The following is a 72089-nucleotide window of genomic DNA, read 5'->3' on the forward strand; positions in this document are numbered from 1 at the left end:
GATCCAGTGAAAAAGTAGTTTTATGCAAGAATGTTGTGTTGCTCGTTAATTTGTGTTCCTATTTGAGTATGACATGTAGCCAGACAGTAAATGTGGACAAGCTACTTTACCTCTTGACTCTGGTAATGAGGTTTTAAGTAGCTTTGTTCAGTTACATCAGATATTTGATATTCGCTCTGACAACACAAAAGTTTACACTGTTCTATTTTATTCTGATATCAATTCGAAAACATCAGGAAACGGCGTAATTTCGGGGAAAATTATTTATTTAATGATTGTTTATTTTGCAAACTGGCATGTAAAATAATTGTTCCACTATAAGCAAGATCTATCGGTTTTTAGCGTGATGTGAGGGTATCTTTTGTTGCGTTCCTGATCATTGTAAACGATGGAACCGAACGAACTGAATCATACGTGTTAGTCTTTAGCAATTACTTCTTGCAGTTAAAAATGTTACTTGTGTTTTTTTTTTTTATATATAAAAAAATCCACAAATGTTCACTAATATCCTCTAGAATGTCCATAAATACCTGACCTGTTCACTAACTGCCTGCAATATCATGACCTACATTTCATCTCTCATATTGATAACCGTTGTGTTTTCAGAGTCCACTGAATACCGAAGGTTGAGGTTATACTCATTTATAATAAAGTTCTATGTCGTTGAGAAGTAAACACGGCTTCACTGCACCAGAAAAGCCTTAATTGTTCATTAAGACCCGAACCCGCTCTGGTTAAAATCAAGCACTTAGGTGTGGTTGCACCTCAAAATGTTGACTTTTTATTTTCCATGTTTTAAAAAGGGAAATTTCAACCCAAGTAGGTATGGTGCATTTAGTCACATTGTCACGTTTGTTGCCATTATAATGATCTGTCCTACCCAATGAAATTTTATATATGATAATTTATCTCACTATGTGTACATAATATGCTGAAGTGTGTTACAATTTTTTGCACATATCTTGCAGAATAACTAAAATATCCCAAAGAAGAAAAGCCTGAAAAGAGTGCCGAGGAGAGGGGTCTGTTAATAAGAAGATTCGTTCACACTTATATTGGTAAGTTTTACATCCCTATTTCTCCGTCTCTTATAAGGGTTGATTCTTCAGAATTTACAAGCAGAGACTCACTGTTTGCTAGACATTACAAAACTATATTTGTGTGTGCCAACATCTATGGTAACAATCCTTCTGTTGTAGGCCACCTATGTAAGAGACATACCTTGACACTGTCTTTAATTTAAACAACTTAAAAAGTTCAATTTATATATTGATTAAAATGCATTGATCTATACTACAGCAGTTCCCAAAAGTTCAATTTAAGTGGCAGTAACTTACCAGTAAAATTAGTGAAATAAGACATGTTGAAATATTGTTTAACCTTCATTTAGAAATTATTGTTCTACAATTTGTGGGTGGATGTTTATTTATTAAAGACTGGTTTCAAGGAGTTTGGTATCATTTAACCTTGTTTAGAGTCGGTCAAAAAATGTAGAACATATTCGATTAAATTTAGAACAGTGAGATTCGTTTTTGTTTAAAATACGTTATGTGTACGTTTCGAAAGAATAGAAAGAATAGAAAGACAATAAAGATGAAACAAGGAATTGTGTTCGTTGTGTACAAAATAGAGGGTTCTTATGGAACCTATAAAACATTATGGTAGCAGAGCGAGGTTTCTAATTCGTTTCAGGACAGTATTTCGCTACAGAATTGGACAGTTGTGTAGAATTGTGTATAGTTGAATTTCGGATAAAAAGTTCGGATATAGAACTATAGTTTCAAGTGTAAAATGGAAGAGCCTACACACATCATGGATGAAATTTTAGACTTAAAGCTTAAGAAATCTAAAGTGAAGACAGCGTTTACAAAGACCAAAAGTAAACTTTTGAATGCAGTAGAGGTAGAATTGATTGATAAAGAATTAGTCAAGGGAATTAGAAGTCAACTGGATTCGGTGATAGATGAGGCAGTAGTTGTTTTGGAGGAACTTTGTAATATGTATAAAGAAAACAAAGACTATGAAAATGCAAATAAAGTAACTGAAGAGATTGAGCTATTGAACAAAATATACAGTGAGACTACACAGACAGTGTATGATAAATTAATGACACAACAGAGTACAAGTTCAGTTAATGATGAATCAACTGAAAATTTAGAAAAAGACCTATGGCGACAAATGAAACGTGTTGGTATTCCGGTGTTTTATGGTGACAAACGGAAATATGAAACTTGGAAGGCTGCATTTATGGCGTGCATCGATAAAGCACCAGCGACGCCAGAGTATAAATTGCTACAGTTACGTCAGTATTTGAAAGGCGAAGCATTACAAGCCATAGATGATTTAGGACATTCTGTTGAAGCATACAGTGCTGCTAAAGACCGATTAGAAAGAAAGTTCGGTGGTGAACGTAGAAAGTTAATGCGGTTTCTTGATGATATTGATAAATTTCCATCATTAAAAAGTGAAGATCCGAAGATAGTAGAAAAATTCGCTGACCTGCTTGATGTAGCTGTTATTAATTTGAAAGAGGCTAACCGTGAAGAGGATCTCGGGGACGGTTGGTTCATTGTATTTATCATTACAAAGAAAATTACCGGAAAAAATGTTAAGTAGGTTTCATCGTTGGCTTTATGAAACAAAGGAAGAAGAATCTGTTGAAACATTAAGAAATTGGATTAATCAAGAATCAAAGTACTTGTCAATAGCTTCAGAATCAAAGCACGGTCTAGCAAGCAGTGACAGACCAAGAAACAGTAACAAATCCTTTTTTGCTGACAATAAGCATAAGCAAAAGTTAAAGAAAGACTGTAAAGTTTGCAAATCAGACTTGCATAATGTCTGGGAATGTGAAATTTTCAAATCTATGGATATTACGAATAGGCGGAAGAAAGCAAGAGATGTAGGATTGTGTTTTATGTGTTTACGAGACAACCACCGAGGAAATAATTGTAAGAACTTTCGAGTTTGCGGTACCAACGGCTGTACAAAAAATCATCATAAACTCTTACATTGCCAGCAGTCACCTTTGAATAGTAACGCGCAAAAATCTATTACGAAAAATGGAGATACATTCGGTGAACCAAAGCAGCAACAACAACAAGGATTCTTCACAAGAAAAAGTCAAATAGCTTTACGTACTGTTCCAGTAGTAGTGTACACAGAAAATTCTAGAAAAATCTTGATAAATGCATTACTAGAGGGCGGAAGCACGAAAACGTATATCAATCAAAGCCTTGCTGGAGAACTGGGACTTCAAGGAAAAATTGAGACAGTCCAGGTGAATACATTGAATGATAAAGTTCAAACTTTTGAAACAATGTCAGTGAGTTTAACTGTTAAAAGTCTATATGGGCAGTCACAGACGGAGATGGATGCATTAGTATTAGACAATGTGATAGGATCGTTACAGACAGTTAACTGGAATAAATACATAAACAAATGGGAGCACTTAAAGGGAATTAATTTTCCATTCATTGATCAGAATAGAGCTGTTGATATGTTAATAGGACTGGACTATGCTACGTTACATTCTTCGTTACACGAAATTCGCGGAAAGGCTGGAGAACCAGTTGCACGGTTGACTCCTTTGGGTTGTGTGGGGCAGCTAGATAACGATCCACAACAAATAAGTCTGTTCTCAACATACTTTGTTAATGAACCAGATGATTTAGACCAAATGTTGAAAGGTTTCTGGGAAATTGACAATTCAGGTCTGACAATAAAAGAACAACCGTTAACACAGATAGAACAAAAGGTTTTGAAAGAAAGTGAAAAGGACATGAAGGTTGAAGACGGTCGTTATGAGGTGAAAATTCCGTGGAAAACAGATCCAAGTAACATTCCAAATGATTATGAAATGGCCGTCAAACGTTTGCAACATACCGAGAAAAGGTTGAAAAAAGAACCAAATATTGAGATTGCGTACACAGAGACTATAGAAAACTATGTGAATAAAGGATACATACATAAAGTACCCCAAGATGAAACAGATCCAGTAAATAAGTGGTACTTTCCTCACTTTCCAGTAGTACGGCTTGAAAAAGAGACAACCAAAGTAAGAATAGTCTTTGATGCATCGGCAAAATACAACGGAGTGTGTCTGAATGATTTTATTCAAACAGGTCCCAAGCTACAGAATGAACTTTTCGATGTATTACTTCGATTTCGTAAATATGACATTGCTCTGGTTTGCGACATAAGTGAAATGTATTTAAGAGTCGGAATTCACGAAACAAACATAATATTTCATAGATTTTTATGGGACTCTTGCGAATATGAGTTTAGTACTCTAGTGTTTGGTGTTAAAGCGTCACCCTTTCTAGCACACAACTGGTTGCACAGACAAACGCGAAACTGAATGAAAAAAGTTATCCATTAGCAGCTGAAACGGTTCTTTAGTCAACCTATATGGAGGATTCTATGGACTCTATGCCTACAGAAGAATCAGCATTAGAACTGTATGAACAACTATCTGCATTATGGTTGAAAGCCGGTATGTGCGCAAGAAAGTGGCTTTCAAATTCACGTATCGTATTAGAAAATATACCGCAGAAAGAAAGAGCCAAGGAGGTAAACCTAGACACAAGTTACTTACCGACCACAAAAGCCTTGGGAGTGACATGGCAAGCTGAGGAAGACGTCTTTACATTTAAACTGAATAAAAATGTTAGCTCAGTACCAACAGTCAGAAAAAGAAACCTACTGAAAAGAGTCGCTAGCCTATTCGATCCGCTAGGTTTTCTCTCCCCTTACATTGTTAAAGGTAAAATACTCCTGCAGCAGTTTTGGTTAGGAAGATATGATTGGGACGATAGAGTAAGCAGTAACTTGACTGACAAAACTATGGAATGGCTGGATGATCTACCTGTATTAAATAAGGTCATTATACCGCGAAGTTTATCGTTTAACGACTCGAAAAATCCATCACTGAACGTCTTCGTTGAAGAAGCATATGGAACAGCTGTCTTTATGAGATCTAAAAATCAAGATGATGACATTAGTGTGAAATTTGTGTGCAGCAAGACCAGAGTTTCACCCCTCACTGCTGTTAACATTCCTCGTCTTGAGCTTATGGCAGCGGTTTTAGGACTTCGTCTAGCACTAACTGTTACAAAAGCAATTGTAATGAGCATGATTAAAGTTACGTTCTGGACAGATAGTGCTAACGTTATTCATTGGATAAGCAATGAAAGTAGACGATTCAAGCCTTTTGTGGCACATAGAATTGGAGAAATACATACATATAGCGCGCCTAAACAGTGGCGGTATGTTTCAACTACTGATAATCCAGCAGATATAGCGTCAAGGAGAACAACTGCGGAAGATCTCGTACAGAACACACTATGGTGGAACGGTCCACAGTTTTTACATAAAGATGAAAGACATTAGCCTGTCAATATTATTGGTCAAAGTGATGTAACGGAATGTGAATTCAAGAAAAAGTGAAAGGTAGATGAAAGCCCTGAAATTGACACATATTTTGTAGGTGACGTTACAACAGAAGATCTTTTAGATCCAGAGAGATTCTCTGATTGGTCGCGTCTTCTTAGAGTAACAGCATGGGTCAAAAGATTTGCAGACAACTTTAGGAATACAAATGACAGAAACAAGAACAGTGTATTGACAGTGAAAGAATTACAAGAAGCAGAGAACTTGTTGATACATAAAGCGCAAGTAAAACAGTATCCAGAAGAATACTCGAGCATAGTTAAAGGTCAACCAATACCAAGAAACAGTAAACTGATTCCGTTGAATGTAAAAATAGACGAACAAGGTATGATGAGGTGTGATACAAGACTAACGCATGCAAGATTTTTGCCATATGATGTAAGATATCCAATTATATTACCGCGTAAAAGTCCTGTAACAAGACTGCTTGTAAAGAGCTTCCATGAAGAAGGGAATCATTATGGTACAAATCAAACACTGGCAGCAATGTCTTCGAGATACTGGTTTAATTTTGTGCTTATGTAGTATGCATTTCGTAAATTCTTCCTACGTATAAGAATTGATAATGCGAGTATATTCGCGGATCTTACGTATGGTAAAATTAACTGACCTGAATTTTACTATACAATTTAATGCAGAAAAATCTCTGAAACTTCGTTTTATACTCCTATTCCAGTTAACATGGAGAGAGAGAGAGAGAGAGAGAGAGAGAGAGAGTATATAGTTTTCTCGTCTCAATTTTTTCAAAATAATATTTAATATTTAACATCATTACAGAGATTTTAGTATATTTTAGAGACAAACGCTAACCCTATTTACACAAGGGAAGCGATATTTTTATAGAGTGAAATGTTTGAGTGAACACAGTTTAACAGTCATAATCCTGTCCATGTTATACCAGTGAAATAGAAAAGTAAGCCATCTATGTAACCTGCTAAACATAATAACACAGTCATGCATCTAACAGTCCTGAAATTCTTTTCTTCGATTTTCTCATATTTCATGATATGTTTCCCATACTTTTACGCATATATACGGGTAGTAGAGATCATTCTCTTTCCAGATATAACTTTCTCAAAAAAATTTACCTTTTGAAATTATGTTGGTCTTAATTTCACCATAAAAATGTCAAACTTTCCCCCAAGGCAGTAAATGATTTGATCTTTACAACATGTTTTTTTATGACCCAACTGGGGGGGGGGGGGGGGGGGTTGAGGGGGATGCATATAGATTTGCCGTTGTCCGTCCGTCCGTCCTTCTGTCCGTCCACCCTTCCGTCCTTCCGAGAATATTGTGTCACGCCTAGCTCCAAAAGTGTTTGACATAGAGTCATAAAACTCTACAGGAATCTTGCCCAGCATGTGTAGTTTTGTACCTGGGGTTTCGCGTCCGAATTCATTCAGTCATGTAGGAGTTATGACCCCTTACTTTGTAAACATTGATCATTTTAGTGTTGTGTCGCGCCTACCTCCAAAAGTATTTGACGTAGAGTCACAAAACTTTACAAGAATGTTGGTCAGCATGTGTAGTTGTGCAACTAGGGTTTCGCGTCCGGATTTATCCAGTCATGTAGGAGTTATGACCCCTGATTTATTAAAAGAATGGACATTTTAATGTTGTGTCGTGCGTAGCTCCAAAAATATTTGACCTAGAGTCATCAAAGTTTAAAGGAATGTTGGTCAGCATGTGCAGTTGTGCACCTGGGGTTTTGCGTTCGGATTCATTAAGTCGTGTAGGAGTTATTGCCCCTGAATTAGTTAAAAATTGGTCATTTTAATGTTGTGTTGCACGTAGCTCCAAAAGTATTTGAATTAGTGTTACCAAAATTTACAGGAATGTTGGTCAGCATGTGCAGTTGAGCACCTGGATATTGTAGGAGTTACGGCCCCTGACCTGACCCTGCTGTAGAAAATGTTCGCTCTTCCGAATTGGTACGCATTTTGCCATATTTTTTTCTGGTCTATGCTAGAAGTAACTGGTTTGGATAAATTATCTCTACCAATAATTATTTATAATGCAAGTTTGAATCCTTGCAAAATCTCGCGTTTGTAAAATTCATCTAATTACATATATGTTACTAAATGTTGGTTTGTCCGTTTTTCATAATTAATTATTTTCATTAGAGGTAATGGAAAGTGCGGCACCACTCACGCCCCCTTTCCTGGATTTACATTTAACTACTTTACATAATTACTTATTGGACTCAATGAAAAGATAACGGAGACAATACAGATATGGTTATCTTTAGTCAGGTCAAGAAATATTGAGGGAAAAAGAGCTATGATATTTGTGGAGGCCGTTTGAATAATGTGCTGTTTTGTGATCAGGGAAATTCATATTTCTTATTAGTTTCTAAGTGTATGATTCCTATAACATGCACAATATAGGTTTTTTCTTAACATCACAGACTTATTGAAATTTGACATTTACTGGGTTCAAAATTATGATTTATCAACGATAAAACGTTACAAGTTGTTATCTCTCTACAAAATCTTTTTAAAAACACCTTCGACACAGGGTTTGATTTTCTTTTGAATATCTTAAAGCCAAACGTCTGCAGGTTTTTAAGCACATCTAATTGTTCATTCTTTGAAACAAAACCCCAGTTATTTCGAGAGAATGTTTTAAATCCAGTTGTCTTGTTAATCTGTAGTCCAAAATGAACTTCTATGGCAAGTTGTTTTACACACTCAAACTGTTGAGACAGCAGTATGTCCGGAAGAACTTTCCATTCCCATCCTTCTATATCTATCTTCAGAATATCGATTGTTTTCTATAAAATATATCATAATAAATGCATCAATTTTATCATTTAAATATGCAAAAAGCTCTCTTTTATAATTTAGTTAAATGTGAACGTGACTTTAATGCTATTGAAAATATAAAGGAGTGACTGCAATATGTATAATTATTCTATACCTATTTTATCTATCCAATCGCGAACATTCATTTGCAACACGTGACCGTACAATATATTACGGTAGTTTGATGCACGTGCGTGCAAAAATACTGTATTTTCTGTATTTGGACGCAAGAGCGTACAAAAAAATCCTGTATTTTCTGTATTTGGACGGTTCAACAGTCCCATGTTAAACATAAGATAAAACCCGAAACGCGTGAAAATGTTCCGAATGTAAATCGGATTAAGTAGGCGCTCTATGTACAGAGTTTGATTATGCGTCTTGAAATCTGGATTTACTTTGAGATTTTTTTTTTTAACACACAAAAACGATTCAGGGGATAACAATGCTATTTAATTTAGATATTAAAACTTTCGTTGATAATCAAAAACTTAAAAACACTGTAAAAAGGATCATCAGATATAGGAATATTTGTAAAGTCGCTAAAGAAGTCGTTCCGGACGAAACCTAGAAATTGGTTTCAGCCATGACTAGCTACCTCAGCAGTTTTTATTTAACGGTTAAGAAACAAAATGGAGAAGATTATGAATGGCAGCGGACGGGCGGTCAGCATCCAAAACATGTCTGCTTTATAATTCAGTTTTTGTCGGATCTTCACCAAACTTGCTGACAATGTGTGTGGGCATTACATCTCGGCCAATTTCGATAACCAGCCAAATTGTACCAGGCACTCTTTGATTACAGTCCTTGAATTACTCGAAAAAACGGGGAATTTAGCCTTGTCTGCTCTTTTAAATCGAACAGCTTTCATCCGCTCGTCACCAAACTTGCTGACAATGTTTGCGGGCATAATATCTCAGCCAAGTATTATTGCCACACAAATCGCCAAATGGCTGTTGTAGGGAGGTTGCACCATATACATTTTTAATGATGATACGCAGAAACAACAACATTCAATGAATTAAGTATACTACTTATGAAATGAAATAAATATAGAATAAAAAGGTTCTTTAAAGTCTAACATTGTTCTGTATATATATTTAATATATATTTGCACTCATACCAAGCTGGGAAAACTTGAACAGGCAGGAATACAATATTCATTGAAACATTTTTAATTTAAACTATTATTATAGTAAGATAAAATAGATATAGAATAAAAAGGTTATTTAACATTGTACTGTACAATAAGAGATATATTTTGACTCGTACCCAGCTGAGAAAACCATATTGAACTCGCCTAGCGGATCGTCCAATATGGTTTTCTCAGCTGGGTACTCGTCCAAATATATCTCCGTATTGTACAGAACAATGTTAAATAACCTAATATCATTTCATTCTGCAATATAAACACAATCATGCTATGAAACTAATTTCTTACGAATTGAAATTTATAGTAATAGTAAAGGGCATTTATGGCCAAAATGCCAAATAAAGGAAAAAACTCGCAAAGAATTGACTTTTTTGTGTAAGTATTATACAAGATGTATGCAACAACTTATAAAAAGTATAGAAAAGTATCATGATGCAAAATGTCTATTTTTGGGGTTAAAATGTTTAAAATATTAATGAAACTGCGGATTTCTGGAATCGGCTGATAACAACTGATTTATGCATCTTACGAGGTCCAACTTTGGCACTACATTCGATTACTATATTGTGCAAAATGTAAACTAATTAGAAACAAAGAAGAAAACAAAATGGCGTCCTAATTCCAATATGGCCGCCATAAAAACGACATTTAAACCAGAATTGTCGATTTTATGTCAAATTGTCTCATAATAATTGATTCATTGCTTTTACATATAATAAGCTGGTTATTGTTAGTAACAGTATGTAGTTTACCTAAGATGGAAAACATACTGCCAGCAGATTCAATATGTGGCAATAGTGAAGTATGCAGATAAAATTGCCGAGTCATATGGCAGTAGAAATTGTATTAAAACAGCGATAACTTCCTTATTTATTAAAAAATATATGAGTATGGGTACTTTTCTTTCTTAGTAATATCATTTCCCATATGATAATCATGGTTTTGAGGCAAAATTACATTAAAAGGTGTTTTCAGTTAATTTTCTTTTTCAATAAATAGGATATTTATGGCACGAAAAATATGGTAGATTCAAATAGTCCTCAGCCTTTTTCTTCAATTTGTTTGTTCTGTAGAGCTATTTTCCTTATATTTTGCAACTAATTTTCTGAAATGACATGAAAGATCTATGCTTGACATGTAGGTAGCATTTTCACAATGAAATAATGACATGACAGAATTTGTCATGGAAACTTATATCATACACCACCACTACATAACCATACACGTGAGTGTCCAAGTTTTTTCATTATGGACGAAAGCCTCTGCATTTCCCAACCGTCATCATTAGTAAAATCTTTATCGGCTATCCCAATTAGATGGAAATGCACTCCCGATGGGATTTTATTTTCTTTTCTTAACTCCTTGGGGCCGAAATGCGACTAAAGGCGCTATATTTTCTACCCCTGTAGCGTCGATATCCGACTATACGCGCGTTATCAGGACTCCCCAGGACGGCGATTGACGAGTATAGTAGCGGCACCGAGATCATGCTGATTGCGTGACATTCTCGTTAATTTTTGATAATCCTGATAAAAGCAAAATTATTTTGCATACCGGCTATTATTTCTTAGATGCTATAATTATTAATTATGCTAATAATTAGTTTCCTTGTTAAAATAAATGTTTGTAAATATTCGATAAAGGAAATAAAAAAGACAAACTCCGCTGTGTTTCGTTCATACTGTATTTCAAAAGATTAAAATAATGTCGGCTGCCCGAGATTATTCTTACATTGAAGAAAACATTTAGTATCATGCTGATTTTGACGTATCAGTCCGTCGGATGATGATTCCGACGATGAAATTTCATTATCAGAGAAATGAATGGTCGGAAAATGTTAACTTTTAGAAAGCTGAAATATTCGTACACTTACATCGCATTAAATTCAAGTGGATAAAAATAACACAGTAAAACATACTTCATACATAAAAATGTGTGTAAATAAACGCTTTCTGTAAATTTAATAATTCTTCAAAGATAGGTGTAAATATTACAACTTAACTGTCTCAGTGCGTGTCACACAACGTTTGTGTACATGTTTAGAAATAAATTATACATCAAAATAAACCATCGATATTCACACAATTTAAAATGGGTGTTAATTTTGAGTAATGCTGATGTAAATACTCTGTGTTAATAATGTATTTCTATTTATTGCAATTTAATGTGTTTACATGTGCAAAAGTAATAAAATCGGAAATGTTCAAATTTTTATTAAACGCAGTAGGTGTGTAAAAATGATGAATGTTTCGAAGTGAAATTATAATTCTATTTGGATATAACTTACGGACGAAAGTGGATAAATATAAATATTTGTTCAAACTTGGAAGATTTTATAAGTATAGTTTAATTTACACCCATGTTAATAATATTTCCATTCATGATTTCAATTGACTGCAGAAATAAATGATTTTTTTAAAGATCTTTAACTACAGGTTTAACCATGTCCTCAGTAAAGTAGCATGGGAGGTTCCAGATATTTAATGTAATACAAGAATGAAAAGACCAGACATTAAAAATAATTACCACACCCTGATTATCCGTACTATGGTAGAACATTATAGAACACCATAAGATATAAACAACTCCTCAGGATGTCTCAAACATAGGTCAAAAACAATGAGTTAACAAAAGAGACTTAGGGGTAAAGACATGCTCATTTACTGAAAAGTGATGGAATGTTTATGATAATGTGCAGTCTCCATGATTGTGAAAATTACACAAGGCTAACAGTTACAGTGTTGAAAGAGATTAGCATAGTTAGATTTCAGTTACATTGTCGGTATTATTTCTAAATTCTTGATAATCAGGACATAAATTTATTTAAAGCCATAATCCACAAATGTTTAATGTCCAAACTGGTAATATTTTGTTGTTAAGAAATAATTGATACAACTTTTCATTTTACAACATAATGCAATTGAAACATATATAATGAATGATAAAAGGCTTCAAATATGTCATATTTAAATTATAACACATACTAAATAACATTCACTTTTATAAATTGCAGAGTACTTGGTTCAAATCCTGCATAAGACATCTGGTATGTTATCGTTGTCCTTGATATCCTGAATATCCAAGATAAACTCTTGGAATAAAAGACTCCATCTAAAAAAAATCTCTAATTTTACATTCATGAAAGTTAGAGGAGGATCATGGTCTCTAAAGACAACAATAGGGTTCATTGCCGCATTTAGATATAATTCAAAGTGCTGAATTGCCATAATAAGATACTCTTTTTTCAATAGTATATAAATTGCCTGAACTTCTTTGAGAAATAACAGACAGAATTCCCGAGTTGTCATCTTGTAAAAATACCAAACCAGCACCAATGTAACTAGCATCTACTTCTAACGTAAATGATTTTTTTTTTTTTTTTTTTTTTTTTTTTAATTTATGCCCAAAGAACTGGTGCACTCTATGGCCTTAATTCTTTTTAATGATTGTTGACGTTTATAATTCCGGAATTCAAAACGAATTGGACCATTATGTGATTTTTTTTTCGTTTTAATTCAATATCATCTATTGCAAAAATTAAAAAAAAACCAAATGTTTTTTATGCAAATCATGCAAGAACAGAATTATACTTTATGTAACAGAATTGAAAATTCTGAATCAAATAGAAAAGCACTGTAGTATAATAAAGAGTGAAGATATACATGCAATTTCAAGAAATAACTTGCGAATTTATATATTTAGTGATGAATCGACTAAAAATACATGGACACATAATAAAAATTGAGATTTTTTTTCGATTGCCTCCAGGTAAAATATTATTTTGTGTAAATTGTTTCCTTTTTTTTTTTTTTTTGGTTGAAATTGTTAGAAGAACTTAAAAAACTTTGACAGCAGTCCAGTCGTTAGTACTGTTACAAACGTAAACAATACACCACACGGCATACAATACTATCAGGCTGAGAGCGCATTTCTACGATCCTGGGCATACATGGCTATGATCACTCGACGCATAAATACAATATGCGATACTCAATAAGAATTGCAACAAACGCAAAAATTCGATCTGCGTACGTAATGAGTTAAAGTCTTCAGATAACATTAGCTGCCTCAGCTTTTCATAACAAGTTCCTATGTTCTTTGATGCACACAACCTATCAAATAACTGCTCTTTAACACGGGCGAAGTGGTTTTAAATGAATACATGTAAGCCTGAGAACATATCGCCATATGGTCATCCAGTTTTATAACATAGATGCCCATACTCAGTAGATGACCACTGTAGTGTTTTGGCAGATAGGTCAAAGTTCAAATTCAAACCATATTAAAGATTATTAAAGATTGTTAGTTACATGCCAAGTTATAACCTATTGAGGCATATAAGTTTGTCCTTGTCTTCTGTTGCCATGGTAAGAAACCAGCTTTTTAATTTTGTCTTCTTTAAAAATTTGCAGCTTCAATTGTTTTCCTCTTGAAAATAGTATTTTAGCCTTTGAAAATCAGACGGAAGATATGAGCTCATCAAGTTATTTCAACATTTTTACTACTGTTGTCATGACAATTAATAACTTTCATACATTTTTACATGCAGAAAAATAGTGAAACCAGTTTTATTACACTGTCAGGTAATAAATTTATTTATTTTAAACTGCGACAACAAATGATGAATACTTACTTATCCTATGGAAACATTATCAAACGGATTAACAAACGAACTGTAACCATGACAACTTAATGACTTCTTTTTGCTTTCTTTACAGAAACATTTTTGTTGTCAATTTTAACATTGATCAGCCTTCAAACGTCTAAAAGCCAAAATATGAAAAAAGCTAAATGTTTAGCCCTGTGGTCATATCCTCGAACAGTTAAATGTACACGTTGTATATTTTTAAATAAACTAGGTCGAGAATTCTACCTTTAAAAGTGATTTTAAATCACACATTGAAACGTTAACAAAAAGAAACAAAACAATAAAACATTTTATAAGGAATGTTTAGTTTCAGATTTCCAAAAATGTTACTTCCCTTAGTCAGAGCCGTTTCTTTGACAATAATGTTACTGGGTTCAGCATTTCTGAATAGTCGCGTATGCTTACATTGATACTTTAATCAAATGCTTGCAACATGAATCATTTATCCGTTTGTTTTTCGGATTCTTTAAGTATAGACACCACCCCCTCCCATGCATCATTTTACAACAACACATATGCAAACAATAAAATTTCCCATAAACAAAAGTCCTTGCAAGGTTTAATGATTATATTTGGTCAGTACATGCATTTCGTTAAAACATCACATGTTCTTTCTCATCATCTTAGCGGGGGCCAAAGGTTCACGGCAGTGTATGATTTATCAGGCGTTGTGAAGCGTATCGCCATTTTTGATCTCTTAGTTTGCCAATACTTATTTGATTTGCTCAGTTGTAGGGAGAATAACTTGGCAATATTCCCGCGCCATAATGCACAGACATACATTAAGCATAACCCGTCTGGATATTATTTTACACCCATCAAAATGATATACACAACAACTTACCTAGGATCAAAGGTGTGAACTTCACAGTTGTAGTTCTTTATTACGTCTACTTCGAAATCAAATACAAACCTTGAACTGAAAATGAATGAAATCTAATGAACTACGTACACTATGCGAAACAAATCGCCTCAATAATAAGCTGATCATAACGTATTGACCTTTGTAGCATAACATGATAGATACGAGTTCACACTGGTGAACAATTATTACCCTTTATATTATTTTCTATTTGTGGAAAGGGGTACAGAGTGCTCCAAGGATGTGTCTTTCTACCGAATTTATTTTTTTTCTTCAGTCACCATTTTGGTTAGTTGTGCTTGTTGTTTAATATGTTTGTGGTACACACATATCTTTTTTCTCTAAATTGAACATATAATGAATTCGGTCTCTTTTTACTAGTTTCTTGATTTCAATGCTTACACGGATTATAGTGATATATTTTATATTTACCATTCTTATATGTAATGATTAGAAACTTACCCAAACGAATAAACAATGCATGGGACTCCAGGCATATATTGATAATCTTCACATACGACATATCCAGACTCGCCTTCTGAACCACATAATTTTTATTTATGGCATAAACCCTCCTTTTTATTCACATAGCTGGAGAAGAAACAAGTACATTCATACAAACACGATATGTACTATGACGATCTAAAGAAAATATTGTTTGGTAACTTGTCTTAAGGAACATGAGGGATGCTAAAAGTAATAGGCGTTCTAAATAACGTAAGTAAGCCCTTACTATTGGGGCTTTAATAAAACCCATACTTCAGTGAAACACTAATTATGTTAGATATGAGCAGTTATCAGCATGGAGTTTAACAATCTGAAAACAGTTGTCATAGAAAGTAGGCATCTCTTACCATAATCCCATAGCAGTATTTGTGCGAATGTTTATTATCAAAATATACAAAGGAATACACAGTCATATTAATCTATGAAAATCAGCAAGGACGAACTTACGCAAAATAGAAAACAGTAGTTCACCGTCAGGGAACACATTACACTGGAGTTTAAACTGGTGAAATATTCGTCAGTTCATTTTACAGAAGACGTTTTAAAACACAGAATCGACTGCAAGTACACATATATTTAAGGAAGCATGCGTGAAGTAATTGTTTATGCATTGAACATTTCTCCGTTCAAATGTTAATATTGGCAAAAAATCAATGTTCGCTAACTCAAGCATTTCCATCAGTAAAACAGTCGTGGAAATATCAGAATCATAATGCTGAAAAAAGCAAATATACAGATATAAATATTAGTGAAGTCTCATTGTTATTATTGTGATATACTTACTTGAAATATTCATTGAGTACATTTTCTTCAATAAAACGGGTACTATCAGGTAACGTTAAACATACTTTGATCGCCTAAAATGATTCAAAGTTAAGTAGACGCAATATACATGTAAGAAAAAAAAAACATATTTCATTTGCTAGCACAGATAACATATTCCTTATTGATATTGTCGATCAGTCACATAGGATATACTGAGAATGTCTGCATCTTAAGAAAACACAACAGGACATAAACACAGACGAGAATTATCGGGCTACAATAAGGAATATATAGGGTATTTACTGCATTTTATGCACGTTATTAAGTACGTTTGCGTTTATCACACAAATAAGCAGGAATGAAATATTGATAGAAATTCTAGTAAGACTTTAGTAAAACCACAGAAAATGTCATAAATGTTAAAATTAAAACAAGAACAAAAACCGTCCTTTATTATGGTGTTTTCCACACGTGTTTTATCTTTAATTTGGTGACCGGGTCAACCAAGTAATAAAACTCAAACGTCACGATCCAAGCAACAAGAACGAGGATGATTTCGCAATTTTAGAATACCGTTTGTTACAAATTATGGTAGAATCGCAATATGACAGTGTTTCTACTTTATCAGATTGTAGAGTGACTTGATGTTTTTGTTGAGATTGAAAAGCATGGACCGTGGAAAATAAAACAAGAATTTTAATATTTCATCTGTTAAAGATAATTCAAATACTTATAATTTTGACCGATTGACCTTACACGATTTTGTATGTAACACACTTGAACGCACGATAAGTTCTAGATCAATAAATTAGTTAGTATTAATTAATTAGAGTGTTCCTAAACATTTTAATTTGACAAAATATTTGTGTGTTCAAACACCGCACTTTCAATGAGATAGCACGAAATAAAAAAGGTCTAACGGAATAGGACACCACCACAATTTTCAGGGGGTAGGGTATGGTAACGAAAGCTCTAATGTACACTTTATAGTTACGAGAGAAGTCTCAGAATTACGTTTGATCACTCGTTATGGAACTGCTTGTTGTATGAAATACATATAGGCACAGGAGGCGGGTAGGTAATTTTGACGGAACAACGTCAGCAAAGTTTACTCGACCGATGTTTAACGTTGCTTTCGAAATTGCCTTGATATAATATCTCACTGAAATAGATCGCTGTAGGCACGCAACATAATACCCAATCACATCATATAGAGACTTACAGTAAGCCCTCTTTACACAAGTGAAACAACCGGTTGGTTCAGTGAACACCGTTTGTTCATCATAATCCTGCCCATGTTATATCAGTGCAATGGAACAGTAACCTATCTATGTTAAATGCTATGCATGATAAAATAGTCATGCATCTCACAGTCCTGAAATTGATTTCTTTGTTTTTCTCATATTTCTAGACATTTTTCCATACTTTGACGCATATATATGGGTAGTAGAGATTGTTCTCTGTCCAGCATTAACCTTTTCAACATATTTTACCTCATGAACTTTTGTGGGTTTTGGCTTTTCACAAAAATCGTCTCTTTCTCGACAAATTTCACCACAGAAAATGTCACACTTTCCTAGGGCATTAACTTCTTTTATCTTTACACAGTTATCTATTCAGATTGCTAATCCTTGTGACAATTATGCATGTTTTATCCTGCCTAGAGGTAAAAAGTGCAGAGTTTGCATGAGGTACTAGGTCAATAGCTATCTAAGCCTACCATAAAGTATTAGCGGAGTTGTCTCCATGTTTTCCAAATATTTTACCCGGGATCAGTTTGGTCAGCTTAATTAACATTTTTTTAGAAAATGTTATTTTAATTATTTTTTCAGTCTACGTACTTTGATGCAGTCAACTACACCTATATCTAAAAAGATGGTTCCTACTTGAAGTTTGTATTTTTAGTTCCACTGCCTACATTATATTGACATCAGACTTACACGTCTTAGAACTATACCCTTAATGTTGAACATCAAATGAGGAAGTTACAAGTACATTCTTTTCACTCGTTTGCACGACGCTGCTAGGCATTATCCCACAATCTAAATTGGTGTCCGGTCCCTAAGCTATTGGGCAGATGCATTCATGATTTAACTTGCCCCGCATATAAACAATGTTTAGGTACAAGGAAAGCTTAAATATCGCCTTCAATGTTCCTGTTATCTTTGCTATAAACACTATTTCTAGATAGCTATCTGCTCCAATCCTCACATAAACTAATATTGACCTGAGGCATTATACCCTTTCTTATATTATAAAAATCCATGAATGGATAAGTAGAACTTGAGCCGAATTTAGCCTCTATCTAATGATAATATGTGTGCCGTATTGCTTTTAACATAATTCATATACTTTCGATACAACTGTGTTAATAATGTGACGGATCGCTGTTAATGAAAACTACAAGTTCATTTTATGCAATGCGAAAGAACAGCGCGTACATGACATCGGGTTTAGTAAATAAAATGGGTTAAACAAAAATATCAATTTGTCTTACTGTTAATAGTTACTGTGTAATAGCACCAGAAAATGAAAATAATCCAATAAAATAAATGTCATTTAAATGTTTTTACAAAGAAAGATAATTCTTAAAATGACCAGAGCGTGAATTCTAGTTTGAAAAAAAAAACAAAAAAAAAAATAAACAACAGATACGCCTTTTTGTAGAGGTAAATCTCTATGCTAACTTTATATCTAGCGAGATACAAAGCAAATTAACGAATCATTATCAGAGTAACACAAACGTGATGACTTATGCAATCGTTTTTACATTTGCATAAATATCACCGATGTTTTCCGTTTTTGTGGAAGAACACGATATTATTTTCTGAATATTGTTCTGGCAACTTGTCGTTTCTGTACATGTTAAGGAGCAATATATTTTCAATATACATATTTGTTAAATCCTAGAAAATTAGAGAAATGGTGCGTTTTCATGTATACACTATTTCTGTAAATATTTTGAAAAAGTTTATAAAAAATTTATTAGACTGAAATCAAGATATTGTGATCCTGCATTTTTTTTGCGACATGAAAACAGTGTATTCAACTGGTAAATTATGTACATGTTAGACTTTATGATTCCGAGTATATTCGAATGTATATCGTGTTAAATTCTGCATTGCGAATTGCTTATGTCTAAGATACATCAGAACAAAACATATGTTTCGTTTTAATCTTCAGTCAGACATGCTTTGTCAGGTAGATGAATCAAACAGTGTTGGCCACATTCCACATGCGAATAAACGAGCGCAGTTTAATCGATCAAATGATGACCAAGAGTCTGTTCGTATGATTAAAATCACAACATCTGACAACATTGTTTGTACTTCTATATATACGAGGTGTGTAGCAAAACAAGGTACACTGACATATCATGAACTAATGACCCACTACATTTAGACCAATATGCATGACTCTGTCTGAAATAACCACCGAAATGCATTATATATAAGCTACTTTTTATTGGTTATCCCAGCTTTCAGTAATATATCGTACAGACTGGCGAATATATAGTTACGACCATTTTTATATAATAATGAACATTTTAACTGGCTACATTTTAAAGGAAAACAGACAGCAAATAAGCCGTCGATTGACAATATATATTTATCTTAAGGACACACACACGCACGCACGCACACAGAAAGAGAGAGAGAGAGAGAGAGAGAGAGAGAGAGAGAGAGAGAGATAGAGATTTCTAAAATCAAAGACAAATTACCTCGCATTGACAAGTCGGTTTCTTTTCAGAATTCAATATCCGTGATTTTTTAATTCTTACTTTCATCATATCTTCTTGTGAACTTTCTTGCTGTAAGACCGACGAGTATAACATGTAAAGACAAAATAAAACCAATATTGAAAAAGTTGCAAACCACGAAAATCGTTTAAGGTAACTCGTTTTTAATAAATATCCTTGTATTTGATATGAAGAAAAGTTAAATTTTAAATTTGAGGTGTCTGAAATTTACGCCTTTTCCACACCGTTTGAATATGAATACTAGCAGTTATGTTCCATTGAATACACATAAAACTGACTTGTGACGGTGAGAATCTACAACCAATTATAATGAATTGACATTCTATTGCGCACTGCGATATATAAAATAAAATCAATAATGCCGAGTCAATTTCCTACAAAATGTCGAAACGTACAGACAGCTTTTCTCAATTTAGATCTAAAATAAAATTTTTTCCTCAGAAATAACAATAAGAGAAATTATATGTAAATATCATAATAGAAAAATGAGTTGTAAATAAAAACTAAATTGGAAAAATATATCCTGCACTTCTTATATGAAAAAGCAGTTGGGTTGAAAAAGTATTATCTGGAACAAGTGGAAACCTACCAGTCGCCCTGACAAAAATGTATGTCTTGAAGTCTTGGTTTAATTATTCATTTTCTTTGAACACACGTGAATATTTACGGAAGTTACAAGAAACAAAAATAGAGACATGTGCAAACGTGTTCATGCGGCGGTTAAAGGCTCCTAAAAATGTGATGTTCATATACTTCCTTACAATAGCAAAAATGACAAATATGTTTGTGCACCTGAGCCCATTAGAAATATCTACACATCTGTGTTTATTTTGATACCCACCAAAGTGATGACAACGTATCTGCCATTTTTTACCAAAAAGTATGTATTTACCAAAACTATTCATAAAGATCTGCAATTATTTCATCATTTATCATTCATCAGCAATTATTTATGAACAATTTTATGTTTGCATTATTTACTGTTGTGAAAGAAACCATTAGCATAACTTGAGAGTATACTTAAATAAACGCGGAAACAAAACAATAGCTGATTATTGTTTCTAATATTAGATTACAATGTCAAGGTATACTAATCTGGCAATTTCAGGTTGCATAAACCGGTAACAGAAATGTCATAGAGCATTTTAGTTTTTTCATGTTTAAGCATTAAATGGCCGCCAATTTTCATTTTCCACACCTACTTTATGCTGCAAAAAAATGATGTACTTCTGTATATGCTATATTAAAAAAAATGTTCACGAATGTACAATACTTTAAGTTCTCATTCATGCGTGTCTTTTTACCATGGTAAATCTAGTATCTTTTCCCATGGACAACAGTTCCCATAATTTGGCAATGGGAAGTATTTTCTACGTGTGTCATTTCCAATGGTAAATATATCCGACGGGAAGGAAGTCCGATGGGAATATTTTATATAAAGTAGTCATGTTGATGATTTCCCGAAGGAAAATACTTTATAAGAAATTGAATATTCTTTACTAAATGACACAATAATCCTGAAATTTCGACGTATGATTCGCATGCAGATAATCGGCAGGTTAAGTACGAACGTCCCCGAACTACACATTTTCGGAAGCTACTTTTAGTGCGATAATAAAAAAAAATATAACATCATGAATTTCTGGCCCTGTTTACTGTATCAAAAACATATTTTGTCGTTAATAATAGGTCTTATCTGTCATTTTTAACCCATTTCGCATTATTGGTATGCTTAAGAAGTATCGACCGATCTGCCACAAACGACTTTAGCAAATTCATTATGTTTTGTTGGATATAAAAATAAAGATACTAAATACACTGGAAGTCACCGATACAGCGTATTTACTATTTTTATTATTTATTACTAGGAAGTGCGTAAAATATTAATATAACAACTTGTAATAAACTCTTGCTATTTAACGTAGTTAAAACTGTATATGCCAGACGGTATATCACATAATATGAGCTATATCTGGCAATCAAATATTTATCGTTGTCTGATACTCCTGTTGTGATGGTGGTACTCCTACTGTGCTGGTGGAAACCTCATACATTAATGGTTTCTAGGAACCGGTTTTCTCATTTTACCTGGTAAATATGTTGAAGACTATTTATTGTCCAGTGCTAAAGCATGGATCTGTTGTGTTGCTGCTGCTCATCTTGAATTAATAATGGTATGCAGATTTCACACATTTGCGCTCAGTAATCAGAGACTAGCAAGTTTTTTTTAAACTATGGTTAATATTATACCTCAGATATACAAAAGCCGTTTTGTGTGTATTAATTATTATATTGGATTTTATGCTGCATTTTGTGCATAATAAACCTGCTTATTTTTAATGGACCCTGTTCCAGACTGGAGGTAACGACAAAAACAATCTCTTAGTATTTAGTATTTCAACCTTGGTCAGCCATGGGACAACATAGACTTTCGCAGAATTTATCCCATCCGCCTATCCCAATTTGCAAATGTTGTATATAAACTTTATCAAAAATCTTTGAGCTTCTGCTCATCTGGTTGTCAAGCTCCTGCGTGGTAGATCTGTTTAAGGGAACAGGACAATAGCAGAATGTTGTTTTCCTACGTTCAACACACAAGGCTATGAGATGACTGATCGATAATTCCGTTATGTAATAAAATCTAAGGATTCTTTTGAAGCATATATGTTAACACAAACAATCAAAATGATAACAATTTTCAGTAATCATTTATAAATACTTGAATCACATCACAATCTTTTTATGTCTGACAAGCATGCATTTGTTCTATTACTGAACTATTTTTCAGCAAACTATTTCAAAACTTAATATGACCAGATAATTAGTATCAGGATATTACACTTTTTCAGGGATTTTGGGGTATCCTCCAGGCACATGTAATAATATTCTAATGCCGCCAGAACAATTAATCAAACTACATGAGTTTATTCATTTATTTTACAATCGTAGATAATCAAATTAAAATGATAATTATGCGGGATGTAAATTTAACACGAGTAGTATACGAAATACCGCACCCAAGCCACTTTGACCTCATTTAACCTTTAGTCTTCAGTTCAAGCCAACCAATGCCGACAAATTTCAGCAATTAACCCCCCCCCCCCCCCCCCCCCCCCCCCCCCCCCCCCCAACCACCCAAAAAAAAACAGATTTTCATAGTACTTTATGAAAACCTTTAGTAAATTATGTTTAAACGCTTCTGCTAAATTTTTGCCAAAATCCTGCAACGAGGGCAGCAAAGTGGCAGTCGCTGCCAACTTGGCAAACATTTGGCAAACTTTTTGCAGATTATTTTTATTGATAAAATGTAAAAGTATTTAAATTTATACTGAAAAGTAATTAATAATTATTTGTTCATTTTGTTTTACATTATTAATTTTTAGTATTTTATATAGTAAACCTTACAACGGTACTTTATCTTGTAACATGTTAATGAAAAATAAACAATAGTAACCGCATAATACACTTGTTTTGTCTTGATATTGTATATTATTACATTTTATATCCAAGATGTAATTCATTACTTCTTTTGGTGGTTGACTCCAAATGGGTCAAAGTACAAAGTATTAAAGTAACAAACCCAATGTGTTCTAGGCCCAACAGAGTCGTCCAAATGAATATTCCACATTCTTTATTTAATTTTGTTTTTGGTAAACTATTTCTACTAAACACACCCCTAAAGTTTTTAATTTTTAATTGTTTAACCCATTGTTCAATTTTAAAGTTAGTAATAGGTTTGTTTATATTTTTTATAGGAATTCGTCTGTAAGGTCTCCGTTGAGAATCAATCTGTATACATTTACCGCTTAACAAAGATGTAATCAAAGGTATTCCAAGACTAGCAGCCAACATGCCTAAAAACTCACCGTTTTGTTTTTGTTTTTGTGTTAATTTAATCACTCCAGATCCTACTAGCTGTTTTCTTTGATTAGTTGTAAAATATGGTGATTTCATATTTCTCTTATCATTAGCTACCGAAATCATGCCATTTCCAAGTAACTTACTGACACCAGTACTGGCAAGAACAGAAAGGGCTCCAACGCCTAACGCTCCTAAAGTTTGTCTTAAAGTTTTATAAATCAAATGAACACCTACTTCCACCCAAACCCAAGTTTACTTTAAAACATCTGAAAGAGCAAATCCAAGAATTTCATTCTAAGTATATTTTACTTCAAACAGACGCAGCGGCCGGCAATATTATCATCATTTGACGCCTACATCACATTACTTGATTCTACATTAGCAGGAAGTCGGACATTAAAGAGGGAAGTGGTAGGGGACCTGGACGTAAAGGTTGATAGGTCTGTCTTGCTGGTGACAGTTCGATAGAAGCATGAGTATGATATTTTTGTGGTTATGTTTTTTTTTTTTTTTTTTTTTGTTTTGTGTTATTTTTATTTTTCATTTCATTATTTTTCAATTCTATTACAATAACGTTTTTTGTTCCTAGATTTTCCACGCGGCTCTATAAATCATTGCACCGTCATTAGCTTTATATACATATATTCAGTTACACTTGTTTCGCCAATTATTCAAAAAGGGTAGACAATTGAAATGTAGTCCAACAAACAACAAAAAAGTAGTTTGTGTTGCTTACATGAATCCTTTATCACTGATAGATATATATTTTTTTCTAGAAGGCTTAAAAGCGCAAGGTCTGCAGTTCATGCCCCGAAAAAATATCGGGCGAACACTCTATGTCGACTTAATATGACCTGCAAGAAAACAGTTTGAATGTACTGAAATGATAAATCAAAGACTAAGAATTTCTACACGTCGCATGACATTAAGCCAAATGTATCTTGCACTCCTTTGAAGTCTCATTCCGACGGAACACATTTACATTTCTTTTCAGATTTGGACCATTTGCACTTCGTTTCAGTATTTCCGAATATTCACTGTCATGGAAAAATCCTCGTGAATTCATCAAATAACGAACATACTCAAATGGTCTGTTGTTAACATGGGAATATCCTGTTTGTCCAGGTGTTGCCCAACTTAGAACTACTCCTTCCCGGGCATGGTTAATAATGTTGTTTATAAAAATACTTTCGTACTCCTGTGGAATGTGTTGAGCAACTTGTAGACTCAAAATCCGGTCGTAGGCTGAAATTCCATATTGTGGAATTGAAAGATCAAGAAATGTAACCCGACCGTCACTTGTTATTTCGCAATACGGTGCACCGTCATATGCATCAAAACTCTTAACTTTCCCGGAATTTAAAATACGTTGTTTGTAAACACCAGGACCATCTCCAAAACTTCCTATGTGTTTATCTGAAATATGTAACAAACAAGTGATCTATTCGTATTCTTACAGATTCTGCATTGTATAATTTGTCAAAATTAAGTGAAAAAAGCACTAATTTAAAACCGCAAAGCATCAAAATCTTAAGAACCTAAAAGTACATGTCATGATACTGGTTATATGACCCTGGGAAGTGCCTACGCCTTTAGTATCTTGAACAATGGTTTGGGTCCAATCGCTAAGGTGACTGTGTCTTAGACTAGCTGACACACGATGTACAATGTCCATTGTTAAAACGTAGAGCTGGTGAGACCAAATATCTCATATATAGAATTTTCCTCTGGCTACCTTGCCTAAATGATTCGTGTACCAATGATTCGTAAATGATTTATTATGAGCTAGACAATTTCAGGGGTCAGGAAAATCACTAAATGTTTCAAACTATCAATATTCAGTTAAAAATGATTAGCTCAAACTCCTGTAGGCTGGAGACTCTATACTTGACTGGTCTTTTTGTTGAAGTTCCCGTCAGACAATGTCTTTAAATCAACAACATACGAGTCCTATCGCATAGATGCTCGGCCTCTGTCCTCTCAAACTCTATAAGATTGCCCTGACTCCTGGATGCTCAGCGCCTATATGCTATCATATGTAGCATTCAACTACCATATAGGTATTATCCCCGATGCCTTGGCTGTACTTCGCCAATAATGCTGAACCGTCTATAAGCTGGAACTCTCCTACTATCTCAGTAGATTACCAAACACTGGGTCTCTGTCTCAGCTTCCCGATGCTCAGCCTATATATGCTATCGTCTATAGCATTCAATTACCTTTAAGGTAAAACTCCTATGCGCTGGCCCTATAGCTCGAAACCTTATCGAAATTCTGCTATTCTTCTTTAGTCTAAGAACTTCCAAAGTTTTCTTTTTTATTTATCCGCCCTGACAGGGTAACTGCAATAGTCTCCTTCTCAAGGTACTGGGATAAATTATTAGTTGAATCCTAGATGTGTCTTCTTCAACCGCTGGATACCGAATGAGCTCTCTGTCATCCATCTACCTATTTATACCCCAGCAGACGTGCTATTTTTAGAACTTGTTTCTGATTGGTCCAAATTTAAACATAACGTTTTACAACGAGTACTTGCTCTATCAAATATCTGGTTCCCTATAACTTTTGTATATGACATAATGTGCGAAGCTGGGACCCAGCCATCCACATAATGAACCCAAATCAGTCACAAATGACCCAAATTATATTATTAAGAGCAATTCAACAATAATTATAGCAATAATAGCATGGAAAGGGAGTCAAGCACTATCTGTGCTTAATGTATTACGTTATCAATATATCAAACATACAAATTATTCTGACATACACTTTAGGAAATGAAATCAACGATATTGAAAGGTCTTAGGTTAATATATTTGTCTTGAGAAATCGTGTAAAATACCATTGGCACAAAAGTGTCCCTGGTATATTTGTCAAATGGTTGATATATCGAACAAATTAGGTAATGTTTACATGTATATATCAAGACTGCGTTACTTTTTTTATAACTCGGTTTCCTTCTGGTAAGGAAATAGGTGCATTAGTTTCAAATATAGAGGTCGCATAATTTGTTATTTAAGCTTGATGCTTCTATACCCTGATTGTAGACCAAAAATTATACGTCTACGGTAATTTGCTTTTACATGAGGTAAATACATTTATACCGGTATGAAATACAGTATTAACAGGTTACGTTAACTGACTACCTTACATTACAGACATACTGTTGAAGAATTAACAACAGTTTATCGTACGCTGCGTTTTATTTTTTTATAAAATACATGAAAAACTAATGTGTATCAAGTGGCTGGTTCGGTAGCAACCCGCTTGCCTGTTGCACGTAAAGAAAACAGGGCATCTATTTACTAAATGCCAGACTAAATGTACCACTTATATTTTTTTTCTTCCGGGGCATCGACTCCTGAATCTTAGCATAGCACTAGTAAACTAAATGGATAGTTTTGTAAGTGATGATTATACGTTAAACGAACAATTCACGTTAAATGGACAATTTTATTTAACCTTTTGCTATTCTTGAAAAGGGCCAACATGTTTAAAATATCCATAACTGGGGTGCACAAATCAACAACACTGCCAAAAGCATGTATTTAGTATTTTTATACAATCAGGCTTTATTCTCGTTATAACAAATATGTAATAACAATATTTTTGCAGTTTACTTAAAAGTGCGGTAAACAAAAACATAATTCAAAAGTAATACTTTTACACGAGTTATTTTGAGTACAAACAGTTATTTTTAGTACGGATAAGTACGGACCTATCTGCACGCTTTCAAGATATATATGAATTTTGTTCCTACAATCACGTATATGGTTCCTAAGAACAAACAATTACACAAGTTACACGCGATTTAATATATTTATCTATTGTACAGACACTGAATTGATAAGGGAGTAAACAGCCGGAGTAGCGAGTAATCACATTGTCAGCCCTGAAGTGGAGATGGCTGTGCGTTCCGGGTGGGGTAATTATATTATTATTATTATTAGACTAGATTTGTTATGGTTCGAAAAAAGGGTATTATTGAAAAGACAAGGTTCAGATACCAGATGTCTATCTATGCAGGCTCAACTAATCGTACCTGGCAAAGCATTTCAAACATAAAAATCATGTATTAACAGCACGTGAAAGCTTAACAATCTGCACAGCGATCTAAACCAAACAAAACACTTGCATGTTAATTTTAGTCCTGAAAGGGGGCTGAATTCGCTTTCGTCTAGAATAGTTTGAAGACGGGACATATGGGATTCACTCAAAATGAGTTAATAAATCCCAAAGGTGAATACTGTAGTGGTAACATAAGTGCTACCTGACGTCGCGTGCTCAATTATGTTGCTCTAGCTTTTATAAATGTTGTTGTTTCGTGATAAAGGAATTCACCTGGCGGGTACTGATTTAATTTTCACTGTTTTGTAATTAATAAATTGGTTTAAGTTATTAGAGTTGACGAAAACTAGTTCACATTCCAAAGTGGTGCATTTTACCACTTAACGTTCCAAAGCGGTATACGTCTATTTTCCTTTAGTATATATGCTTGCGTCTGTGTAAAATGTTCATGACTTTATTATGGTATTGTTATGAATGTGCTTAGTCGGTGTGCACGTTTGTACATTAATTACTCGTTCTACCTTTTCCGTATTTATGACAGTCTGCGGAGGGCCCTAAATAATGTTGGAATAAATTTTGGCCCAATCCGTTTGTATCTATTTGATTTAATGCTTTTATTAAATGTGATATATACAATAAATAATGGCTAAACTAAAACGGTGTTGCTTGAATGAGATTCTGTCTGTTGACTTTTGTTTAAATATTTAATAGATGTGTTCACATAAATTAATATGAATTAGAGTAAATAATCTTTTTTATCGTAAATATATGAATATATTTGTCTTTCTGTAAATACATTTCTGGTACCAATGGCTTTTTCTTATTATTTTTTTTTTGTTTTTCCAGTAATAGTATGTATCAGATCTACTAGTAACTTGCCGTTATGCAAATGAATTTCAATCTGTCACTGAAAATAAGAAAAGAATGAATAACATGACGCATTAAACCTTTAAATGTGAAGTCTGCATTTCTATATGCTGATAAATTGGACAATAGTAGAATATAAAGAAATAAGAAAAACAAAACAAACCTTTAAAGAAAAGGATTAACGCCGTTACAAGTCCTTCATCGGTGACGTGTTCTGCTTTTGTTGCTTTCGGACACCAACCGCCCGTATTGGTAGTTTCCTCCTTCGCATCTTTCTTGGACTGATAAAGGGAATAAAGTTTATATATTTAACATTCAACATAAAGACACTACAATCGTTAACTTGGCGTTTCAAATTAGGGTGGAGGTGTTCATTGAAAGGGGGAAGTGACGCCATCAACAATCGGATACAGTGGAAAGCTTGAGTATATAGACAAAACAAGTGAAAGACGCCTGGAAGCATGCATACCCACGAACTTCAATACATCCTGGACAAATCATTTATATTGAGTAACTCAATAGAAAAGTGTTCGGAAAGAATCATTTAAAAAGCAATAACACTGTAAAAGCTTACATAGTGAACATACATAAATCAGATCAATCCGTAGAACATATGGTTGCTATTTACTAAAGAGAAGATAAGCTATTTACTTTGACTCTCATTGATCACCGCCCTTAGAAGAAGCTTTTCATCCTTTGTTTGGTCAACAATACCAGAAGCTTGACTAGGAACAAAGTACGACTTCAAAATTATAGCAGTGAGTTGTGAGGCGCCCCTGCTGATAGCACCACTGATTTAATACCATACAAACACAACAGCCCATTTCGTGGCCACTCCACTTCTTTACTGATGAAAGAACCATGCTTAACGTCTACTATTTAAAAGAAATGTGTCCCTGGATGGTGATCTAGCTCCCTCCAGCATAATGATCTGGCACCGTCCTGGATGGTTATCTTGCACCCCTAGCTAAAATTTCATTGGGTGTCAGAGACCTTCCGTTAATCTATTTTGAGCAGCATTTCCAAGGTGCCAGATCACAAGCCTTGACATTTTGTTGCTCAAACAGAGGGGCAAACATCTTTTTAACATTATTGATGCTAATTAGATATTTATTTTCAAGTGATATGTTCTTTTTTCTTCTTCTGATTGTGCTGCTTTATTTCTAAGGCAAACTTGAAAATGTAGGGCCAATTTCCCCGACTAAACAGCCGTCGACTAAAAAAGGTAATTTTAATTTAAATTTTACACAATTGATTCAATTTTATTCATAAAATTTCAGTGTTTCGTCTAATTTTCACTCATTTATTTATTTATTGATATTTCAATTTGGTTTAACGCAACACTATTTCGGTTATATAACGGCGGGCAGTTAACCTAATCAGTGTTTCTTGATTTTGTACCAGTACAAACCTGCTCTCGGCAAGTCACTGCCAGCTTCCCAACATGAATCAGAAGTGGAGGACAAATGATTTCGGACCCCGTGATCCATAGGTCTACGCTCTTTCTAATGAGCTAAGCGGGTAGTTTTATATTTTGGTAATAGTCAAGAAAAAGATCCCGTTATACGGTTACTATAGCAAAACTGCTTTCACAGTTTGTTATGCTACTGTATTGTTTGACAACGTATTTGTTTTTTACTTGTAATAGGCAATTTTTTATTGTTTGATATTAAAGAAAATCATAAAGGAAAGCTAAATGGATTAAAAGAATGACCACACTAAACTAATTTGTTAACTAAAATGAGAAATTAAGCACGAAACAGTCAATAAACTTTACTTTTTCGGTTTTACTTAAATAATATGGCATTAAGCATCATAAATATATTCCCCTAAAGTCCAAATAATAATGTTTTATGGCATTATTTTAATGTAAAATTAATTCTAAAGGCATGACACACACTCATAATTCAAAGAAAAACATTTGTCTGTTTTACAAATATATATATATATATAAATTATCATATCAATGTGTACATATCTTCAAACCCTTCTATCAAACATTTACTGAATTAAGACGTCATACCTCGCATTCTAATTGACCAATTCTTTTCCTTTCAGAATTCAACAGCGTTGAAAGTTCGTTTCTTTGTTTTATCAAAATGTGCAGTAATCTGCTATCGTTGTTTGCAGGTAGAAATATCTCTTTTCGTGTTTTCCCTGTTTGTAAGACGAGTATATACTGACAAGCAGTAATAAGACTGATATGAATACAGCTGCTGTCCAGAAATACCGTGTAGAAAAAATCATAATTACAAACTATCTTTGCTTTAACTAAGAAAAGTGTAAATGTTCTGCGCAAAGTGTATAATATTTCCATCTAATCCTTTTCATATGCATCTACGTGTTAAAATGGATGTGCCGTAATTGTCTTTTGTGTACACTTCAACTGACGTTCCGATATAGGTTTGCTATGCGCAGCACTGTATAGTTTAACTAAAACGAACATTATAGTTGCTCTTCTTGTTAATATCATCTTTTTCAAATATAAAACGTAATGAAATGTGTTTACATAAATAGTATGAAAATACAGAAAACGAGTTGCAAATAGAAATTTTAAAATTGAAATAAATATTAATCTGCGCTATTTTTAGGAACAAGAAAATAAATAAATTAAAATAGTCACTTTTATGGATGTTTCCTTTTGGAAAGGAACATTTGCATTACTTGTTAAGTTAAATGCCTCAGTGCTTAAATATTACATAAAAAAACATGTTTTGTCATTAATCACTTACGAACATTATTGTGTTCATCGCTCATATCTGAAATGTAGTATGTACGTTGAAGCGATTCAAAATCACCCATCAATCTATCTAATTGTTTAATTTTTAAGTGTACATTTGATCATAATCTAAACAAAATTGACCTATAATTCTATGTTTTCTTTGTCGATCTCAGTTTTATTTCTCCGTTCACCTGTTAAAATTTGTGTCTTTTTTAATCTCTGAAAGGAAAGTATTTGACCTAGAGTCAACATCAAAGAATTGTTGTTTAAGTTTTGTTTGGTATTTTTATGTCGGTCAGACAGGAACTATGGCCCTGACAAACAGAAGTATGATTAATGGATGTAAAAGCATGTGTTGCACGTATCGCAAACAGAAGTTAATCTAGAACAAAAAACGTAATAGGACTGATATTTAGCATGTGAAGTTTTGCTTCCAAAAATAAAGAAAAATTGATTTTGTGAAGTATCCTTAATCCCCAAGCCACACAAGAAAATATGAAAGTTTATTTAGGCTTGCGTTGTCAACAATTAACATGGTGTAGGTGGGGCAAATCTAGTTACAGTTTACAGGAACTGAATTTTGAGCGGGAAATATGTTAGCTTTGTCATTATTCCTGTTTAGACTGTATAAGAATCATCATTAAATACTTATACATGTATACATTTACCTGATAGTACCAGTTTTGTTGATGAGAATTTTTCAGGAAATGTCACACATACGCGTTTGACTTCGACCTCATAGACTGTGACAGAATATGGTCAAAAATGTCATCCAAGTTTTAAACACAAAATAGACCATAAGTAGATATTTTCTTCAGTTCATTTTTTTCTTGTCAGTAACACTTTTTTGCAGAATAAATTTAGAAATTGATTAGTGTAACTGTCGCATTGACCGAAGTTGAGTTAAACCCTGATAACAAGTCGTAAAAATGTGCACGTCGCCATCAATGGTCAGAGGATCTTTTCAAGTGCTAAATATAGTATAATATGTTTAAATTGATGCTATATTCGTTCATATAAATGTCCCACATCAATTATAAAATTACTTATCAAACAACAGGTTGTCTAACGGCAAAATTAACGTTCAAATCAAAGTACAAGAAAAAATTACATATTGTATTGTCTTGCCCCATGCTCGAGGCAAGTGTACGACGTAAGTTTTAGATGGAAATAATCACCCATTCTCATATAACTTTAACCATACATAGTTGCCGTGAATAAAGACGTACAGAATAACTCACCCACATAAATCCATTAACTCTTTTAAGTACCCACACCCAAACAAAATGTGCATTTTCACACACCCACAACCGTAACTTTTAACATCCTTTATCGCATTCTGTCAATTTCTCGTCGTGACTTTTATTAGGCTATTGAATCAATATAGTTTTCTGATTACATTAGGTCTAATCTAGCCGTCACAAATATTACTTTCACTACAGCTCTTTTTCTGTGTAACTTATATTAATGTATTCTTTTTGTTTCGGCGGACAAAAATGAATGTACAGAAAAAAAAACCGTTTCCCCAGCGGAAATGTCACACAAGGGCCTACTCGTTAGACAGACGTCAAAGTACGTGCTTTTTCTAAAAAATGTCGGAATATGTCACAATGTTATCCACATTTGATTTAAATTAAACCAACCACACATATTACCTTGTTCAAGTTATCTGTTTTCTCAAATCAAAACCCCCCCCATTTCACCCCCCACCCCCCCCCCACCCCCCCCCCCCCCCCCCCCCCCAAAAAAAAGAAAAAAATATATTTCCGTTCTTTGCTTGAGACGTACAAAACTACCGAAAATTTGAACAACCAGGTTCGTTATTTGTAGAAAAAAAATTGAGGCTATGTGCACTAATTGCAAAGAGGAGAGGAAACCGCAAATATATATTCTTTCCTAAATTATACACACATGAGTCTATCCCAAGTGCTAGTCGTCCACTCGAGTGTAGTCCATATCAATATGTCGTGCCATTTTCTCGTTTTATAAAGGCCATTTTCATGCAAAATACAAATAACATTTATTGATGCTTGATTGTAAAGAGGAGTGTCTGCGGATAATTTGAAGCTATGTTATATGCTTGAAAAATGTGCCGAAGCTGTTTAGTAAAATGAAAGTGAAAGTAAGTATTTCATGATGTCTTCCTACGCAGTATTAGCATTTTCGTCACGTGTGTCAGTCACGTGGCCATGGTTCAATTGCATTATGGTCAACCCGATATCTTTGGATTTTTTTAGTGCCTACAGACAGAAGGGTAGTCTCGCAAGAAGTCCTGATTAAACATGTATTTGTTTGTTATTTTTACATAGAAAATAGTAGCGGATTAATTTAATACCTTCTAACCTAGAGCCTATTCTATCTATTGTTTTCTCAACTTTTTTCTGTGTAATTTAAAGGTATTGAACTCAAGACCGCACAACGACAACAACAAAATACAACATTTATTAAGAGGTACGAACATTATTTTAGCTATATTTCTTAGGAATACTTTTAAAGTTAAGTTGCTGACAGATTGTGTTATGGAAACACATAAGATCTAGTTGTTTTTACTATTTTTTTTCATTCAAAATTGGTAAGCGTTTGTAACGAGGTACTGACTACTTGGATAATAAATATATACTGTTTGCACTTGCAAGGTATATGGATAAACATTATTCAGTAGGAATCCAATATGTATATATCTCGTTAAATAAAGTGTTAAACTTCCTTAAGGTAGTTCTGCACTTTTGATAAACCGGAAGTGATGGCGTAACGTCATTTATCCAGAAAAACGTGGAATAATGCCTGGATTCGGCGTACGGAAACGAAAATCAGTTTGTGAATTAAGGACAGCCTCTGAGTAAATGTATTTAAATGGCACTCTAACTCTCTATCTAAAGTTAAAGTATGATATATTGAAACATCTTACACGTTTAAAATTCAAAATAATGTCTTAAAATTAGCTTGAAATAGGCGGTTCACTTTAATCATAGCCAAATATCTCAAAAATAAGCACACGGACCTATACATTTTATTTCACCATATTATAGGCCATTTGTTTATTTACGACTGTGAGAAGTTTCATCAAAATCTACATTGTAGAAAAATTTCTATTCGCGAAAATATTATTAAAATTGCGTTTTTCCAATAGACTCCCATTATGAAAAATTGCATGAGGTCGAAAGTTTTCAAATCAGTCTAGCAAAAAATTAAGCACACGACCCTATCTTTTTTATTTGCTGACTTTTCTTAGTATATTCCGAAGTTTTGAAAAATCGAAGTTTAATCAAATTATACATTGTAGAAAAAAATTCGATCCAAACGTGCAGAACTACCTTAATAAATTACATAAAATAGTATGTTGTGTCTGTTGCTTAAACAGGCTGTCTAAAATGGTCTTATGTCTTTATAATTATTCCCATATAAGTATGACAAGATTTGGTTTTAATTATAACTATTTAAAATCCATCTTCATGATCAATATGTTCTTAATTTACAGTATAATGATGGTTCCGTTCATGAAATAAATCACTACTTTATATTCATATTTTTGGCGGCCATTTTCCATGTAGTCCGTATAGAAATCGAGACCAGAACTCTATTCCTAGAGTTAAGCTACAGCTTCCCGGACCTTAGTTTTTCGATTTCTCTTATTGGCACTTTTTGTTTTAGATAAGTTAATAATTTCTTTTTCATTCATTCAATCTTAATCCCTTCCTTAATAAGATATTTGATACCATGGCACCCCAAATATCTCAAGTTTGTTAGTTCCTTTATTCGTTTACATCTAAGATATTCACTTCCAATATCTATGTAAATTTTGTTCCTTTCTGTCGGCCCGAACAATTTTCTGCACAACGGATGGTTGTTCACTATTTTATTTCTTCTTGGGATAATATTCTGATATTGGCCGAACAATTCCTGTCCAAAATCAAACTATACTTGGGGACTCCTAAGCACTTTTTTACATTTTTTCCACCATTTAAGATAAGTCCCTTCCTTATCACTATTTATCACCATCTAGGGATAGTCACTTTCTATCACATATCATAGTGCAGTCACTATCTCTTTCCACATATTTTTACTCATAGAGTAGCCATTATTTCTACCAATATCTATCTAATATTCTGTCCTTTCTGTCGGCAGAACAATTCCTGCACAACAAATGGTTGTTCACTTTTTCTTTCCTGAGATGATATTGTGATTTTGGCAGAACAATTCCAGCACAACATCAACTGTACTTTTAAACTTACTTTTCAAATATTTTAATTGCTGTACTTTTTGGCAGAGCAATTCCTGTACCAAATCACCTATAATCATTTTCAATTGATGTAGTTATTTCCTTGTTGTATTCTTGCATTGGGGATGTAACATTTGGCTTGAAACTTGCTGTCTCTGGACAAGTGTTAATTCAATCTTGCGTTGAAAGTGTTTATTGTTGGTGCCTCTATTACATTATTTGGGAGGTTGTTCCAGTTTATAACCACTCTATGACTAAATGCACTGGTCCTTGTTTCATGTTTAGCATAGTCATTTTGTAGTTTTCAGTTATTCCCCCTAGTTACAACATTGTGACTAAATTTCAATAGTCTTGTTGCTGTTATATCTAGCTCATTTATGAGTTTGTAAACCTCTATGACGTCTGCTCTATATCTCCTGTATTCAAGAGTCGGTAAGCCGAGTTGTTTAAGTCTTTGGCTGCAATCTAGTCCATTGAGATTCTGTAGCGCTCTCGTTGCTTTTCTCTGGACATTTTCTATTGCTATCGCATCGTTTTTGTATTTAGGAGTCCAGATGACCAAGACATACTTTAGATGTGGGCGTACTAGAGATTTGTATAGTAGCAGGAACATTTCTTTATCCATATATGTAAATGTTTTCAACATCAGTCCCAGGTTCCTGTTTGCCAATTTAACTCAGTGCATGTGTGTTTGTTAAAGGATAGTTCATTGTCAAAAATTACACATAGATCTTTTTCATGTTCTACTTGCTGAATCCTGTGTATTTTCTTTTGGCTATCTTTCATAAAGAATTCAATAGGTCTTTCTTTTCCGATGTGCATAGTTTTGCATTTCTTTATGTTGAATATCATCTGCCATTTTACAGCCCAGTCACAAACATCAAAAATGTTGTCTTGTAGAATGTCTGAATCTGAATTGATTAACGAATGCCTTTGTCTGTAAAAACTACTAGTCATATAATTATAATGTAGGACTAATACACTTTTTCTTGTGTATTAACGTCTGCAGAAGCCTGCGGGATTGTTTGTGACCTAGACCGAAAGTCGAGGTCAAAAACATATCCCAAGGGCTTCTGCAGACGTTAATACATAAAACAAACGTGTATTGTCGACATCCTTGCATAAAAACACATTACACGACGACTTAAGGCATTGTTTTCATATGTGATGACTTTACGATTCCAGTACATTTTAGTTACCATTCGGTTGTTCTTTGAAACGGTAAACATGAATTCGGCGAAAAATCAGGTAAAAACATACCGACTGATACTAACAAAAATCGAAAATATAATAACTACAAACGAGCAATAGCACAGGTTACACGCTATACTTATTTATTAACAGTTATTTACAATAACTGAACAGACGCTTTGTAAAGGCAGTGAACTCTAAGAGAAGCTAGTGCGTACATTGATGGGGGCAGTACGTTTTGGGTTTGAAACTGATACAGCTAAACATACTATGGATTACATTGTATCTATAGTGATACAAGAAGAGGTTGTTATGGAAGAAACAAGACGCAGATGCCAAATATCAGTGTGCGCAAAAATACATACATATGTCCCTGGCAAAGCATGTCAAAAATAAAAATCACGTATTAACAGCTAACAGCACGTGAACTGCCTTGTTTGCACACGATTCTTCTCCCGTTTATACATGAGCGGATCCAGTGAAAAAGTAGTTTTTATGCAAGAATATTGATAATAATGTTCCTGTAAAGGACTTGTAAGCAGTCGGTTACACGTTATGGATGTACAAGCGTTTTTTTTTGCAGGATATCCGCCATTTTGAGAAATGTTTCTTCGAATATTGCTTTCTAACAAAAGTTTTGCCAAAACTTAAAGCCAAATAATTAAAATATGGCTAATAATGTATCATTTAACCAAATAGAATCTGCTTTTACGAGAAAAAAAATCACCCTTATTTTGGGCTGGCATTTGCCTAAAATTGACGTAAGTTTTACAACGGGGTAGGGGTAGGTAATTTCAAATATCTATGAAAGAAGATCAGGTTTGGTTTTGATATTTTTCTGACTGATACATATAATAATAAGCTATAATTGAAATAAACATTTTCAAGACAGCAATTTATTTTATCTAGAATATATAAATTAAAACAAAAAGAACAAAAATATGAAAATTCACCAGTTTTTGAAAGTTTTTCTTAATAAATCTCTTAGATGCATGGTGACCCCAACTTTTTTTCTTTCCATTGTTAAGAATTTTTTATGCCATTAAAGCTGCAAAATATTTTCAAAATCTTACCGTCAGTTTTTTTGTAGATCTAAATACATGTTTTCCATCGAAAATAAAGTGGGTGGAGTAATTATGTCAACATGTAAGAGCTGTCAGTGGACAGCGCGCTCGACTATTCTCAGTGCTTGATAGTATAATATAAGCAATGAGTAAACCTTTAACATTACAATAAGCATATTCTAAGTCGAAAAGTGGCCATAATTCAGTCAAAATGCTTGATAGAGTTGCCTCCTCCTTTCTACAGACTGGGGTCATGTTGGTAAACAAGTATGTAAAATATGAAAGCAATTTCTCAATGGACTTTGAACATATGTGGCGTGGTACGCAAACTTTAACATTTGTTCTAAGTTGAAAAGGGGCCACAATTCAGTCAAAACGCTTGATAGAGTTGCCTCCTCCATTTTACAGACTGGGGTCATGATGGTAAACAAGCATGCAAAATATGAAAGCACTATCGCAATGGACTTTGAACATATTTGGGGTAGTACGCAAACTTTAACATTTATTGTAAGTAGAAAAGGAGCCATAATTCAGTCAAAATGTTTGATAGAGTTGCCTCCTTCTTTTTAAAGACTGGGGTCATGATTGTAAACAAGTATGCAAAATATGAAAGCAATATCTCAATGGACTTTGAAAATCTTTGGGGAGGTACGCAAACTTTAACATTTGTGTGACGTTCACGCTTACGCTCACGCTCACGCCGACGCCGGGGCGAGTAGGATAGCTCCCCTATTCTTCGAATAGTTGAGCTAAAATGAAAGAGATTTGTTAGCGACATTTATGCTGAAACAATACTACTGACATCACCTTGTATTCATATTAACCTGTAAGACATGAAACCCTTAATAGTCCAGTAAATCTAGTGTCAAAAATGCAAATAACGGAACAAAATTGCACAGAAATGGTTTTTGTGTTGTCATATTCTATAACATGTGCTGAGTCTATAGTGAAAGATTTACCAAAATCCAAGTATGCAAAATATGATTTTTGGACAAAATAGCTGGAAACTGTATCTAAAACCGCGATTTTCTGGAATATTGAAAATACGCCTATATCTATGAGTAAATTGGAATGTTTAAGCTTAAAAATATTGAAACGTATCTTGTATATTGTTTTCAATGACTTCTTAACATTAGATGTATATAAAGATACACAGAAATACCTTTGATACACTTTTATAATGCATTTTAAAGTTCTTTAACTGTCTTGCAAATATTTTTGTTTTAAATTTGTGGATCAGATTTGGAAGAAAAGGGTTGGAACCCTATTATTTTTTTTTTCACTTGAAGAATAACTATATGAAATCTCTTTCAAAGTCAAATATAGGACCGTAGAAAGCATTTTCAGATACGGGGCACGGGCGCACACATTATCAAAATCAGCTAAAGTTGACTCGCTGTCAAAATATTTGCCAAAATCTGTCAAATTAATAGGGTGACCCCACCCCGACTGTTCCTACGGCTCTGAAATACACAGGTAGGCAAGTATGCATGCGGATATGAATGCATTCTTTTATTTGATTTCCATGTCTAACTTACATAGTTACTTCCTGTATGACTGTAATCATGATGTCTGCTGAACTTTTAACATTCAGGAAACACTGTCTCTCAGCAAAACAGATATTTCTGAATTAGTCTACCGACCTACTCACCACAGATATTCTACAAATATGTTCCCTTTTATTTCTTCAGAAATAATCAAACATGTCCTGATTTCTGAGCTATTATTTTTGTAGATGTAGTTAAATGGGGGGTGGCAGGAGGTGAATGAGAGTAGTGCTCTTGTGCTGGGCGAATGTCCGAAACCTTGGGGGCAGCAGGCAAATAGCTCTAGGGCTGTTAGTTCTCTACTGTGTCCAGAATTTAGTCTTGAGGAAATTAGTGATGATTATCCGCAGAGGAGCAGTACATTGACCGGTAACCAGCTTGATGACTGTATCAGATGATGGTGGGAGTAATATTGCTGACACCACTAATGCTAGTAGGCCTGGTAGGAATAACACCGTATTTAATCAAAGCAAGTTGATTAGTACTGGAGATCATTAAGAGACTGTATCCACTCATAATCTTAGCACTATATGTGTTAGTACAGATATTGACCTTTCTTGGAGCGCCCCTTACAGTTTAGAAAATATGGCAACCGTATCAACCCTTAATTCCAACATCCAAAGCAATCTGGCCAAATTCTGTATCTACCATTCTGCCCAAGCAATGTGCAATTTAGACAATGTGGATACCTAGTAACCCTCAAGTCTAGCACCCATATGACTTATGCCATAAATAAGATACCTTACTTACCCTTTCTTTAGATGCCCTTGAAAAAATGGATACTGTAGTCACACCTGTTTCTAGCGCTCAATGTTTTCTATACAATAATGTAGGTACTACGTATCTAACTTTTCTCCTAGTTCTATGTGTGCTATAGACAACACGGATGCTGCATTCATCCAACTGCCGACACCAATACATGTATAGCGAAACTGGCCATCACTATACCGGGTCCGATACTCCTATTAGGGGCGGAAGAGATTTAACAGACAGATATAAATACAATGCAGTCACTAACTACCCAAGATGGCCTTGGATTTCACTTGGTGATACAAAATATTTCCAGTTGGAGATACAGAATACGTGTAGATTCAATGGAGTCTGGAAGTTAAGCGATGCTGCTCGTCGATGATTGTTCCTCTTGGCAAGGTGATTGGGATCCTCCTCTCTGATTGGCTGTTTCACCTGTGACCTCTTACAGTGATCTAATTGAACTTAACTGAATTCCCACTACAGAACTTTAGATTGTTAAAGATTTAGTCAGCACTTAACTCCAGTACAAGTACAAACGATTTATCACAACTAAGTCCTCTGCACGTCGAACAGACGGAATAGTTGTCATGAAAGTTGTTTGCTGTATGTGCCAATCAGGGTCCAGTTGTTCGAAAATTTAACGGGCTGTTGAACTAACCGCCGGTTAACTTTTGATTTAAAATTTTAGTTAATGTGGAAAACACTAGTATGATGTTTTGATTTATGGTTAGGACATTTTATTGTTCATATTCCTTTATCTAAAACTTTGATTTACTAAGTCTTCTAAAATGTTGAAATATCACCCTAAATGTTACTCAACCATTAGCTTAATCGCCCGTTAAATTTTCAAACAACTGGGCCCATGTAACGAGGTGTAAAACATTAGCATGTAGTTGCAGAAAAGTAGGTTTGGAATGTAGTCCACATGCAGTGGACTTGACAATCTGAAGTTCACTATATCTACAAAAAATAAAAGCTCAGAAGTCAGGACTTGTTTGATTATTTGCCTTGATATGTACTGGTAGAGATACTAGGTATTACAATACCATATAGCATTTAAGTAAAGCTATACAGTGTGATAACTTCTTAAAATATAATATTTGTGAAATTTAGTTATTACCCTTACAGAAATAATAGGCCTCTCGCTACTAGAAGCAGCTAGGTAGATCTAGCAGTTAAGTAGCTGCTACCACACTGCTACCAGTAGACGCTAGATGCTATTGGTGGTGTTTCGTATGCAAATAAGTTTTCCTGCTACTTGTTATGGCTAACTGCTACTTTTTCCTGCTACCTCAATTGCTGCTACTTGTTACTTTCTTTTATAGTAGCGGCAAGCTGCTACCTTTTTCTGTTACTTAGCTTCTATTGGTAGTGTTTTGTATGCAAATTAGTTTTCTTGCTATACTGGTAGCCGCTACATATCTGCTACCTTTTCATGCTACCGAGCTGCTACCTTTGAGATTATTGTAGAATATTTCGTGGATGTCATCTAATCCGCCCAGGGTAAACATAGTAAAGTATCATGAAGATTGGACCACAAAAATAATTAATGTACTACCCCCACAGTATTCAAAACTGAAAAGGTTGACCTTGATATCATGACTAAGACTCATGTAGATTGCAAAAAAAATATGGCCTCTAGCGTGTCCACAAAGAAATCGTCTATGCCTATAATCAGATGACAGGCTGTCAGATTACTGACAGAAGTGGTCTCAAAAGCTCAGCTGATCACACTGAGATATTGGTGAGCTAAATAAATGTAAAAGTTCCAAAGACTGGCTCAAAATACAGACCCAAAATCAACAAAAGTGAAAAGTAAGAAAATATTAACCATTGGTTATGTGGAGACATAATATTGACTAGATCAAGATTTGATTTCATAGAGCTGTCATTGATAGAAAAGTGTGTATTGATCTATCAAAAGGTATGTATCGATGATAAAAAATAACAGGCAACTGTCATTTGATATTAATTTTATCAGGTCGAGGCTGATATGCGCTGCCGAGACCTGATAACATTTGTATCAAAAGACAGCTTTTGTTTTTCTATTTATCATGTAAATCACTCAACCTAACTAGAACAGAATAAGCCCTCATCTCTTGTTTTTAATATTGACTTCTGAAGCAAAAAAAAAAAAATATTTTACGGATTTCAAAATGCATCGGCTCCTGGAATATCTGGATGAAACAACATAACAGCGCCATCTTAAATTCAACTAGGACAATGTTTTTTGACTTTCTGACATTCTTATAAAAACTAGCAATCAGAGAGACTGTTACCTGCGTGAAAAAAATCACCCACTTGAGTAAATCAGAATAGAGAACATTTTATACATTTGAATCGGGCAACTACATCACATGTCCCAAACACTGAACATTGCATTTCCACCTACATACATTGTGATATCATGATAAATGTTAGGGGGCCTACACAATGACATCAAATTGAGTGCTACTTTATTGCTATGGTAGCAGGTAGCTGCTGTCATATTAGACTTAATGTGCCACCAAAATCGCTTTGTCGCTACCTTATGTCTGTGCTAGCAGGTTCCTGATACCGAAAGTGGGGGGTCTCTACTAGTAGTGAGTAGACAGCAGGTGCATAGCAGATACTCGCTACCACCTGCTTCTTTCCTGCTACTAGTTCTTGCTATCAAAAATAGAAGTGACTAGGTAGCTGTTTGGATTGCTAGCCGCTACCTTTGGTTTTATAAGGGTAATTGTTACCCATTTCATAAAGATAATGCTAAAATTGTTGGTTATCATGTTGTTTTAGGCGGCCATATCAGAAATAAGGCAGTCATATTGGATATATGATGTAATATTGGATTAAAATGCTGTAGGGATTATGTGTAATGAACGTTGTTTTACTTTTCTGTTATCATATGAATGTTTGACACACTCAGATGCAGTAAAAAACATACGATGAATAAATTCCAGAAATTCCCTTAAGTTATGGCAGCCATATTGTATTTGGCAGCCATATTGGATATATATTGTTTCAAATATAATTTTCGGTGGCTGGTAATAGACTCTGCTTATATCCTTTAAAATTTTGACATGTTTAGATAAGTATATATGAAGCTATAATGGAATTCCAAAAAAAAAAACGCTCTTTCGTTTCATTTTTTCAACATTTTACCCCAAACATAGGGTATTTGCATCACAATTTTTTACGATTTTGACATTTATATAGACCGACGTTTTATCGAAATTATAAATTTCCCTGTAGAGCTTTCCGCAAAATATATTGCGGAAGGTTTTACAAGTTCACGGTGGAATTGACTGAAAAGCGATAACTAAATACCAACAACGGACAAAGAAACATATTTTACACACCAACTGAACATACTGTCTTACTGAAAATATTGAAGTTCTGTCCGCGGTCTGAAAGTGAAATTCACATCCATGCACTTTCGCAACACAACACGAAACTGTCAAATCTTATTTATTATCAAGAATGAATTTAGACAAAATAATATTCTAACGGTCGGCTTTGAAAGTAAATATGCGGCCCGTTACAAACGTTTTGTCTATGTAGTATGCATATGTTTATAATCGATGTGTGTAACCAGCATTTATTGGTTGTTAATTAAATTATTTCAATAAATTATTTGTTCCGTAGGCTAAACGTATTTTTCGTCTAAGCATGTATAATTGATTCTATATATTTATTCAGTGTTGTATTGTTCATGATATGTCATTAAATTACGCTAGACTAGTCTGTGTAATGTGTCAGGAAAGTAATTGGAGGTGCAGTTTTAGTTACGCTAAACCAATATATCACGTGTTTGTGAGCTTTCCTACATTGCACTTCAATAAAATAAGATCCAAATTTGTGCTATGCAAGCGGCCGTCATTCGATTAAACTTGACACAGGGACATTTTGAACGTCCAAATATTAAAAGGCGCCCTGTGCAAGTTTAATGTCATTGAACTACTGCCTAGGGGCCTCCGTGGCCGAGTGGTTAAGGTCGCTAACTTCAAATCACTTCCCAACATCGCTGTGGGTTCGAGCCTCACTCGGGGCGTTGAATTCCTCATATGAGGAAGCCATCCATCTGGTTTACAGAAGGTCGAAGGTTCTACCCAGGTGCCCGCTCGTGATGAAATAATATACGGAGGGTCACCTGGGGTCTTTCTCAACCATTAAAGCTTGAAAGTCGCCATATGACCTATCATGTGTCGGTGCAACGTTAAATCCAAAAAAAAAAGTACTACTGCTTACACATACAGTAAGGTCACACTGTTTTCATATATAGAGGTTATTAACTTCAATCAAATTTTGAAGGGTAAGAGGGTAGATGGATTAAGACTTAGAAATAGGTCTATAAATAGCCTAATTAATGTATTTTATTTGGTAGTCCAAATGGCAAATAAAAGAACGTTTCGGGACAGCTTGATAACCTTTGCTGTCCCGTCTGTTAGAGAGATGAAAATGTATCAGATTGTAAAATAAGTCATCCAGATAAGCAAACTGAGTATGGCTATTTCTTTGGAAGTGGCTAAGGGTCTTGTAACCTTACTTCTAGATCAAGAGTCTGGAATTCCAGTAATCAAAACACATGATTGTTATATTATGTACTTTTATTATTATTTTTGTTATTATTATTATACCAGATTTATAACCAGTGTAGTGTCTAATGAAAATAATTAATTATGAAATTAGGACAAACCAACATTTAGTAACAATTATTTAATTAGATAAAAATTAGATAAATTTTACAAACGCGGGTTTTTGCAAGGATTCAAATTTGCACTATAAATAATTATTGGTAGAGATAATTTATCCGAACCAGTTACTCCTAGCATACACCAGAAACAAATATGGCAAAATGTGTACCAATTCGGAAGAGCGAACATTTTCTACAGCAAATCCATCTTGACAAATAAAATTAATTTCATTGCCTCTTTTTATACATGTCGGAATCGTACTGCACACTGGTGCTTGTTCAAAACTTGCATATATATATAGGCATTGTAACTAAAAATACAAACTTCAAGTAGGCACTTTCTATTTTAGATATATATGCAGTTAACTGCATCAAAGTATGCAGTCTGAAAATATTTAATATATCATTTTCTGAAAAACAGTTATTTGAACTGAAAAAAGAATAGATCAGGGTAAAATATCTGGAAAAAAGGAGACAACTCCGCTTTACTACTTTATTGAATGCTTAGGTGGTTATGTACATAGTATCTCATGCAAAGCGTACTATTTTTACCTCCAGGGACGAAAAAATCATGCATAATTAGTAGCAATTAGTGTAAAGATAAGCACTTTGAAAAACTAGAAATTTGTCCATGGGACAGAATGCCCCCACTACATGACATTAAAATGACAATTTTTTCCTAGGTCAGGGGCCGTAACTCCTACAATATCAAGGTGCACAACTGCACGTGCTGACCAACATTCCTGTAAACCTTGGTAAATAAAATTCAAATACTTTTGGACCTACGTGCAACACAACATTAAAATGACTATTTTTTAACTAAGTCAGGGGCAATAACTCCTACACGACTTAATGAATCCGAACGCAATACCCCAGGTGCACAACTGCACATGCTGATCAACATTCCTGTAAACTTTGATGACTCTAGGTCAAATACTTTTGGAGCTACGCACGACACAATATTAAAATGGCCATTTTTAACTAAATCAGCGGTCCTAACACCTATATGACTGAATGAATCTGGACGCAAAACCCCAGGTGCACAACTGCACATGCTGACCAACATTCCTGTAAACTTTGGTGACTCTAGGTCAAATACTTTTTGAGCTACTCGCGACACAACATTAAAATGACCAAATTTTTACTAAGTCAGGAGCCATAACTCCTACATGACTGAATGAATCCGGATGCGAAATCCTAGTTGCACAACTACACATGCTGAACAACATCCCTGTAAAGTTTTGTGACTCTAGGTCAAATACTTTTGGAGCTAGGCGCAACACAACACTAAAATGACCAATGTTTACAAAGTAAGGGGCCATAACTCCTATATGACTGAATGAATTCGGACGCGAAACACAAGGTGCACAACTGCACATGCTGGGCAAGGTTCCTGTAAAGTTTAGTGACTCTATGTCAAACACTTTTGGAGCTAGGCGCGAAACAACATTCTCGGAAGGACGGACGGGCGGACGGACAAGGGCAAATCTATATGCCACCCTCCCCATAAGTTGGGACATAAAACATTTTGTAAAGATCAAATCATTTACTGCCTTGGGGGAAAGTGTGACATTTTTATGGTGAATTTGTCAACAAACAGACGACGTTTCTTAAATTGTTAAGACCCACATAATTTCAAAAGGTAAAATTTGTTGAGAAAGTTATATCTGGAAAGAGAATGATCTCTACTACCCGTATATATGCGTCAATGGGAAACATATCATGAAATATGAGAAAATCGAAGAAAACAATGTCAGGACTGTTAGATGCATGACTGTGTTATCATGTTTAGCAGGTAACATAGATGGCTTACTTTTCTATTGCACTGGTATAACATGGACAGGATTATGACTGTTAAACAGTGTTCACTCAAACATTTCACTCTATAAACATATTGTTTCCCTTGTGTAAATAGGGCTTAGCGTTTGTCTCTAATATATACTCAAATCTCTGTAATGATGTAAAATATTAAATATTCTTTTGAAAAAATTGAGACGAGAAAACTATATACTCTCTCTCTCTCCATGTTAACTGGAATAGGAGTATAAAACGAAGTTTCAGAGACTTTTCTGCATTAAATGGTATAGTAAAATTCAGATCAGTTAATTTTACCATACGTAAGATCCGCGAATATTCTCGCGTTATCAATTTTTATAGGTAGGAAGAATTTACGAAATGTATACCACATAAGCACAAAATTATTTACAACAAAGCGTCTTCAATACATACGAGCGTAACTATAACAAATCCACTAAACAAATACAGTGATATATACATGTCTGAATTGTAGTATTCATTGGTAATGGTTCAACATGTATACACATTCAATTCTTTATTTAAGTTGATCACATGGATCTAATGAATTTTCAGAGATTTGCAATAAGGGTTATATTTAAATTCCGAAAAGCTCAAATTCATACATGAAATATACTCAAGGTGACAAGTGCGTATCATATCATACTAAAGTTCAACAAAATACCATTGTGACGTCATGATGTTATATTGACATTGTTACATGGGGCGCAATATTACATGGACAAAACTGTTTGAATTGTGATTAAATGATTGAAGAGACACGAATTAAAAAAAAATGTTTTACGTGTTAGAAACTACATTTCACTCATGCACACAAGACCTTACAATTTTACTTATGCGACTCGTGAAACAAACAGAAATTCTCTGATGACTCATTTTAGACAGATATTTCATTTTATTCTTACTGTAACCTGTAAAAAATAAGTAAGATTTCGGATGACTATGTTAATCTGTATTACACTGATATATCAGAATGCCAGTTTTATCATAGATTAGTTATAATAAATAAATAAATAAATAAATAAATAAATAACAAAGAGACAAAACAGCAAACTTCATTAAGAAGCATATATACGAGGGGTGTTCCAAAAATAATGTCATTTGTGTTTTATTTCGCGGAAATCGTGTCATGTGTACACAAGACCACCTCGTGTCGATAGACTGATCACTGAATCGTAACATAGGTAAATATCTCGCTCACACGTTCACTGACCTTGGTACAATATACATTGCTTTATAGCGTATTCATTACACTTTACACAAAATGACTGGGAAAAGAGCTGAAAATGTGCTTGAAATTAGGGCCTACATAAAAGGTAGGTCGCAACTCGGCATGAAGCTTGTAGATATTCACCGTGAGGTGTGCAACATTTATGGGGAGGGTCAAATGTCTCATAGGACTATTTGTAGGTGGGCAGCTAAACATAGGACTGGAGACCAGCAACTCAAAGATGCTACTCGCACAGATCTTCCTGCAAAAACTACGTCGAAAGGTAACATAGAAAAAATCCTCAATTTGCTAATAAAGGATGCCCAATTCACCGTAAGACAATTGGCCCAAATGACAAACTTGTCGTTAGCACGAGTTCATGGAATTATGAAGAAACACCTAAAACTTAGAAAAATAAATGCAAGATGGATACCCCATTGGTTAACAGATGAACAAAAGAGGACCCGTGTAACAATTGCAAAAAAACTTAAGAACATGTACCCAAATTTCAGCAAAAAGGTTTTTGATAATATAGTTACTGGTGATGAAACTTGGGTTTATTATTATGAACCAAAGCGGAAGTATTCCAACCGAACTTGGGTCACCAAAATTGCGAGACGCCCAAGTATTGCCAAACGAATACGAACGACGAAGAAGGTTTTGTATGTATTTTTTTCACTCATAAGGGTCCAATCATTCAAATTCGGTACCAAAAGGCAGTACGGTCACTGGCAAATTCTATAAAAAAGTTGTTCTAAGAAAGTTGAAGAACTACTACAAAAGTCGCCGCCCAAAACAGGACTTAAGTATCTCCGACTTTTGCATGATAATGCACCCGCTCACAAGGCACGCATTGTGACCGAGTTTTTGGAGTCAGAGAAGGTTACCGTCCTTTCACACCCTCCGTTTTCGCCAGACCTGGCCCCCTGCGACTATTTTCTGTTTCCCAAACTTAAATATCATCTGTCTGAAAAGAGATACAAATCGAGAAATGCCCCTGGATCTGCTGTTTATCAGTATCTGAAGGGTGTTCCCATAGAAGAGTATGAACAATGCTTCCAAAAGAGGATTGACCGGCTCAGAAGGTGTATTCAGACTGACGGAGAGTATTTTGAAGGACAGAGCAAGTTAAAATGATCAGAACATTTGCAGTATAGGAGAACCGATGCAAATGACATTACTTTTGGAACACCCCTCGTATACACCATTTGTAAGGTTCCGCAGGTGAAATTTGTAACATGTGTACTAATATACTGTATAATAGTATGTAGATCAGCAACACGTGTTTATTAAAAGTTATTACAAAATTCTAAATTTGATTTCTTCAGTGATATTTATGGCTGTTTCAATGACTAACTGCAGTGTTAAAGGGAAATTTGATTGTTGCATATTTACTAAACTCACATGTACAAGAAATGCAGACTGGCACCATCGCCAACTTGTTCATATGGTGAGGAAGATCAGACTGCGGAGCATATACTTCGGAGATGTAAAAAGGCATGACCATGAGCGAGCTGCGACTTGGCCGATAGATACTTCAATGCACCAGAACCTGTATGGGGCATTGAGGATCTGCTGCAAACCAGAAGTTTCGTCAAAGCTACTAATTGTAAAAAAGGAACGAATAAAAATATAATAAATATGACTTAATTCCTTCATTATTCAGACACATTTATACTGATCAAATGAAGCGTATTTTAAAAAGTATAATCTTTTTTCAGTCGCCGGATATCCAGTCTACAGATAGCTCAAATTGACCCGGTATAGTTTATTAGTTAAAAATAGTTTGATAATGATAGTACATGAAAAAAAAGCTACTGGTCTGACAATGTATGTACGAACGAGAAGAAGAAGATAAAAACAAATTATTTTTGTCAAATGATAAATGGTAATTCTCAAATTATCAATCTTCTTGATCTTTATTTATTCAACTAATGAATGTAACTTTTACTCATTTGGAAAAAAATATGCTGCCTGTCTAATTTTAAGCAATAACGTTGCAGATGTTACAGGGACATGGAACCGAAACATTTTGCTGTAAAATGTTTATCATATAATAGACTGAGGTGTGTAATAGAGAAAAAATGATGTCATATCCTTTGTCCTAAATGCCTATAATTATTGCCAAATGACAAATACTACTCGTCAAATGCGTTAACTTTGTGCGTTAATAATCTGTATCCCTTACACTTAGGAATGTTACTTTTAATCACGTGAAAACATATGAAATTCTATCAGCCTGATTTGAAGCAACAACATGTTCTTAGTGTTATGAGATGACATGGTCGAAACTTTTCACTCTAAAATATTAAGAAATGTTTTTAATAGAGACAAAGTTATGTTACAAAGGCCAATGACTATTTACAAGATGCATTTATACACTGATATATTCAGCTCTTTATCTGAATAAGTACTTAGCAATACGTATTTGGCATTTAATGTTTCGTATTTGCAATTAACAATTATCATTAATTGTTTGACAATTACAAATGTACAATTTCATAGGCAATATTTGACATTAGGCATATAGCATTTTGCAGTAACTGTTTGCCATTTAGCATTTGGCAATTAGCATGGCACAACGGCTTTCCATAGCCTTCCGTAGTACTTAATAAATGTCATTTCGTTTTCAAAACATGTTGCATAAGGTGTTTGGCATTTAACATTGTTATCTGATATTTAGCAATTGACAAATAACATGGCGCACCAGGTTTCCATATAAGCATGTACGTTAGCATCACCTTGGTAGAACCGTTCCACACGCACTGGAAGTCTTTACTCTAGGCCAAGTTTACTCCCATTATTGTACCGTTAAATTATGGAGAGAAGTCCGGTTATGTAATTAATTATTAAGTTTATGCATGCATTATATCTTAAGCATATCCATACAATACTGACAGGTAACAATGTCACAAAAAACAAAACAAAAAGAAAATAATTTATTCACATGTTTTACAACAATAAATTTGATAATCCTTCTTTTCATATTATATATGTCAAATATTCCAAGCCGAGATTCAACGAGTTTTTCTCCAACTTCATTGTCCATGTGTATTAAAAAGGGAAGCGAACGAATAACGTATATGGCATGCAATTGCAATCCACTATGAAATGGTGTTAAACTGACGTATCAAAAGTTTTAGAATTTTAATTGCATGCGTATTATACAACATTTTCAAGCAAAAAATCAGCAATAATTGTAATTAAGTCCAGAAAACATTTTCTGATTAAAAGATGCACCTTGTTGGGTCACATCTGAATGCACGTGCCAATAACTAAAATTGCACGTGCTGACAACAGTTAAGAAATTTGATAAGATATTTAGAATATAATCACTGCAAACAATAGGTATTCATAGCTTAATAAACATATGAAAAAAAAATCAAATTTCTAATACCATTGCTTCTTGAAATATGACAAAACAGAGTTTTTTTAGTTTTCGCGATTATCAGCTTCTGTAGCCGTTTCCATGGTTACGGCACACCGCTAGATTTCTACGACCGATCTTAAAACCTCCATTTATTGCCGAACTGTATTCTTATATAAGTGTAAAAAGTTCTGTATGATGGGTAAATTAAAATCCTTACAAAGGGCCCGTACCCACGAAAGCTTCTTCAGATAATGAAAAGATAACGGAGACAATACAGATTTTGTTATCTTTAGTCAGGTCAAGAAATATTGAGGGAAAAAGAGCTATGATATTTGTGGAGGCCGTTTGAATAATGTGCTGTTTTGTGATCAGGGAAATTCATATTTCTTATTAGTTCTAAGTGTATGATTCCTATAACATGCACAATATAGGTTTTTTCTTAACATCACATACTTATTGAAATTTGACATTTACTGGGTTCAAAATTATGATTTATCAACGATAAAACGTTACAAGTTGTTATATCTCTACAGAATCTTTTTAAAGCACCTTCGACACAGGGTTTGATTTTCTTTTGAATATCTTAAATCCAAACGTCTGCAGGTTTTTAAGCACATCTAATTTTTCATTCTTTGAAACAAAACCCCAGTTATTTCGAGAGAATGTTTTAAATCCAGTTGTCTTGTTAATCTGTAGTCCAAAATGAACTTCTATGGCAAGTTGTTTCACACACTCAAACTGTTGAGACAGCAGTATGTCTGGAAGAACTTTCCATTCCCATCCTTCTATATCTATCTTCAGAATAGCGATTGTTTTCTATGAAATATATCAAAATAAATGCATCAATTTTATCATTTAAACATGCACAAATTTCTCTTTTATAATTTAGTTAAATATGAACGTGACTTTAATGCTATTGAAAATATAAAGGAGTGACTGCAATATATATAATTATTTCATTCTGCAGTATAAACACAATCATGCTATGAAACTAATTTCTTAAGAATTGAAAATTATAGTAACCATACACGTGAGTGTCGAAGTTGTTTCATTATGGACGAAAGCCTCAGCATTTCCCAACAGTCATCATTAGTAAAATCTTTATCGGCTATCCCAGTTAGATGGAAATACACTCCCGATGGGATTTAATTTTCTTTTCTTAAAGGTTGACTGAAAAATAAACGCCATAAATATCTTTTAGATTTAGCAGTACTTCTAATTAACACTTTTAATACGATCACACTGTACAGCGAAGTGTATTCTGCTAAAAGCAAACAGTAGGAGTGAAAGATGTATAATATTCATCAGTGTCTAAGAACGGCAGGCAAAACTGAAGTTGAATTTTGAAAATTGCGTTCAAGCAGTATATTTTGTATGACTTTCCAAGAAAATGCATTTTGCCCAGTGCCATTACACAATAAATTTAAAGACTTTATTAGAAAATTGATTTTCTGTCCATGTTCATATCTTATAGTTCTGTCCATGTTTACAAATCATATATAGAGTTCACTTTAAAACAATGATAGGGTAGTGTGGGCTGTCACAAATGTAATATAATTACTCCAACAAGGAGGCCACTCGTATACGTGAGAAAGTCCTGACAAAAATTATCATTTTTCCAAAATTTATTTATTAACAACCTTGTTTTGATTTCTGATAAGGAGAATACCAAAGCGGAATAAAAAAGTTAGAAGTAGTAACTTATTAATTATCAAAGCAAGGGTGGCTAATCACCAAATTTTGAGTCTAAAATGGTCGCATTCGGCAATTTACAAAAAGCAAATGGATTTGGAAGGAGTTTCTATTAATTTCTTAACAAAGAAACCCTAAATCCTATGGTGTTATAATCACAAATCTCCAACTTGAGAAGACTGCAAATCATATTGTACTTAGAGGAAAACACTTTTCTACTTGTGAGGGGCTGTTTTTGCAGAAATAAATGGGTTTTTTTAAGATCTTTTATTACAGGTTTAACCCTGTCCTCATACAGCTCCAGATTTAAAGTAGCACGGGAGGTTCCAAATTTTTAATGTATCACAAGAATGAAAAGAAAATTCTGGAAAAACCAATAACAGACCAGAAATTAAAAATAATTACCACACCCTGTTTATCAGTACTGTGGTAGAATATTCTAGAACGCTATAAGATATAAACAACTCCTCAGAAAGTCAAAAACAATGAGTTAACAATAGAGACTTAGGGGCAAAGACATGCTCATTTACTGAAAAGTGATGGAATGTTTATGATAATGTACAGTCGCCATGCTTGTGAGAATTACATAAGTTACAGTTACAGTGTTGAAAGTGATAAGCATAGTTAGATTTCAGTCTAAGTTACATTGTCGGTATTATTTCTAAATTCTTGATAATTAGGACATAAATTTAATTAAAGCCATAATCCACAAATGTTTAATGTTCAAACTGGTAATATTTTGTTGTTAAGAAATAATTTATACAACTTTAAATTTTACAACATAATGCAAATGAAACATATATAATAAATGAATAAAGGCTTCAAATATTTCATATTTAAAATTATAACACATATACTAAATAACATTCACTTTTATAAATTGCAGTGCACTTGGTTCAAATCCTGCATAAGGCATCTGGTATGTTATCTTTGTCCTTGATATCCTGAATATCCAAGATATACTCTTGGAATAAAATACTCCATCTAAAAATATCTTTAATTTTACTTTCATTGTGTTAATAAAAGTTAAAGGAGGAGCACAACAATAGGGTTCATTGCCGCATTTAGATTTAATTCAAAGTGCTGAATTGCCAAAATAAGATACTCTTTTTCAATAGTATAGACATTTCCTGAACTTCTTTGAGAAATAACAGACATAATGATTCATTCCCGAGTTGTCATTTTGTAAAAATACCCAACCAGCACCAATGTAACTAGCATCTACTTCTAACGTAAATGTTTGTTTGTTGTTGTTTTTATTTTTAATTTATGCCAAAAAGAGCTGGTGCACGCTATGGCCTTAATTCTTTTTAATGATTTTTGACATTTATAATTCCGGATAAATTTTTAATTTTCGTAAGTAAACATGTTAAGGGTTAAACACATGAAGACACATTTTGACGAAATTTTCTATAATATCCAGCCATACAGAAGAAAACGCATTAGTTGTCTTTTATTGGTTGAAACTTGGAAATGAGAGACTGATTCAACCGGATCTTAAATTGATTTTACTTGACCTTGTGCCACAACATGACCTAAGAAACTAATACAAGATTTACAAAATTCACTTTTTGATGAATTGCTCAGTGAACTTTGCCTCACTGAGAATTCCTTGATCGTCTGCAGATGACTTTGCCAATTCTCGTGGTATATAACGGTATCGTCAATGAAACCATCACATTTTCAAGTCCAACAAAATGTAATTTAAAACCCGTTGAAACGTTGCAGTTGAATTTCCATTTCAAATGATTTTGTATTGAAATAATCTTTCAGGGGTAACCATTGCTGAAACTTGTTTAGCATGATCTGTGAGAGCAACTTGCCAAAATCAGTTTTAACAGATCAAAGTTCTAAACAAATTTTGCATGTCCAACTTGACAGTCGCCAGCTCTATGTATTGGAACTAAGTCAGTTTCTGTTACGCTGTTAATTTTCCCGTAATATGTACACAAACGGTAAGTGTTGTCCGAATTTGGAACAAGAGTACATGGAAATCTCCAGAAACTGTTTATTGTAATGTAATGACACAGCCTTATGATCAATAAGACTGAAATTTTTAAACCTGATAGGAAAATTTATGAGTTATTTAATGATGCAAAATTTACTATTATTTTAATTCTCAAAGTCATTTTACAGGCCATTTGAATTCACATAAATATAAAAAAAAAAACTTCAGAATTCATAACGAATTGGACCATTATCTGATAGTTTTTATATTTAATTCAATACCATCTATTGCTAAAATTAAAAACAAATGTTTTTTATGAAAATCATGCAAGAACAGAATTATACTTTATGTAACAGAATTGAAAAACAATGTAGTATAATAAAGGGTGAAGATATACATGTAATATCAATCAATAACTTTCGAATTTATATATTTAGTGATGAATCGATTGAAAATACATGGACAAATAATAAATATTTAGATTGTTTTCGATTGCCTTCGGGTTAAAATATTATTTTGTGTAATTTTGTTTTTATTGGTTAAAATTGTTAGAAAAACTAAAAAAACTTTGTCAGCAGTCCAATCGTTAGTACTGTTACAAACGTAAAAAATACGCCGCGCGGCATACAATACTATCAGGCGGAGAGCGCATTTCTACGATCCTGGGCATACATGACTATGATCACTTGATGCATAATTACAATATGCGATACTCAATAAGAATTGCAACAAACGCAAAAATGCGATCTGCGTACGTAATGAGTTAAAATCTTCAATTAACATTAGCTGCCTCAGCTTTTCATAACAAGTTCCTATGTTCTTTGATGCACACAACCTATCAAATAACTGCTCTTTAACACGGGCGAAGTGGTTTAATACATGTAAGCTTGAGAACATATCGCCATATGGTCATCCAGTTTTATAACATAGATGCCCATACTCAGTAGATGACCACTATAGTATTTTGGCAGTAATTTTGTCCTCTTCGAAAATTTGCAGCTTCAATTGTTTTCCTCTTGAAAACAGTATTTTAACCTTTGAAAATTAGACGGTAGATATGAGCTCATCAAGTTATTTCAACATTTTTACTACTGTTGTCATGGCAATTAATAACTTTCATACATTTTTACATGCAGAAAAATAGTGAAATCAGTTTTATTACACTGTCAGGTAATAAATTTATTTATTTTAAACTGCGACAACAAATGATGAATACTTACTTATCCTATGGAAACATTATTAAACGGATTAACAAACGAACTGTAACCATGGCAACTTAACGAGTTCTTTTTGCTTTCTTTACAGAAACATTTTTGTTGTCAATTTTAACATTGATCAGCCTTCAAACGTTTAAAAGAAGCTAAATTTTTAGCCCTGTGGTCATAGCAACGAACAGTTAAATGTACACGTTTTGTATTTTGAAATTAACTAGGTCGAGAATTCTACCTTTAGAAATGATTTTAAATCACACATTTAAACGTTAACAAAAATAAAACAATAAAACATTTTATAAGAAATGTTTAGTTTCTGGATTCCAAAAAAAGTTATTTCCCTTAGTCAGGGCCGTTTCTTTCACAATAATGTTACCGGGTTTCATCATTTCTGAATAGTCGCGTATGCTTACATTCATACTTTAATCAAATTCTTGCAACATGAATCATTTATCATTTTGTTTTTCCAATTCATTTACGAATAGACACCACCCCCTCCCAGTTACTCCCATGCATCCTTTTACAACAGCACATATGCAAACAATAAAATTTCCCATAAACAAAAGTCCTTGCCAAGTTTTATGATTATATTTGGTCAATACATGCATTTTGTTAAAACATCACATGTTCTTTATCATCATTTTAGCGAGGGCCAAAGGTCCACGGCAGTGTTTGATTTATCAGGCGTTGTTAAGCGTATCGCCATTTTTGATCTCTAAGTTTGCCAATAATTACTTGATTTGCTCAGTTGTAGGGAGAAAAACTTGGTAATATTCCCGCGCCATAATGCACAGACATACATTAAACATAACCCGTCTGAATATAGTTTTACACCCATCAAAATGATATACACAACAACTTACCTAGGATCAAAGGTGTGAACTTCACAGTTGTAGTTCTTAATTACGTCTACTTCGAAATCAAATACAAACCTTGAACTGAAAATGAATGAAATCTAATGTACTACGTACACTATGCGAAACAGATCGCCTCAATAATAAGCTGATCATAACGTATTGACCTTTGTAGCATAACATGATAAATAAGAGTTCACACTGGTGAACAATTATTACCCTTTATATTATTTTCTATTTGTGGAAAGGGGTACAGAGGGCTCCAAGGATGTGTCTTTGTACCGATTTTTTTTTCAGTCACCATTTTGGGTAGTTGTGCCTGTTGTTTAATATGTTTGTGGTACATCTTTTTTCTCTATATTGAACATATTGAGAATTCGGTTTCTTTTTACTATTTCTGTTCTTAGGTCATTTAGCTTACCGTGTATAACTATCGTTTCTTTGATTTCAATGCTTACACGGATTATAGTGATATATTTACTATTCACCATTCTTATATCTAAATAATTATAACCTTACCCAAACGAATAAACAATGCATGGGACTCCAGGCTTATATTTATGATATTCACATACGACATATCCAGACTCGCCTTCTGAACCACATAATTTTTGTTTATGACATAAACCCTCCTTTTTATTCACATAGCTGGAGAAGAAACAAGTACATTCATACAAACACGATATGCACTATGACGATCTAAAGAAAATATTGTTTGGTAACTTGTCTTAAGAAACAGAAGGGATGCTAACATTAATAGGCGTTTTAAATAACGTAAGTTTGTTTGTTTGTTTTTTTTGGGTTTAACGCCGTTTTACAACAGTATTTCAGTCATGTAACGGCTATTTTTCTGCATGTAAAACCAGTGTTCCTGGATTCTGTACCAGTACAAACCTGTTCTCCGCAAGTAACTGCCAACTTCCCCACATGAATCAGAGGTGGAGGACTAATGATATCAGACACAATGTCTTTTATCAAATAGTCACGGAGAACATACGCCCTGTCCGAGGATTGAACTCGCGACCCCGAGATCCGTAGACTCTTACCTATTGAGCTAAGCGGGCGGTTAAATAACATTGAACATTTCTCCGTTCAAATGTTAATATTGGCAAAAAATCAACGTTCGCTAACTCAAGCATTTCCATCAGTAAAAAAGTTACTATTGTGATATACTTACTTGAAATATTCATTCAATAAATTTTCATCAACAAAACTGGTACATGTACTATCAGGTAACGTTAAACATCCTTTGGTCGCCTAAAATGATTCAAAGTCAAGTAGACGTGATATACATGTAAGAAAAAAACATACATGTATTTCATTTGCTAGCACAAATAACATATTTCTTATTGATATTGTCGATCAGTCACAGAGAATGTCTGCATCTTAAAAATACACAACAGGACGTAAACACAAACGAGAGTTATCGGGCTATCATAAGGAATATACAGGGTATATACTGCATTTTATGCACATTATTAAGTACGTTTGCGTTTATCACACAAAAAATCAGCAATGAAATAATGATAGAAATTCTAGTAAGACTTTAGTAAAACCACAGAAAATGTCATAAATGTTTAAATTAAAAAAGAACAAAAATCTGTCCTTTGGTATTGTGTTTTTCACACGTGTATTATCTTTAATATGGTGACCGGGTCAACCAAGTAATAAAAATCAAACGTCACGATCCATGCAACAAGAACGAGGAGGATTTAGCAATTTTAGAATACCGTTTGTTACAATTTCCGGTAGAATCGCAATACGACAGTGTTTCTACTTTATCTGATTGTAGAGCGACTTGGTGTTTTTGTTGAGATTGAAAAGCATGGACCGTTGCAGATAAAACAGGAATTTTAATGTTTCATATGATAAAGATAATTCAAATTCATATAATTTTGACCGATTGACCTTACACGATTTTGTATGTAAAACACTTGAACGCACGATAAGTTCTAGATCAATAAATCAATTAGAGTGTTCCTAAGCATTTTAATTTGACATAATATTTGTGTATTCAAACACCGCGCTTTCAATGAGATAGCACGAAATAAAAAAGGTCTAACGGAATAGGACACCACCAAAATTTTCAGGGGTTAGGGTATGGTAACGAAAGCTCTAATATACAATTTATAGTTACGAGGGAAGTCTCAGAATTACGTTTGATCACTCGTTATGGAACTGCTTGTTGTAATACACATTGAAATACATAAAGGCACCGGAGGCGAGTAGGTAATGTTCTTGAATTTTATGCAATGCGAAAGAACATCGCGTACATGACATCGGATTTAGTAAATAAAATGGGTTAAACAAAATATCAAATTGTCTTACTGTTAATAATTCTGTGTAATAGCACCAGAAAATGCAAAAAATACAAATAATCCAATAAAATAAATGTCATTTAAATGGTTTTTACAAAGAAAGATAATTCTTAAAATCACCAGGGCGTGAATTCAATTCTAGTTTGAAAAAAAAAAAAAAAAAAAAAAAAAAAAAAAAAAAAAAAAAAAAACAGATACGCCTTTTGTAGAGGTAAATCTCTATGCTAACTTTATATCTAGCGAGTTACAAAGCAAATTAACGAATCATTATCAAAGTAACACAAACGTGATGTCTTATGCAATCGTTTTTACATTTGCATAAATATCACCAATGTTTTCCGATTTTGTGGACGCAAACAATATTATTTTCTGAATATTGTTCTGGGAACTTGTCGTTTCTGTACATGTTAAGGAGCAATATATTTTTAATATACATATTTTTGAAATCCTCGAAAATAAGAGTATATAGTGCGTTTTCATTTATACACTATTTCTGTAAATATTTTGAAAAAGTTTATATAAATTTATTAGACTGATATCAATATATTGTGATCCTGCATTATTTTGCGACATGAAAACAGTGGATTTAATTGGTAAATTATGTACATGTAGGACTTTATGATACCGAGTATATTCGAATTTATATCGTGTTAAATTCTGCATTGCGGATTCCTTCTGCCTAAGATACATCAAAACAAAACATTTGTTTCTTTTTAATCTCCAGTCAGACATACTTTGTCAGGTAGATGAATCAAAAAGTGTTGGCCACATTCCACATGCGAATAAACGAGCGCAGTTTAATCTATCAAATGATGACCAAGAGTCTATTCGTATGATTAAAATCACAAGATCCGACAACATTGTTTGTACCTCTATATATAAGAGGTGTGTAGCAAAACAAGGTATATGGCACGCGGATTGCACAATAAATACAAAAACCTATGTTCTCGGCCGAGAACCTATGTTCTCACTTCAGATCATAAGTTTTTCAAAGAACCTAGGTTCTCAGAATATTTGTGCAAATGGCCAAAACCTGTGTTACACATGTTACACATGTTACACCTCAGTCCTTAAATTTGGGCGAAAAACGTCCAATGTTATATGTTAGTAATGTTATATAGAGGTAACAAGGATGTTACAAGGCTGTTACATGGATGTTACTTATGTTACGTGTGTCTAAGAAGTGGCGTGGTTTTGCAGGCAAAATGTTACACATGTTACACCTCATTTTTTAAATTCGGCCGTAAAACGTCTTAAGTAATGTTATATAGACGTAACAAGGATGTTACAAGGCTGTTACATGGATGTTACATATGTTACGTGTTTCTAAGAAGTGGCGTGGTTTTGCAGGCAAAATGTTACACATGTTACACCTCATTTTTTAAATTCGGCCGTAAAACGTCTTAAGTAATGTTATATAGAGGTAACAAGGATGTTACAAGGCTGTTACATGGATGTTACATATGTTACGTGTTTCTAAGAAGTGGCGTGGTTTTGCAGGCAAAATGTTACACATGTTACACCTCATTTTTTAAATTCGGCCGAAAAAACGTCTTTAGTAATGTTATATAGAGGTAACAAGGATGTTACAAGGCTGTTACATGGATGTTACTTATGTTACCAGTTTCTAAGAAGTGGCGTCATTTTGTAGTCAAAATGTTACACATGTTACAGCTCATTTCTTAAATTTGGCCGTAAAACGTCTTAAGTAATATTATATAGAGGTAAGAAGGATGTTACTAGGCTGTTACATGGATGTTACTTATGTTACCTGTGTCTAAGAAGTGGCGTCATTTTGTAGTCAAAATGTTACACATGTTACAGCTCATTTCTTAAATTTGGCCGTAAAACGTCTTAAGTAATTTTTTAGAGGTAAGAAGGATGTTACTAGGCTGTTACATGGATGTTACTTATGTTACATGTGTCTAAGAAGTGTCGTGGTTTTGCAGTCAAAATGTTACACATGTTACTCCTCATTTCTTAAATTTGGCCGAAAAGGTCTTTAGTAGTGTTATATAGATGTAACAAGGATGTTACAAGGCTGTTACGCGGATGTTACTTATGTTACGTGTGTCTGAGAAGTGGCATGGTTTTGTAGTCAAAATGTTACACATGTTACACCTCATTTCTTAAATTTGCCCGAAAAACGTCTTAAGTAGTGTTATATAGATGTAACAAGGATGTTACGAGGCTGTTACATGGATGTTACTTATGTTACGTGTGTCTGAGAAATGGCGTCATTTTGTAGTCAAACTGTTACACATGTTACACCTCAGTTCTTAAATTTGGCCGAACTACATCTTTAGTAGTGTTATATCGATGTAACAAAGATGTTACAAGGATGTTACATGGATGTTACTTATGTTACGTGTGTCTGAGAAAAGGCGTCAATTTGTAGTCAAAATGTTACACATGTTACAGCTCATTTCTTAAATTTTGCGGAAAAACGTCTTTAGTAATGTTATATATAGGTAACAAGGATGTTACAAGGCTGTTACATGGATGTTACTTATGTTACGTGTGTCTGAGAAGAGGCGTATTTTTGTAGTCAAAATGTTACACATGTTACACCTCATTTCTTATATTTGGCCGAGATACGTCTTTAGTAGTGTTATATAGATGTAACAAGGATGTTACAAGAATGTTACATGTATGTTACTTATGTTACGAGTGTTTGAAAAGAGGCGTCTTCTTGTAGGTGACTATTTGCATGCTACTGAACACTTCTTAAACGTCTTTATACATGTTACTTAATGTTACATCTTGTTACTTGATGTTATTCTTGTAACAAATGCAAAGTGTGTCACCAAATTGGGCCAATTTTATGCCCTATCTCAGTTTATAAAATGACGCCTCTTCTTAGACACACGTAACATAAGTAACATCCATGTATCATCCTTGTAACATCTTTGTTACATGTATATAACTCTACTCAAGACGTATTTCGGCCGAATTTAAGAAATGAGGTGTAACATGCGTAACATTTTTACTAAAAAATAAACGCCACTTCTCAGACACAAGTAACATAAGTAACATCCATGAAACATACTTGAAACATCCTTCTTTCTTCTATTTAACATTAATAAAGACGTTTTTCGGCCAAATTTAAAATATGAGGTGTAACATGTGTAATATTTTGACTACAAATAGACGCCTCTTCTCAGACACACGTAACATAAGTAACATCCATGTAACATCCTTGTAACATCCTTGTTACCTCTATATAACACTACTTAAGACGTATTTCAGCCACATTTAAGAAATGAGGTGAAACATGTGTAACATTTTTACTACAAAATGACGCCACTTCTCAGACACACGTAACATAAGTAACATCCATGTAACATCCTTGTTACCTCTATATAACATTATTAAAGACGTTTTGCGGCCAAATTTAAAATATGAGGTGTAACATGTGTAACATTTTGACTAGAAAATGACGCCTCTTCTCACACACACGTAACATAAGTAACATCCATGTAACACCCTTCTAACATCTTTGTTACATCTATATAGCACTACTTAAGCCGTAGTTTGGCCAAATCTAAGAAATAAGGTGTAATATGTGTAACATTTTAACTGTGAAATCACTCCTCTTCTCAGACACACGAAGATTTTGCAAAGTTTTCCAGTATAAGTGTATGTAAACCAAAGTTTCTCGATTAGTACAGGTAAAGACCTGTTCTCCGCATGTAATTGTCTACTTCCCCACATGAATCCAAAATGGAATACGAGTGATTTTAGTCACAATACCCCTGAATAAATCGTCACAGAGAAGAAAGCCTCGCCCGGGGATAGCACTCACGATCCTGCGATCTGTAAATCTGCGGTCTCCTCATTGAGCTTGTGAAGCAAGTTCTACAACTTGTGTATTAATCAATATCGACATTTCATTCCTGGTGAATCCATCATCAGGGCTGGAACAGAGAAACCAGTTTCCATTTTAATGACAAGCATCCAAACAAGGGAACTATTGAAGGGGCCGGAGATCGATCCTAATCGCCCAAAATTATCAGATTAATGATCTACTGTTATCTTTTTGATTTAACGATCCACGGTTGTCGTGAAGATATGATTTACATTCCTCACTCGGAAATATCGTAAAAAGATAGTATTTTTATTGTTAAGAATCTACAGTTATCCTACCTAGTGAAAAATTATCAGATTAATGATCTACAGTTATCATTTTGATTTAAATGATTTACAGTTGTGAAGAGTTTACATTAGTCATTCGGAGGAATCGATTAACGATTGTATCTTCTTTTTTGTAAACGGATCTAAAGTTATCATAGTGAAACATTATCAGATTAAAGATCTACAATTATCATTATTATTTAAGATTAACAGTCGTCGTGAAGAGATGGATTGGCATTTTGAAACCATTTTTTAAACAGACAATCGTATATATAAAGTATTTATATATCTGTTAACGAATGCTGTTAAAATATCATTCTGAAATACGTGAAGAGATAGAATTCACATTCTAAGGATCTTCATTAGAGTTGTCTTGATTTTTAGCAGGTGCACAGTATCATGGCTATAGGTATTGCAGTTTGAATTGGTATATTTTCAGGATTTTTTAAAGCATGCAATATGGAAAGAGATATCGCAAATCATGGTTCTCTTGGCGCTGCAGCAAAAAAGATACCGGACATAGTTTTGGCTTCGAAAACCAAGAATACCAATAAGAAATATATTGGATGCTTCAGCAAAATTTGACAGTTGGTGCGGAAAACACGGTTTGGTTAGTTTACTCGCAAAAGTGTCAACGGTTTGCCTGTTTGTGTGATTTAACTATCAGTGCAGTGTCTGACTCTGTTCTGGAAGGATATTTTACGTCATAAACTGGAAGCACGAATTGTCACTTCTAGATATCCGGGTTTTTCAAAAAGTTAATTAAATTTCTTCTAAATGTAGTAGACGTTTTTGTGTAAAACCCAAAATTGCAAAAAACGCGGGAAAATTTTTAAGTAGACTTTTTAAAACCGTAAAAAATAGCCCCCGGGTTTCTTTTTTGCCACCCCGGTATTTGGAAAAATTCCCCCAAATTTTTTATAGGGCGTTTAAAAAAAATAAAAAATTCCCCTTAAAGTTACTTTAACCCCCCCTATTTTAAATTTTTGAAATTTTTTGATATGAAAATCATTACTATTTTTTTTGTAAATAAATACGAAAAAATTTAATTTGCCAGGCAAAAACGGTTTTCCCAATGGAAATGGTCTTTTCCAGGGAAAATGTTTTTTCCCAAGGGGAAAAATTTAATTTTGGGCCAAGGAAAAAATTCGTGTTTTTTGCCAGGGAAAAATTTCCCATGGAAATTTTTTTTTTTTCATTTTTATTTAAAAGTAAAATTTTTAAAAATATTTTCCAAAAACGAATGTGGGGGTTTAAAAAATATGTTGTTTCATATCGAAAACCCTCAGTTTTTTTTTATTTTCCCAATGGCAAAAATGGCCATGGCAACTTTGCCATGGCAAGTTTCGCCATGGCAATTTTGACATGGAAGGTTCTGCCAGGGTTTTTTTTGAAAGGGCCCCAATTTCTGCCATGGCAAGGTTCTTCTTTGGCCCCAATTTTCTCCCATGGCAAGGTTCGGGCCAGGGGGCAATTTCCCAATGGAAAGTTTTTACCATGGTAAGTTTGCCATGGAAATTTAATTTTTTTTTTAAAATTTTTTTAAAAAGGGAAGTTTGAAAATTTTTAGTGTTTATAAAATTCAAACGGGCGGGAAAAAGAGAAGTTTTTAATTTTTGTTTTGGGCAAATTTAAATCGCAAGCAAAGAAATCTTGCTACTTAGATTTTTTCCCATAATTCGGGGGATTTTTTAGATGTTTTTTCAACGGCAAGAAGTAGTTTTTACTTTCCTTGTTTTTAAATTAAATGAAAATGTGTGAAATGAAATTTGAAATTTTAAACAAAACTTCCCCCCCCCCCCCTGTGCCATAAAATTTTTCTAGAAAAATTACAAATTTTAAATTAAATTAAAAGAACATATTATTCTCAAAAAAAGTTTTCTTTCTTTTTAATGAAATCATATTATTTTATTATCGAAGTTTTTAAATTTTTGATGTTATTTTAATACTCGAAAATTTTTTAGCCGGTTTGGGGATAATCTAAGCCGCGCAAAAATAAAAAAAAAATTTACCCGAACAAAATTGTTTAGCGTTTTTAAAGTTTTTTTTTTATTTTTTTGATCTGATTGAGTTTACTGGGCATTCAAGACATAAATTCAGCGTTTTTTAATGACAAATAGGAAAAATTTTGAAATCGATTTCCCTTGAAAAAAAGTTTTGTGAAACGGGCAATGTTACAAAAAACCCTAAAAATTGTCCCCAAAACCAGGGGAAACCCGGTTATAGGTTCGTTTGGCCCGGGTCGCGTCATACCAAAGACGTAAAAAGGTACTAGAATTTTTCCCCTAAATTCGGCGCTAAAGAGGGTTTGCCTTTAGGATTGGCAAGCCGCCCCAAAAATTAGAAAAAAATTTCCAACAAAAAATTTTTGCGTTTAATGATTTTATATTCTTGTTCTGCATTGAGGTACTTAAGCATTCAATAATGATTGTGAATACAGCGTTTTAATTGAAAAATGGGGGAAAAGTGTGTATCGATTTTCCCTTGCACATGGGGTTTTTTTGGCAACATATCTATGTTTAAAAAATGGCTTTTTGAAAAACCCGGGTAAAAGTCAACACCCCCAAACCCGGTTTTTGGTTTCCCCGTCCCCCGGTTTTGCGTCTTCCCAAAAATACCAAACAATGGTACTAGAAGTTTCCTAACTTGGCACTAAAAGGAGGGAAAGTTCCTGGGACTTGTCAGCCCGGTGTCGGGATAATGTTACTGGGGGGGTGGTATAAATCACGTTTTTTCGGGTGATATTCAATGGGGCGCATTTATAAAGTTGGGGGGTTTTGTCCCATTGTAAAATTTTTTTTTAAATTTTTTTTTTTTAAAAAGGTTTTTTAAACAATCCCCAAACAAAGGTATTGGTAAAATATTTTGGGTTTCATTCGAAAAACCCCATTTGGGTTTTTTTTTTATTTTCCCAAAGGGGAAATTAGTTTTTTTTTTAAGGAAGTTCGATAAATTTTAGGGGATTATGAAATACAATACAAAAAAAAAGAGAAGTTTTTGGGAGTTCCTATTTGGCACATTTAAATCGAAAACCAGAAATTTGCTACAAAAATTTTTCTCACCATTGTTGGGAAAAAAATGCTAATTAAATTTTAAGTGGCAAGGAGATTTTTTTTTAACTTCCTTTTTTTTTGAAAAAAAATTGATGAAAGAAATTGTAAAAACAATATAACGGTAAACATATGCTTATATTTTTTCTTTTTTGAAAATACATATTTTTTCTCAAATTTTACATGTAAAAAAAGGAAGTTTCTTTCTTTTTTAATATGAAATAGATATTAGTTATTATCACAGAAATCTTAATCTTTGAGTTTTATACCTAAATCGGGGATTTTTTAGGTTTGGGATTTTTTAAGCCGCGAAAGAAAAGAAAAAAAACCCAAATTTTAAAAAAGGTTTAGCGTTTTAAATTTTTCTTTCTTTTTTTTTCAAAATTTTTAATTGGAACATTGAGGTACGAAAGCTTTCAAAAAATGTTGTGAATACATCAATTTATAATAACAAAAAAAAAATAGGTATCGATAGTTTAATGCAAAAATGTAGGGTTACTTGATATTTAAACTGACAAAAAAACAAATTTTTTTTTTTAATTTCTTGTTTTAAAATTTTTATTTTTTTTTGGGAAATTTTATAAAATGTCCCAAATCGCTGGAAAGGTCGCAGAAAACATCCCCCAAAATGACGTCATTTTAACGACGTAACGAAAAAAATGGTCCCGTTTTCCCTTTAACCGCTTAAAAGGGCCCGCGGGAGGACCGGAAAAAAATTTGGGCCCAAAAACAGTGAAAAAAAAAATGATAATTACCCGTAAAAAGTCCCCCGGCTTATAATTTTTTTCTCATCGCCGTCAGGCCCCCGCTTTTTTTTTTAACGTCATGCCCGAAAATTTTAAAAATTAGGGAAAAGTTTCGATGGCAATAGTTTAAGCATTTTTTTGGGACTTTTAAAACGGTCAGGCAAGCAAAATTTTAATTGCATCGGGGGCAATTTTAGTTGTATTTTTTGAAAGATTATTAAATGAAAAAAATTAAAGACGAGACTATTTTGCGGAGAGAAAAATTTTAAAAATTGTTGTTTATAAATGGCAAGGGAAAAATTTTTAAAGTTGAAAAAATCTGCTATGCCCAAAAAGTTCGGCTGGGAATCATTAGTGTTTAATTGGGTTTTTTTGGCTTCCCAAGTTAAAAATTATTTTTTTCATAAAGGGTTATTTTTAAACATCATTTTTTTTTTAAATTTTTATTTTTTTTAAATTTTTAAAAAATAAAAAAAACTTTTAAAAGGCGCTTTATAAAAAAAACCGCCCCAAGGGCGGAAATTTGGGGAACGTACATGTACGATCTGTGTGTGTTTTGAAAAAAAATTAAACAGTTTTCAGTTTTCGGGGGTTTTAAGGAAAAGGAAATAAATCGAGTGTTTTTAAAATGTGCTTTAAAAACGAATTTTAAGGTAATTTTTATGACCATATTTTTTTTTAAATTAAAAAAACTTTGTGTTTTTTTACGTCAATTTTTTAGGTTTGAAAAAATTTTTTTTTCCCAAAAAGGGCAGGGCCCCAACAATAAATGTTTTTTCCCAAGGGGAAAACTGACGTACCCTTTTTTTTTAAAACCCCTTACGGCCCAAACTTACGTAACTTTACTTTAGCATTTTTTACTGCCCGCCTGCGTTAAATGTCAAAGGCCCTTTTAAACGTCGAAAGAATAAATTTAAAATTTTTGGGCATCCACCGTTAGCAAAACGTGTTGCCGTTTAAACACTGCCACTATAAGTTGAAATTTTTGCCAAAAAATGTCGCAAAAAAATTGGGAAAACCCGGGAAATATATCTAACTTTTAATTTTTAAATGTCGAAAATTTCCCTATTGAAAACTAAAAAGACAGGTTTTTATAATAAAATTTTTTTAATAGGTTGGTTTCAAAAATTTTAAAAAATTAGAAAAAAATTTTTGAATTTTTGTTTTAAAAACCCCAACGGAAGGTTAACATTTTTTACATTTTTTACTTTCTAAAGGCAGAAAGTCTTAACAGGTATTTTTTAACCTTTTTTTACTTTCTTGTCATATTAAAAGACGGGGAACCTTCCCTCCCTTGCCCTTTATAGTTGGCTGTTTGATAGGGGTTTCACCCCAAGAAAAAGTGAAATTTTTTGGGGTTTTAGGGACAGTTTTTTTAAAAGGGGATGTTAAAGTTTACTTAAATGTTTCGGGAGGGGTAAGGGTCGGGTTTTGAGGCGGGGTTTTTGGAAGGGGGTTTTGGGGGGGAAAAGGGTTTGAATGAATAATAAAATTTTATTGTTTTTTTTTAATTTGAAAGGAAAAAAAAAATTTTTGGAAAAAGGGGTTTTTTTGGAAAACAGAAATTGTTTTGTGGGGTGAGGGGTGTTAAAAGGGATAAAATTTGGAAAGGTGGAAATGTTTTTACAAAGGAGGCAAAAAAAAAGGGAAACAAATAAAAGAAAAATTTCAAGGTACACCGCAGGGGATTTGAAATAGGCAATGGGGAAAAACCCACTTGATCTTAAGTGGAAGAGCCCTTATGACTTTTACAAAAATTTTTTCAACAAGAATTTGAAACCCCATAAATCATTTGGGAGGCTTTTTCTTTTTTCCACAGCTTCATGGTACCCGGAATACTTCGGGGAACGTTTTAAGCCCTTTTTGTGAAAAGGGGCACAGGGTTTTCAAAAAGGGTGCGGGTTTAAATTTTCTTGCAGGGCCCCAATCAGTTTCCAAATTGGGTTTGTCTTTTAAACATTTAGAGTGTGTTCCCCCCGGTGGAAAGGGTTCTTTCTATAAGATATTCAAAATTTTTCAGTAGATAAAAAGGTGTAAGTGATCGGGGAGTGTTTTTTTTTCGTTCAAATTTTTTTCATGTCGAGTGTTTGGAGTAAAATGTCATGCTCTCAAAGGGGATTTTGTGCGATTGAAAAAGAAGTTTTTGGGCGCTCGAATTAATGTCATACTGCCCAAGTTTAAGATGTCGAAACCGAAATATAAATATCTACGCAGCTTTGTGTGAAATTGAATTTGTAAACCCCCGGGGGCAGAATGTCAACCGGGGCGAATGCCGCGGGGTGACTTTTCCTGTTTCGGGGTTTAAAAAAAACCAGTGTAACAAAAGTTTTCCAATTTAGAAATTTTTTTTAAATTAAAACCAAACCAACTTTTGTAAAGATTTTTTAAAAATTTTTAAAAATTTTAAATTTAATTTAAACAGTTTTATTTTTGCCCCGGTTATTCCCTTGTCACACTGAATAGGACGTTAAAATAAATTAGTGTAAAAGGGAGGAAATCATTGGCTAAAGATGAGGTTATTTTGAATTTTTGGGGACAAAAAATGTACTCCAAATTGTTTTTTGTCGAAAGAAGCCCCTGAAAAATTTAGACCCTTTTTTTTTTCCCGTTTTTCGCGCATTTGCGCGTAAACGGGGGCCCAAATTTGGGCATCCACTTGTAAAATAATTTTAAATTTAAAATAGAAAAATTTTTCATCTAGTTTTTTGCTTGATTTCGAGTTTTTTTCTTGAAAAGGAAAGTAGAGTGTTTTATTCGGAAAAACCCCCTTTCAAAAAATGGGGGGCGAAATGGGGGACCCTGACTTCATTTTGACTTGCATTTCATGCAACTAAGGTATTCAAAAACCCCTTTTTCTTTTCGTTTTTCAAAGAAATTTTAGGGAAATTGGGGTTTTTGGTTAAAAGAAAGAGTGGAAAATCTAGAACTGTAAAAAAAAAATTTTTTCTAAAGTAGCTGAATTTTATTTTGAAAACAAAAATAATTTCTTTTATTGGTATATACCCATGAAGTTTTTAAATTCCCCTTAAATTATGGATTCTTTTTTCCAGCGCGGTACATGATCTAACGATCACTTTCGCTTAGTCACGGTTATAAAAAGGGAAAAAAAAGTTTTTTAGTCAAAATATCTTTTTTTTCTGGGTAAAAGGGGTTTTTTCATTGTAGACAAAAAATAGGGAAAATAAAAGATGTTTTTTCTGAAAAGAGACATAAAAATGCCAAATTTTTCGAAAATAAAATGTCCGCGCTCGGGTAAAAGGGCATTTCTCTGGTAAAAATGTGTGCCCTCGATTTCAGTATCAGTGTGGAGAGTAAAAAGATTTAGACACGTTTTTCCCTTTTAAAAATGGTGGGTTAAATGGGTTGTTTGATCACTTATTTTCACAACTGGAAGGGCTTGCATCACCCCAAAATTTGGGGATAACGCGACCGGGGGTCAAACCCAAGGGCCTCCCGGGTTTTTGAAGCGGACGCTCTACCACAAAGGGTATCGGGCATCATACCCAAAAAACGGGAAAAAGGGGACCCCTACCTCACTTGCTTGGCGCTCTGCATTAAAAGGGAAACTGGCCTCTTTTCTCCAAAACCCGTGGCGGGGAAATTTCCTTTTGGGAAAAAAAGGGGGTCGACGTGAAATTTAAAATCATTTTTAAAAATTTCCCTTTAAAAATCGCCTGAAAAAAATTTTTTGTATCTAACTATGAATAAGGAAACATAAATCTTTTTTGTAAGGGAAAACATTTATATGTTTTTTTCTGGGAAAAAAAATATTTTAGAAAAATTTTTTGAAAAAATTTGCGCTCCTTTTGCACTATTTTGGCATTTCCAAAGATTGAAAAAAATATTACTTTTTAATTTTTTTTTGCTTTTTATACCAAAATTTTATCCAAAAAAGTTCATTTTTTTCTTTCAAATCCAAATGTGGAGGTTTGGGTTCAGCGTAGCTTTTATTCTCGCAAAATTTACCCACAGATATTCAAATTTTAATTTTTTCAAATAATTTTTTTGGGCCCTTTATTTCGAAAAGCTATTTTGAGATTTTTTTTTTTCCCGAATTTTAAAATTTCAATTTGCGGAAAATACCTTAATGAAAAAACTTTTTTAAATTTTAAAAAAAAACCCTTTTCTAAACAATTTGTGATTTTTAATCCCATGACCGCCGAAAGGTTTTTTGGGCGGAGGACCTCTCAAAAAGGCCCCTTTTCGTTAAAATTTGCCCCTTCCTCTGTAAATTTTGTAATTTTGTAAAAAATTAATATAAAAAACAAAATTTTTCATCCCCTTTTCAGAGGATTCCCCATTTAAAAAAAATGATTAAATTGGGTTGGGAAAGGGCAAGCCAGGGCCTTGAGAAAAAAAGGGGGGCCCTTTACTGCTCTGAAAAAAATTAATTTTTTTGAGGAAAATTACCGGAATTTGAACTATGGGCCCTTTAAAACCCCTTTGACCGCCCGATTCGAACCGAAAGTGGGCCTTTTTTTCTTTGGTTTCTGGGTTTCCTTTTTACAAAAGTATATTCTTAAAAAAGGACATCAAAATTTTTAAAGTTTTGAAATCCTGAAAAAGGGGCCCCTTTTCTATATTTTTTAAAAATGAAAGAAGTTTGGATTTTTTTACGAAAATTTTCATTTTGAGTTTTCTTCCCCAAAAAAAACCCTTGGCGTAAAAAAGAGTTAAAAAAAATTTCTTATTGTTTTTAAAAAAAAATTTAAGGTTTTTTATAAAATTATTCTATTTTCTTTTGTTTGGAAATTTCTAAATTTTTTTGAAGTTTGTTTAAAACACGGCCTTTTTCCGTGCGGAAAAGTACGGGGAAAAACACTTTTATCC

At 33.7% G+C, this 72089-nt stretch overlaps 3 protein-coding genes and 2 long non-coding RNA genes across 5 annotated transcripts; 2 read left to right on the forward strand and 3 right to left on the reverse strand.

Annotated features, from left to right (window-relative positions):
* Window positions 1-2866: 2866 nt before the first annotated feature.
* LOC128555057 (uncharacterized) lies at window positions 2867-4360 on the forward strand. The gene has a single exon (XM_053536413.1). It carries the CDS (start codon window positions 2867-2869, stop codon window positions 4358-4360), a length of 1494 nt encoding a protein of 497 aa, XP_053392388.1.
* A 50-nt stretch (window positions 4361-4410) lies between these two features.
* Window positions 4411-5976, forward strand: LOC128555058 (uncharacterized). The gene is made up of 2 exons (XM_053536414.1): window positions 4411-5356; window positions 5489-5976. The coding sequence occupies exons 1-2, from the start codon at window positions 4411-4413 to the stop codon at window positions 5974-5976; spliced, it is 1434 nt and encodes a 477-aa protein (XP_053392389.1).
* A 1706-nt stretch (window positions 5977-7682) lies between these two features.
* LOC128555059 (uncharacterized) lies at window positions 7683-10882 on the reverse strand. The gene is made up of 2 exons (XR_008369775.1): window positions 10629-10882; window positions 7683-8224 (listed from the first exon to the last, which is right to left on the reverse strand). It is a non-coding gene; the product is annotated as an uncharacterized LOC128555059 (long non-coding RNA).
* A 13551-nt stretch (window positions 10883-24433) lies between these two features.
* LOC128555060 (uncharacterized) lies at window positions 24434-31075 on the reverse strand. Its single transcript, XM_053536416.1, has 3 exons — window positions 30767-31075; window positions 28907-29024; window positions 24434-25224 (listed from the first exon to the last, which is right to left on the reverse strand). Exons 1-3 carry the CDS (start codon window positions 31058-31060, stop codon window positions 24734-24736), a joined length of 903 nt encoding a protein of 300 aa, XP_053392391.1. The 5' UTR covers window positions 31061-31075; the 3' UTR covers window positions 24434-24733.
* Window positions 31076-50780: 19705 nt separating this feature from the next.
* LOC128555056 (uncharacterized) lies at window positions 50781-58004 on the reverse strand. Its single transcript, XR_008369774.1, has 4 exons — window positions 57531-58004; window positions 57021-57095; window positions 52335-52476; window positions 50781-52122 (listed from the first exon to the last, which is right to left on the reverse strand). It is a non-coding gene; the product is annotated as an uncharacterized LOC128555056 (long non-coding RNA).
* Between the last annotated feature and the right edge of the window lie 14085 nt (window positions 58005-72089).

The sequence above is a fragment of the Mercenaria mercenaria genome, unplaced genomic scaffold (assembly GCF_021730395.1).
Source record: "Mercenaria mercenaria strain notata unplaced genomic scaffold, MADL_Memer_1 contig_990, whole genome shotgun sequence".
NCBI lineage: Eukaryota > Metazoa > Mollusca > Bivalvia > Venerida > Veneridae > Mercenaria > Mercenaria mercenaria.

Bases quoted from the DNA above. Each gene is read 5' to 3' on its own strand.
- LOC128555057 (XM_053536413.1), top strand. From the start codon at position 2,867: ATGGATATTACGAATAGGCGGAAGAAAGCAAGAGATGTAGGATTGTGT.
- LOC128555058 (XM_053536414.1), top strand. From the start codon at position 4,411: ATGGAGGATTCTATGGACTCTATGCCTACAGAAGAATCAGCATTAGAA. The intron at 5,357-5,488 runs GTCCACAGTTTT...CATATTTTGTAG, and splicing joins GAACACACTATGGTGGAACG to GTGACGTTACAACAGAAGAT.
- LOC128555060 (XM_053536416.1), bottom strand. From the start codon at position 31,060: ATGGAAATATTATACACTTTGCGCAGAACATTTACACTTTTCTTAGTT. The intron at 29,025-30,766 runs GTATGACGTCTT...TCCCTTTATCAG, and splicing joins TTGGTCAATTAGAATGCGAG to TCCAAGAAAGATGCGAAGGA. The intron at 25,225-28,906 runs GTTTGTTTTGTT...TACATATTTCAG, and splicing joins GTTAATCCTTTTCTTTAAAG to ATAAACACATAGGAAGTTTT.